The sequence below is a fragment of the Acipenser ruthenus genome, chromosome 59, assembly GCF_902713425.1.
Source record: "Acipenser ruthenus chromosome 59, fAciRut3.2 maternal haplotype, whole genome shotgun sequence".
NCBI lineage: Eukaryota > Metazoa > Chordata > Actinopteri > Acipenseriformes > Acipenseridae > Acipenser > Acipenser ruthenus.
The window spans coordinates 1,820,449-1,892,537 of record NC_081247.1 but is presented as its reverse complement, the minus strand read 5'-3'; the positions used below and the strand labels follow the sequence as shown (position 1 = coordinate 1,892,537).

Here is a 72,089-nt window from a genome sequence, read left to right as displayed (position 1 = left end):
GGGGTTGCATGGTGGTGTGTGCGTGCAGGGGTTGCATGGTGGTGTGTGCGTGCAGGGGTTGCATGGTGGTGTGTGCGTGTAGGGGTTGCATGGTGGTGTGTGCGTGTAGGGGTTGCATGGTGGTGTGTGCGTGTAGGGGTTGCATAGTGGTGTGTGCGTGTAGGGGTTGCATGGTGGTGTGTGCGTGTAGGGGTTGCATGGTGGTGTGTGCGTGTAGGGGTTGCATGGTGGTGTGTGCGTGTAGGGGTTGCACGGTGGTGTGTGCGTGCAGGGGTTGCATGGTGGTGTGTGCGTGCAGAGGTTGCATGGTGGTGTGTAGTTTCTTCATTGTAATAAAGAAATACGTTTTTTAACATTTACATTTTATTTCTGTTTCTTAATAAAAAAATAATTTTCCGGGGAGAAAAAAAAATAATTAACTTTGTACTAAGGGTCACTCTTAAATGAATTCATGATCCAGTTTATGGTAAACTGTGCATTCATGACTTAGAAACTCGGCTGTCAGCTGAGCAGAATATGCCAGAAAACTGGACTGAATTAAAAAATGCAAAGCGGCCCAGAATTTGGGACGTTATCTAAAAACCAGAGCGGCCCAGAATTTGGGACGTAAACGAAAACAGGGGCAGTCTATATGTAAAACTGTGATTACATTAGAGATAAACTAATGTATCCTGTAACAAAACTGCAATAGTCTGGAAGATACATATTTGCAATTAAAATATATCGCACAAACGATTATAGATATATGCTATTTGAAAGAAATAAGTACATCAGCACAGAAAGCCAATTCTTTCATTCGTGCATAACATGATAATTCATATAAAGTAATCACCCATACTTTGTTACATTAGTACAGCAAAATACCACTGTGGCAGGCTGGCTCGCAGTGGTGATGTGGATGACGTCACGGACCAGGAAGTAACTCAAACCAAACAGTGGATGGGCAGTTGAAGCTGAGTGTTAGTGCACTCAGCGTATTTAATAAACAAAACAAAATATTAAACAAAAACACAAAACAAAAAGGCGCGAGGGCCAAACGAATAAACAAACAAACAAGTAAGTGTCGTGCTGGCTAATCCAGCACGTTTTAGCAATTGTTTTTTTAAATGTTATTTTCTCTCTCCGTTCTCCCGTACTCTCCTCTACACTCTCAACCCCGAGTGCAGAGTGCTGCTGGTTTATATACTCTGGCCGAGGGATTAACTAGTTGGTAATTATCTTATTATCCCTCGGCCAGAGTCTGCACGCGTTTGGTAAGGATGCATGACTGTCAGCTAGTTAAATAATCAGTAGCTGATCAGCCATGCATCCTCACGGGGTTTTTAAATATAATAACAAAAGACGCGGCGCTTTTACCCGCGCCGCAAACAAAAATACAAATAATAATAAATAGGGGCGGGACACTCCGCCACACATGCCCCCCCTTGTGCGCAGCACACATGGCCTTTTCGGCCACCTCCCCCCTTAGTCCCCAAAGTCCCGGTCAGCAGTCCCGGCGCAGGAACAGGGGCAGCAACGGGCCAAAGGTGGCGGCCACGGTGGGATGTCCTCCTCCCACCCAAACAGCCGTAGTGTTCCAATGGCCCGCGCACCGGCCAGCTCCTCTGGCCAAAAATTTTTTGGGGGTGGTCTCCAGACCTGCCCCCCCTTCTTCATGGCCGACAGCTCCCCTCCGTGGGGCTCTGGCCACCCTTTCTCCTGCAGCGAAATTGCTGCGGGGGAAGCTGGTCTCCTGACCTCCCTCCCCTTCTTCATGGCTGACAGCTGCCCTTCACGGGGCTCCAGCCACAGTATTTCCTGCCGCGAAAGTGCGGCTGGGGGAGCTGGTCTCCTGACCTCCCCCCCCTTTTCCATGGCTGGCAGCTCCCCTTCGTGGGGCTCTGACCACATGATCTCCGGCCGCGAAAGTGCGGCTGGGGGAGCTGGTCTCCTGACCTCCCCCCCTTTCTTCATGGCCGGCAGCTCCCCTCCGTGGGGCTCCGACCACAGTGTAGTGACCCCAGGCGAAGCAGGATCCCTGGCGACCTGAGGCGGAACCAGCAGGTATTCATCCTCTGCTGGTGGAGGTGGGAGGGGCAAGCAGTCCTCCCACGACGGTTGAGGCAGAACCAGCAGGCATTCATCCTCTGCTGGTGGAGGTGGGAGGGGCAAGCAGTCCTCCCACGACGGTGGAGGCGGAACCAGCAGGCATTCACCCTCTGCTGGTGGAGGTGGGAGGGGCAAGCAGTCCTCCCACGACGGTGGATGTGGAACCAGCAGGCATTCACCCTCTGCTGGTGGAGGTGGCGGAGGCAGAGGCAGCTCTTGCTGCTCTGCTCCTGGTGATGGTGGAGACAGAAGCAGCTCCTGCTGCTCTGCTCCTGGTGGTGGTGGAGACAGAGGCAGCTCCTGCTGCTCTGCTCCTGGTGGTGGTGGAGGCAGAGGCGATGGGGCGGATGCTGGCCACTCAGAGGGAGGCTGTGGCGGTTCTGGCTCCCTCTGCTGTGGCGGCTGGGCTGGTGTGTGCCGTGCTCCCTTCAGCAGCATAAATAGAGGCTGCTGGGGAACATCAGCATCCTGCCCTTCTCCCCCCCAGAAAAATTCAGGGGGTTGAGCCTGTAACTCCTCCCCTTCTGGCTCTTGGGACTGCAGCTTGGGTCCTAAGGCTGTGGAAGCGCAGACTTCCACCTTTTGGGCTATGGACGCACCGACTCCCCCCTCTTTGGGCTGTGGACGCACCGACTCCTCCCTCTTGGGCTGTGGACGCACCGACTCCTCCCTCTTGGGTTGTGGACGCACCGACTCCCCCCTCTTGGGCGTAGGACGTTCGGGCTCCTCCCACTCGGGCGTAGGACGTTCGGGCTCCTCCCACTCGGGCGTAGGACGTTCGGGCTCCTCCCACTCGGGCGTAGGACGTTCGGGCTCCTCCCACTCGGGCGTAGGACGTTCGGGCTCCTCCCCAGGCTGTGGAGGCGAAACCAGCAGGCATTCTCCCTCTGCTGGTGGAGACGGTAGCGATGGCTCCTCTCCCTCTGATGCTGGAGATGGCAGCGATGGCTCCTCTCCCTCTGATGCTGGAGACGGTAGCGATGGCTCCTCTCCCTCTGATGCTGGAGACGGTAGCGATGGCTCCTCTCCCTCTGATGCTGGAGACGGCAGCGATGGCTCCTCTCCCTCTGGCGCTGGAGATGGCAGCGATGGCTCCTCTCCCTCTGGCGCTGGAGACGGTAGCGATGGCTCCTCTCCCTCTGGCGCTGGAGACGGCAGCGATGGCTCCTCTCCCTTTTGTGCTGGAGATGGCAGCAGCAGGGTCTCTCCCATATCCGCAGCCAGGTAGTTGAACACCATGGCTGCGATGTCTGGGAGGGAAGCTGGGTGGTGTTGCTGTTCCCAGGCCTCCCAGCGCTCCCCATCTCTTGCCCACAGGAGGTTGATCACAGCAGGGAGGGCGTCCACGATATCCCTCTCAGGCTCCGCCAGCCAGTCCCAGATCCCCTCTGAGGAGAGTGGACCAGTCCGCCTCAGAGGATGCAGAGGCAGCTCCTGCTCCTTTCCCTCGGACGGTGGTGGTGGAGGTGAAACCAGCAGGTATTCTTCCCCTGCTAGTGGAGCCATTGGCTGTGGACACTCGGCCTCCCCCCTCTTGGACTGTGGACGGACCGACCCCTCATCCTCCGGTTCCTGCTCTGGGCCATCCTCCTCCCATATGTGCGCAGGATGTGCGCAGGATTCAGACTCCTCCCTCACCTGCCATGGAGGGGGTTGGTCGGGTGCTACATGCCCAACCTCACCAATGGCAAAGCACCATTCCTCACCCCTCAGACAGGTGAGGCAGACGTCCAGCACAGCAGAGACCCGGCGGGACTTGCGACCAGCCCCGCGCTGTTGCACCTGCTGCTGCTGTTTCCTCCTTCTTCCCATTATTTAGTTTGGGAAAAAAAAAACGAACAAACAAAAAAAACGCACTTTTCTGTCCTGGTCCGGCTGTTGGAGGCGTTGTTTACCCCACTTCTGACACCATATGTGGCAGGCTGGCTCGCAGTGGTGATGTGGATGACGTCACGGACCAGGAAGTAACTCAAACCAAACAGTGGATGGGCAGTTGAAGCTGAGTGTTAGTGCACTCAGCGTATTTAATAAACAAAACAAAATATTAAACAAAAACACAAAACAAAAAGGCGCGAGGGCCAAACGAATAAACAAACAAACAAGTAAGTGTCGTGCTGGCTAATCCAGCACGTTTTAGCAATTGTTTTTTTAAATGTTATTTTCTCTCTCCGTTCTCCCGTACTCTCCTCTACACTCTCAACCCCGAGTGCAGAGTGCTGCTGGTTTATATACTCTGGCCGAGGGATTAACTAGTTGGTAATTATCTTATTATCCCTCGGCCAGAGTCTGCACGCGTTTGGTAAGGATGCATGACTGTCAGCTAGTTAAATAATCAGTAGCTGATCAGCCATGCATCCTCACGGGGTTTTTAAATATAATAACAAAAGACGCGGCGCTTTTACCCGCGCCGCAAACAAAAATACAAATAATAATAAATAGGGGCGGGACACTCCGCCACAACCACATTATATTTTAATTGAAAGGTTCTGGAAAGCAGATATCGCTCTTCTCTCCCTCTCTCTCTCTGATCACAACGTTAAATTACTGCATGATTATATAAAAATATAAAAATATAAAATTTTATATAAAAGAATTCAGAACCACCTTTCGTTAATTAGAAATAAAAAAATGAATGAACCAATAGTACAGCACTTCACCAGTCAGGGACATGACATAAATGATGTAAAGTTTATAGTATTAGAACAGCTCAAATTAGACAATGCGACATATAGAAGAATAAAAGAAAGTAAATGGATAAATAGACTGAACACGATTATGCCAGCGGGACTCAACAGAAAAGAATGAACTAATTAACTTCAATAAATATATAACATTTAAATAAATAAACAAAATTCATTCAAAAGTTGTGCATGCTGATGCGCTGGGGAGGCCAAATCTAGACTGATCCTCAGAGCCAGCATTGCATGATATAATAAAAATATAAGTTTATGTAAAGTAGTGTTAATTGGAATTAATACAGATTCAAAGATAGAAGTAAAAATGATGTCACAATATATAGAACACCATTACATCATGTAAGAATAAATCATGAATTTGAATGTAAACAATAACAAGTAGTTGTCATGCCGTCAAAAACCTATAAATACCTCCAATGTTTGGATTCAAACACAGGCTCCCTTGAGAAAGATATGTACAACATATCGAAACGTTGGGCAGCTGGCTCTTTGAGCTAAAATATATTATTGTGTTTTATACATAATATCATCCTACAAAGGAAATGAATGGAGGAAGTGAGAGGCGGACTGGAGTATTACACCAATCCAGGAGGGCAAGACAGGCGGATAATAAACTTAAGAGACTGACGGCACAGAGAGCTAAATATCATTCTCATCAAAGCTTTATAGATACTTGTATAGATAATGCAGTAGTTCCAACTGGCTTTAAAATAAAACTAAGCGTAAACATGAAGACTAGTGAAGCAGAAAGATTAAATGTAAATCAGATATTAAAAGAGACTTCGTTTAAGGTAATGCAGGAAGCTAAATTAACATCGGCAAGACGAATTAGAGAAATAAGTAATGAAATCGAGATAGTAATAAATGACATAAATTGCATGTTCCCTCCATCAGAAATGAGACAGTTACTTCGTAAAGTAGACAACCTTGAGAACAAAACACTAGAACATTTGAACAACAAAAAGATAATGAAATTACACAAATTAAGAGGTCAACCGGGATTACAAAATAGAATAGGTCTAGAAAAAATTAAAATTTCAAATCATAACAAATCAGAGAATAAGGAAAACACTGCTGAAACACTTTCGAATAGAATGCTTGAGCAATGCGAGTATAAGAGTTATGACGACTACAACATAGTTTAAATAGAGAAGGACGGGAACTGTTTCTTTAGATGTTTAGCTGTAGTTTTATACGGTTCACAAAATGACCATCGAACAATTAGACATAATGTAATAGAACTAATGGAAAGCAATATAAAACAATATGAAATGTACATCGACTCAGTGACCCATATTGAAAAAATGAAATTAAGTGATGGGAGTATAGATTCTTGGGCTACAGAGGCAGAAGTTCTGGCAGCTGTAGACCTCCTAAATAGGCCCATACACGTATACATAGACTTAAAGAATAAGGACTGTTTTAAATACGAAGGCACAATAGAATATATTAAAAATAATAACGATCCAATTAATCTTTTATACAACAATAACCATTTCTCAGTTATTGTATTTAAAGACAATGAAACCGGAAGAAAATCTGAATACTGTGGCATAATTAAGAAAGATAATCAAAATAAATCTAAAACAGTAAAAATAAACCAGGTTAAGGTAAATAATAAAAAGCAAAATAAAGAGTTAAACATGAATAGGACAGAGAATTCAAAACAGAAAGATAGGAGACCCAAAGATAGACATGGTACCAAATACACAAAAGATAAGACAGAAGACATAGTATTCAATTTATCAAGTAAAACTTTAACCACATCCCAAAAAGCGGTACTGAGTAAAGGACTTAAATTTATACCGACTAAAAGATACATCGATAAAGATAAACTGGCCACTGAATTAAAGGAGTGGGAGAGACGCATGAGATTAGCAGAATATTTTTTCAATGAAAATATCTCGGATTCAGAGGGTAATTATGAACATGGGATTAAGGTTAATAGTACATGCACATGGACTCCTCCGGATGGAAGAGATAAATGGTTAGATATGTATATTGAAGTAGTTAAACAAGAAATAATAGTAGGACTAAAGAAAAGATGTAAACTTAATTTAACCAATATTGAAGAACAAGCTATGACTGAGTTGTTAAATGATGATGATATAATGATAAGACCAGCAGATAAAGGCTCAGGAATAGTGATAATGAACACAGATGACTATATGAAATCTGTAGAATGTGAATTAAATAATACATATACATATGAAGAAGTTAAAAGCAATAAGATCAATAAATCGGTAAAAGAGGTTAAGGAAATTGCGGAGAGACTATACAATAAAGGCATTATATCAAAAGAATTAAAAAAATACATGCAGCCACATAATGCAAGAACAGGCCTAGCAAGAGGAAATCCTAAAATGCACAAAGAAAATCACCCTATGCGAATGATAGTCAGTACAATTGATAATCCAACACACATAATAGCTGAAATAGCAGAAAAACAACTTAGGTCACATGTTGAGAAATTACCAAGCTATGTTAAGGATACAACACAATTTTTAAAAAGACTTGAATCAATAAAACACAACCTTCCAGAGAATACAATTTTATTTTGCATGGATGTAAAATCCTTGTACCCAAGTGTCCCTCGTAAAGAAACTTTAGAAGCTTGTCAAAAAGCACTAGATAATAGACTAGATAAATCAATACCTACAGCAGAGGTACTGAACATGATCAACATAGTTTTAGAAAACAGTTATTTTACATTTGTTGATAAGAATTACAAACAAAACGATGGTACCGCAATAGGATCTAAATTAGGAATGCATTTTGCCAGTACATACATGGGGAAATGGGAAGAACAATTACTTAGAAAATCAGAAAGAGAACCTTTAGAATACATTCGGTTTGTAGATGATATTTTTGGGGTTTGGACACATGGAGAAGAATCTCTTTTCCAGTTTCATAAAATGGCAAATGAAATACACAGTAATATTAAGGTGGACCTTCGATGGACAAGGAAAGAAATAGAATTTTTAGATACCATAGTAAAACTTGAAGAAGGTTCAATTGAGACTGACCTCTTCTGTAAACCTACTGACATGCACCAGTATTTACACATGTCCTCTGCACATCCGATACACACTAAAAGGGCAATCCCAAAGGGTCTAGGAATAAGAATACGAAGAATATGCTCAAAAGAAAGTGACTATATAAAACAAAGAAATGTATTAAAAACACATCTTAAAAAAAGAGGATACAAAGAAAGAATTATAGAGACGGAGTTAAGAAAAGTGGATAAACTAAAAAGAGATGATCTACTAGATTATAAAAATAGAGATAAAAAGGTCAAAAGAGTCCCATTAATAATGACTTACTCTAAACTTTTGCCCAATATTTCTAAGATAGTTTGGAAACACTTGCGGATTCTACATAATTCAGAAAAATTAAAAAAAGTATTTCTTAAGGCCCCAGTTGCAGCATTCAAAAGAGAAGCTAATTTAGGTGATATTTTAGTTCACAGTAAACACAAAAGAATAATTGACAAAATAGGTTCTACTAACACATGCACTAGTAGATGTAAAGTGTGTAAACACATAGACAAACGTAAAAATATAATTAAACATAAGAACACCACATATCCACTAAAAACTAATACCTACTGTAAAAATAGCAATGTTGTTTATGGAATAGCCTGTGAAAAATGTGATGAAATCAAATATGTTGGAGAGACTGGAACTACTTTATATAAAAGAATTCAGAACCACCTTTCGTTAATTAGAAATAAAAAAATGAATGAACCAATAGTACAGCACTTCACCAGTCAGGGACATGACATAAATGATGTAAAGTTTATAGTATTAGAACAGCTCAAATTAGACAATGCGACATAAAGAAGAATAAAAGAAAGTAAATGGATAAATAGACTGAACACGATTATGCCAGCGGGACTCAACAGAAAAGAATGAACTAATTAACTTCAATAAATATATAACATTTAAATAAATAAACAAAATTCATTCAAAAGTTGTGCATGCTGATGCGCTGGGGAGGCCAAATCTAGACTGATCCTCAGAGCCAGCATTGCATGATATAATAAAAATATAAGTTTATGTAAAGTAGTGTTAATTGGAATTAATACAGATTCAAAGATAGAAGTAAAAATGATGTCACAATATATAGAACACCATTACATCATGTAAGAATAAATCATGAATTTGAATGTAAACAATAACAAGTAGTTGTCATGCCGTCAAAAACCTATAAATACCTCCAATGTTTGGATTCAAACACAGGCTCCCTTGAGAAAGATATGTACAACATATCGAAACGTTGGGCAGCTGGCTCTTTGAGCTAAAATATATATATATATATATATATATATATATATATATATATATATAATCATGCAGTAATTTAACGTTGTGATCAGTGAGAGAGAGAAAGAGAGAGAGAGAGAGAGAGAGAGAGAGAGAGAGAGAGAGGGAGAGAAGAGAGATATCTGCTTTCCAGAACCTTTCAATTATATATAACACAGCGCTATTCGTCCAGTTAAGAAGATATTCATTTTCATTACTGTAAGGCCGGCCAAACAAATAATAACACACAGAGCAGATCGAATGTTGCACGAGATGCTGCAGATTCACTGTGTTTAAAATGAAAAACAAAAACAATTACGCTGTTAATTTAAATTAACTATCAGATTTTGTCTTTTATGAAATAGAATGCATACACATATGTTAGTCAAAAAGTCCAATATGTGGGGACATTACACCACAGCCACCTCTGGAGCGCTCTGCCTATTGAACGCAAGCCTAATCTTGCATTGTAGCAAAAGATCAAATGTTGATTTTAGATAACAAAGCTAGAATAAATGTAACTATAGTCTTCAAGTGTTTCCTTACAAACCACGTGGACATGTTGATCTGGACCACATGTGATGGTTATGAATATTGTCTGTTCAGGTATGCAGAGAAACACATTGCCACACATTACAACACAGTGCAGTTCATTCCTCTCACATCTATTACTCAGTCATCAGACTCTGAAAATCCTGTAACGAATGCAACCCTTAGAAAGCTCTGAGCTTTTGTGCTTCTACTCGCCTAATTTGGAGTCTACATGAAAACGACAATTTTCTAAGAGGAGTAATTATAACAGTATAAAACTGTCAAGAAACAAATTCCTTTCAGGAAGGAGCAGTTCAATTATTGTAGTTTCTTTTCCTACTATTTTTATGCCTTGAAATGTATTCCTCTCTGAATATTTATTTGCCTTTTGCTTCAAAGCAGTGCCTAATTACATGACAAGCCCCATCTAGAATACTGCAGTTACAACATTTGACCACCAGTGGCAGCAAGTGCTATGTAAAAATCACATTAAAGGTGAATGTTCATGAAACAATGTTAAAGTAGATTCAATTATCCTTTCATAAAGTTTTTTGACCATCCTCATAACACACACACACACGCACACACACACACACACACACACACACACACACACACACACACACACACACACACACACACACACACACACACACACACACACACATGCACATCACTTAAGAAGCTTCTTTAGCAGACAGATCAAGCTGGATAATGATAAGTTCACGTGCCTCAATACAGTTCAATACAATCTCTCAGCCTATAAATGGTTGGAATCCAAGTAACTGATCTATTTTATGGTGATTGCTCACCACTATAGTATAGCATTTGCTCATCACTGTTGTTAATGAAACACAACTGTTTTAATTCAGTACAGTACAGAGCCAGCTCCAACATCCCCTTTTAAAAACCACCTGAAACTGACAAGCCAGACTCTTTCAAGCCATCAATCCCTCACCAGGGAGGCATGCTGCTGGATTTGTGTTCAAAGTATTGGATCGCAGTACTTACACATCACAATGTAGAGTTTCCCAGCCCGCATTCTGCCTGGAACTAAACGACACTGCAACAGAACTGATCTTCATAGAAAACCTTAATTTCCTTAAACGCTGGCAGCGCTTCACAGTTCCTCCCAGTGATGCTATTTTTTTATCTCAAAAGTGCTAACTGGTCACCAGCTACTGTTACAAAGATATGCCGTTTCACAGGATACTGCAGATGAGTTCAGTGTGTGAATTTGTATTTTTACACTAAAACCTCTTCTTCTTTCTGAGAAGCAGCTTAATTTGTAATCCAGTAAGTGCAGCACAGACAAATTGGAATTCGTCTAATATCTATACTTAAAACAATTAGAAATAACTGAGCTGCACACACCTGCAGTAGATGTATTTGCTTCCCCTCTCTCCGTCTTTGTCAGCCGTAACATCAGGTATGAGAAGAACACAAGTGTAAAGCTGCACTTTATTAGTTGCATGGTGGTGTGTGCGTGTAGGGGTTGCATGGTGGTGTATGCGTGCAGGGGTTGCATGGTGGTGTGTGCGTGCAGGGGTTGCATGGTGGTGTGTGCGTGCAGGGGTTGCATGGTGGTGTGTAGTTTCTTCATTGTAATAAAGAAATACGTTTTTTAACATTTACATTTTATTTCTGTTTCTTAATAAAAAAATAATTTTCCGGGGAGAGTAAAAAATAATTAACTTTGTACTAAGGGTTACTCTTAAATGAATTCATGATCCAGTTTATGGTAAACTGTGCATTCATGACTTAGAAACTCGGCTGTCAGCTGAGCAGAATATGCCAGAAAACTGGTCTGAATTAAAAAATGCAAAGCGGCCCAGAATTTGGGACATTATCTAAAAACCAGAGCGGCCCAGAATTTGGGACATAAACGAAAACAGGGGCAGTCTATATGTAAAACTGTGATTACATTAGAGATAAACTAATGTATCCTGTAACAAAACTGCAATAGTCTGGAAGATACATATTTGCAATTAAAATATATCGCACAAACGATTATAGATATATGCTATTTGAAAGAAATAAGTACATCACCACAGAAAGCCAATTCTTTCATTCGTGCATAACATGATAATTCATATAAAGTAATCACCCATACTTTGTTACATTAGTACAGCAAAATACCACATTATATTTTAATTGAAAGGTTCTGGAAAGCAGATATCGCTCTTCTCTCCCTCTCTCTCTCTGATCACAACGTTAAATTACTGCATGATTATATATATATAACGAATGCAACCCTTAGAAAGCTCTGAGCTTTTGTGCTTCTACTCGCCTAATTTGGAGTCTACATGAAAACGACAATTTTCTAAGAGGAGTAATTATAACAGTATAAAACTGTCAAGAAACAAATTCCTTTCAGGAAGGAGCAGTTCAATTATTGTAGTTTCTTTTCCTACTATTTTTATGCCTTGAAATGTATTCCTCTCTGAATATTTATTTGCCTTTTGCTTCAAAGCAGTGCCTAATTACATGACAAGCCCCATCTAGAATACTGCAGTTACAACATTTGACCACCAGTGGCAGCAAGTGCTATGTAAAAATCACATTAAAGGTGAATGTTCATGAAACAATGTTAAAGTAGATTCAATTATCCTTTCATAAAGTTTTTTGACCATCCTCATAACACACACACACACGCACACACACACACACACACACACACACACACACACACACACACACACACACACACACACACACACACACACACACACACACACACACACACACACACACACATGCACATCACTTAAGAAGCTTCTTTAGCAGACAGATCAAGCTGGATAATGATAAGTTCACGTGCCTCAATACAGTTCAATACAATCTCTCAGCCTATAAATGGTTGGAATCCAAGTAACTGATCTATTTTATGGTGATTGCTCAATTATATATAACACAGCGCTATTCGTCCAGTTAAGAAGATATTCATTTTCATTACTGTAAGGCCGGCCAAACAAATAATAACACACAGAGCAGATCGAATGTTGCACGAGATGCTGCAGATTCACTGTGTTTAAAATGAAAAACAAAAACAATTACGCTGTTAATTTAAATTAACTATCAGATTTTGTCTTTTATGAAATAGAATGCATACACATATATTGGTCAAAAGGTCCAATATGTGGGGAAATTACACCACAGCCACCTCTGGAGCGCTCTGCCTATTGAACGCAAGCCTAATCTTGCATTGTAGCAAAAGATCAAATGTTGATTTTAGATAACAAAGCTAAAATAAATGTTACTATAGTCTGCAAGTGTTTCCTTACAAACCATGTGGACATTTTGATCTGGACCACATGTGATGGTTATGAATATTGTCTGTTCAGGTATGCAGAGAAACACATTGCCACACATTACAACACAGTGCAGTTCATTCCTCTCACATCTATTACTCAGTCATGAGACTCTGAAAATCCTGTAACAAATATAACCCTTAGAAAGCTCTGAGCTTTTGTGCTTCTACTTGCCTAATTTGGAGTCTACATGAAAACGACAATTTTCTAAGAGGAGTAATTATAACAGTATAAAACTGTCAAGAAACAAATTCCTTTCAGGAAGGAGCAGTTCAATTATTGTAGTTTCTTTTCTTACTATTTTTATGCCTTGAAATTATTCCTCTCTGAATATTTGCCTTTTGCTTCAAAGAAGTGCCTAATTACATGACAAGCCCCATCTAGAATACTGCAGTTACAACATTTGACCACCAGTGGCAGCAAGTGCTATGCAAAAATTACATTAAAGGTGAATGTTCATGAAACAATGTTAAAGTAGATTAAATTATCCTGTCTTAAATTATCCTGTCTTAAATTATCCTTTCATAAAGTTTTTTGACCATCCTCATAACACACACATACAAACACACACACACACACACACACACACACACACACACACACACACATCACTTAAGAAGCTTCTTTAGCAGACAGAGCAAGCTGGATAATGATAAGTTCACGTGCCTCAATACAGTTCAATACAATCTCTCAGGCTATAAATGGTTGGAAACCAAATAACTGATCTATTTTATGGTGATTGCTCACCACTATAGTATAGCATTTGCTCATCACTGTTGTTAATGAAACACAACTGTTTTAATTCAGTACAGTACAGAGCCAGCTCCAACATCCCCTTTTAAAAACCACCTGAAACTGACAAGCCAGACTCTTTCAAGCCATCAATCCCTCACCAGGGAGGCATGCTGCTGGATTTGTGTTAAAGTATTGGATCGCAGTACTTACACATCACAATGTAGAGTTTCCCAGCCCGCATTCTGCCTGGAACTAAACGACACTGCCACATAATGCTCTTTATAGAAAACCTTAATTTCCTTAAACGCTGGCAGCGCTTCACAGTTCCTCCCAGTGATGCTATTTTTTTATCTCAAAAGTGCTAACTGGTCACCAGCTACTGTTACAAAGATATGCCGTTTCACAGGATACTGCAGATGAGTTCAGTGTGTGAATTTGTATTTTTACACTAAAACCTCTTCTTCTTTCTGAGAAGCAGCTTAATTTGTAATCCAGTAAGTGCAGCACAGACAAATTGGAATTCGTCTAATATCTATACTTAAAACTATTAGAAATAACTGGGCTGCACACACCTGCAGTAGATGTATTTGCTTCCCCTCTCTCCGTCTTTGTCAGCCGTAACATCAGGTATGAGAAGAACACAAGTGTAAAGCTGCACTTTATTAGTAATAGTTGTTTACTTTGTTCTTGTTGGCACACTTATTTATTTGATCGCGTTTTCTTTTGAGCACTTGTATGTTTTGATTTATTCTATTATGTAGAGAACAAGTTATTTATTTTATTCATTGCACTGTTTGTTTTGCTTTTGATTATTCTCGTGTAGTATTTTGTGTAGTTGCACTTTTTGTCACCGCTAATCATTCCCTGATTATTAACCAGCTGCTTGCTAATGATGAACACCTGTTGATTATCTGGGACGGCTTTAAAAGCCAGATTCGTCAATACAACAGCAGCGATACACAGATACTGATGCTGATGCTGATGCTGATGCTGATGCTGATGCTGATGCTGCTGCTGCTGCTGCTGCTGCTGCTCCTCTCTTGATTTCAAGGTTGGTGTTGTTTTTGGGCTTGTTTTAATGTGAGAGCGATACACAGGTACTGATGCTGCTGCTGCTGATCTCTTGATTTTAAGGAAACAAACGAAACTACCAGGATTTCTAGGCTGCGTCGGCATTCCAGTCCTCCATATCTCCTTCTTGTGGAAACCGCGATTACATCTGAGATTGGACTTTTTTTTTTTAAACTTCGTCGCTGCACTAAATCCTCCACATGGTCGAGAGATCGCATCAGTTTTAAATGTGGACATAAGTGATTTGTAATCCCTTTTTATCTCTGTATTCTTGTGTAATCAATTCTGTATTGTAGTAGTGGTTTTTTTTGTTTTATTGTATTTTATTTTCATATACAAAGCTTCAGACTTTTTTATTATGTGGGCTTCGTGATAGTGCTTTGTATATTTTATCTTTTGTGTTTTGATTTTATTTTAATATGCAAAGCTCCCGATTTTAGACTACATAATTTTGTTGTTTTAATATTATGTTAGTTGCTTTGTGTGTTTATTGAACTGCCCAAAATAAACCTTTTAAAACTGGTTGTTCTGGTTGCTTGTTCTCCCTGTCTCGTGTTGTTACGCACTCCTTCCAGCGCTAAATAAATCACCTGTGCGTGTGGTAATTGCCCCCGTACTTAGTGAGTGGGTCTCCACTCTGGTGTAGTCAGGCTAAATTAGTACTTTTAAATTGAACACCTGCTACACAAGCATATGAAATCACTGATAATCAAAATAACTGAGCATTGACTTCTGCAGCCATCATCTGCTTGCATCAATGAATAAACAAATCTGGGTAGCACTTTTTAATTTTACTTACACATGAATGGTCAAGGAATGGTGACAAATACATTAAATGCCAGTACTGACTTTGAAACCAAACAAGACACGAACAAACCAGACCAAATGAATAAACTGAATGTTGAAACTCCTGTTCATAAATTAAATATTAATGACAGAAAACTTGAATTGGAAATAATTTAGAAAACTAACCATTCAGCAAAAGATACGTTACTTCTAAACTGTTTTAGGAGCATTACCAGATTCTGTTTTGTGGCTTAGTGGTGAAAGCAGGTGATGGATTCAGGCTCAGTGTAGAAATAGGGTTCACAAGATGTAGGAAAAGTGATAGTGATGTAGATAGAAAGTGTACCTCACAGTGCTGTTCACTACAGATGTCATCGCAAAAACAGAACAAACTTCTCCTTTTCTGCGGTCAGTCAGCTCTACATTCATTTCTGAGAAAGAAATAAGTGACTGTGGTTAGTGAGAGGAAGTGAAGGCAGGCAGGGTTTAAATTGAGCCTGAATACTGGAATGCAGCCCTGCACCCCCTGTTTAACTGCCAAGAGGGGATTCTGAAAAGGGGAGATTGAGCTGAGCAGTTTGATACCAAACATGCCAGTCAATCATCTTTAGAAAGCCACTTAGTGGAGGAGTCTGAGCGGCCTCTTTATGAAGTGTACTGCAGTATATACTGCAACAGCACAGTATGGTAAAAACTAAATGAAAAATACAATCATAGTCAAACCATACTCAGTGCACACAAGTGCGCACGGTCAATTCTAGATAGGTTTGGTAAAACATTGTGAGTTCACATTGTAAAGAGGTAAAGCTATCAGTCAAGAATGAATTGTATGAAGGACATGATTAAAAAAGGAATGAAAAACACAACTGGAGGGTTTATAACAAATAACCCCCCAAATCTCTGAAAACCACATCATACAGTTGTGAATGTACATGTCAATTGTACATACAAGTTTCTTATAATTGCTTATTGTGGTTAAATGAATACAATTGCTAAGCACACGGGATATGCAATTAACAGGAATCTACTGCATGTGCATTTAATAAGAAATGTGCTTCACTTTTTAAAAGTTAACAGGAATATGCAATTATCAGATATGCAGTTAATTGGAACACACTGTACTTGTATAATTCTTAAACCTCTAAATGAACCTAATATAATGGCACACCAGGGCTATATATATACTGTAACAGCAGCGGGAATGTGAGACAGCAGGGAGGGGGTTAAAACCTCCCTGCGAGCGAATGGACCTTTTTGTTTGATTGTTTTGCTTTTGTTTAATTTAATTGTTTAATTGTTTTATTATTTAATTATCCCCTGCACCTGGGCAGTAATTAAGAATTGGAAGCAGGTGCAGGGTATTTAAGAGGAATAGTCAGTTTACTCGGGGCTGCTGAGTAGAAGGAGGCAGATGAGGTGCTCTGCTTCCGAGCAGTCGTTAAAGTAAGTGTGGTGATAAGACCGTGTGGTGTTCTGTGTGTGTTGGGCAGGTAAACGGATTAGCCGTCCTGAAAGTAAGTCAGGGACTTTTCGTGTATAGTCAGCGCTCCAAAACGGAGTTAGGTTTTGTTTTGATTTTGTTTGTTTATTTTGTGTTTATTAAAAATAGCGCAACCGCGCTTTAAAACTCCATTTCTGTCGTGTTGGGTCTATTTTTAAAGGGGCAATGAACCCGAGTGGGTACAATCTTTCACAATACATATACATACAGTGGCTCTCAAAAGTATTCACCCCCCTTTGACTTTTCCACATTTTATTGTGTTACAACATGGAATCAAAATGGATTTAATTAATTAGGAGTTTTTGCCACTGATCAATACAAAAAAGTCCATAATGTCAAAGTGAAAAATAAAATCTACAAACTGTTCTAAATGAATTGCAAATATAAAACAGAAAATAATTGATTGCATAAGTATTCACCTCGTTTGCTATGACACACCTAAATAAGCTCTGGTGCAACCAGTTGTCTTTAGAAGTCACATAATTAGTTGAATGGAGTCCACCTGTGTGCAATTAAGGTGTTTCACATGATTTCAGGTTAAATACACACGTCTCTGGGAGATCCCACAGTTGGTTAGTACATTTCCTAACAAAAACTACATCATGAAGACGAAGGAACATTCAAAGCAAATCCGGAATAAGGTTCTTCAAAAGCACCAATCAGGGGTAGGATATTAGAACATTTCTAAGGCATTGAATATCCCCCGGAGCACAGTAAAGTCCATTATTAAGAAATGGAGAGAATATGGCACAACTGTGAATCTGTCTATGTAGCGGGTGCTACTGATTTTATTATATTCAGTGAACAATAGGGCTTGATTTGCTAGAATACCCTGATTTAGATGCTTAACTGGCGTAGTTGATCAGGACCATCAACAGGTGCTGTGGATTGGGAGATTATGAAACGATTAGCTTACCTTTAAAAGTGCCATAGCGTTTGTCATTTCAGAGTAGCGCACACTTTCCCCTGAGCTGTTTTCCCGGGTGTCTGTCTGATGTTTGTTTGACGAGTGGAGGTAGGCCAGTTACATTATCTGTTTTACCCAGTGTGATTCATTGTTATTTTGAATTATTTTTAATCACGTCTTTAATTTTAGTTCCGGTATTTGTAGGGCGGGCCATGATAAAGGAGTTTGAATCCAGACTCGCCTGAGGTAATGTGATTGATTGTTTAAAGGTTCGTGTAGGGTGGGTTTATGTACCGTGTAGGTTACAGCCCGCCTGAGGTATTGTGATTTTATAAATATTTCTAGTGTACAAATGTAGCAGCGTGCTTTTGGGGAGATGCTAACTTTTGTTCTTTTTTTCAGAGGATAAAGAACGCTCCCCACTGTTTTTCTTAGATAGTGTCAATACGGGTTATTTTATTTATATAACTTTAGCAACGCTTGCAAACCAATTGACAGTTATTTGAGAATATTGCACACAGCTGATTCACCATTTGCGTATCGCATACTTTATATCCAAACTAAGTCTTTTGTGGATTTTTATGGAGGCGGTGCACTTCCTGTTGCTGGGATAGCGATAGAGTCACTGCAGGGTGTTTTATTTTTGATTTTTTTGGTATTTGGTTGAGCACTCTGTGTGTGTGTGTTGTGTTGTTCTTGATTTAATTATGCACTTTTGATGATTTTGTAGTTTTTAAGTTTATTTTTTGCTTTTTTTTTATTTGTGTTGGTTATTTTGTTTCACTGATTCGTTTTTGTTTATCTGTTGTGATTGTTCACTTGGTGGCTCTATCGCCCTCCTGTCTTTTGGTGGTGGGCTGCCTTCACCGATCTCCACAATTACATACTATCTGCTGGAACCTTTAGAATTGCATATTATTTGTTTGTACTTTTATGACTAAGTATCATTGATTTGTTGATTTATTACCTATTATAACAGATTTTTTTAAAACAAATTTTATCTGTGCTCTATGAAATTTGGGGCTTTTCCCATTTTATAATAAATCTTGATTTTATACTGTACCGACCTCTGTACTTTCATTCATTTGAAGGGTTCTTGTGTGTGGGGATTATTCATATTAAACTGTACTTTTGGGAGTCCCCCTCTCCTATATATTAAAAGGGGGTGGCGTGGTCGGGTATATCCATAAGGTGGTGCTCCATCTAGCAGGCTGTCCTCACAAACGGAGTATCCGGGCGAGAAGGGCACTAGTCGGGGAGGCCACCAAGAGGCCTATGGCAACTCTAAAGGAGTTAGTCTTCCACGGCTGAGCTGGGAGACACTGTGCATACGGCAACAATAGCCCGGGTGCTTCACAAAACTGGCCTTTATGGGAGAGTGGCAAAAAGAAAGTAATTGTTGAAAGAAACTCACATCAAATCTCAGCTAGAGTTTGCCAGAAGGCATGTGGGAGATTCTGAGACAAAGTGGAAGAAGATTCTATGCTCTGATGAGACCAAAATAAAGCTTTTTGGCCTCAACGCTAAGCGCTATGTTTGGCGCAAGTCTAACACCGCACATCATCCTGAGAACACCATCCCTACCGTGAAGCATGGTGGCGGCAGCATCTTGCTATGGGGATGCTTCTCTTCGTCAGCGCCTGGAAAGCTTGTGAAGATAGAGGGCAAAATGGATGCAGCAAAGTACAGAGAAATCCTGGAGGAAAACCTGCTGAAGGTCAATGTCCTGGAGTGGCCCAGTCAAAGCCCGGACCTCAATCCAATTGAGAATATGTGGAAAGAGTTGAAAATTGCTGTTCACCAAAGGTCCCCATCCAACTTGACGGAGCTTGAGAAATTTTGCAAAGAAGAATGGGCAAAAATTGCACTGTCCAGATGTGCAAAGCTGGTAGAGACTTATCCAAATAGACTCATGGCTGTAATTGCTGCCAAAGGTGCCTCTACCAAATATTGACTCAAGGGGGTGAATACTTATGCAATTAATTATTTTCTGTTTTGTATTTGTATTTAATTTAGAACAATTTGGAGAGATTCTATAGAAATCAATGTTGAGGCAGTCAAAGTGAATCTAAAGTCTGGAGAGATTCTATAGAAATCAGTGTTGAGGCAGTCAAAGTGAATCTAAAGTCTGCAGAGATATTATAGAAATCAGTGATCACAGCTGCCAATATTAGCTGCCTTCTTAGTAAAGGAAGGATTTGCACATCATGAATAAATTAAACAAAAAAAACTGATTTCAGACAGAAATAAACTCTTTAGAAAATCTTATAAAATTAAAAACCTGTGCCTATTTCTTACCTGCAGACTGTCCTGAGCAGAAACGTACAACCTCTAGATCTGGAGGAACACCTCTGATCTGGCAACACTGCAGCGCTCATGTTGAGTTAATCCTGCAGTAAGTGAGGGAGAGGGAAGCAGACTTCCTGGATACTTCAATGCAGCTCTACACCTCCTGTTACACTGCAATGGGAGATTCTGAAAAGGGGAGACTCTGAAAAGGCGTGATTATTGGCACACATGCTGAGTGGTGGAGTCTGCTCTGCCTCTTTGAAAAGCCAACTGCAGCAGTGTACTATGGTAACAACAAATGTTGACAGATCTTTAATCATTTATCATAGACTCCTAGCCTCCTTACAGATTATATGATTATATTTACATGGATTGGGTGGTATGGATTGTGGTTTTAGATTTCTATGTAGTTTGCATTAAAAGACAGTACTAATAATCGTGTCACCCTGTGTGTTTAAAGCCGATAGGAGATTCATTACATGGTGAACACAATAACTCCCTTGAATTTACTTCTAGCCTTTCAGATTACATTTGAGAACAGTGTAATCTGCTAACCTGTTGATTTGAAACAAATGGTGTACTTGCTTATGTACTGTATGTGTGTGCAATGGGGTATTAGCTTATGTACTGTATGTGTGTGCAATGGGGTATTACCTTATGTACTGTATGTGTGTGCAATGGGGTATTAGTTTATGTACTGTATGTGTGTGCAATGGTGTACTTGCTAATGTACTGTATGTGTGTGCAATGGGGTATTTGCTTATCCCTTGGGGCCAGCTTGACAAAACAAGCACAATGGGCCCTCTTCACAAAACATGAAGGACTGTTAAGGAATGTTTTTAAGGACTGTTTTTGAAGAGTGTTTAAAAACATTCTCTTGGGTGAAACAGTGCTTTGTAAAATGAGGATAAACTCGAAACCCTTGGCTGTGGAGCTCGGCTCTGTATGGACTGAAACATTTGACTGCTGTAATAAATGTGCTCTGTGCTTGTATAATAGAAGTGTCTGACTCTGTGAATGGAGCTGTGGAGCTCGGCTCTGTATGGACTTAAGCATTTGACTGCTATAATAAATGTGCTCTGTGCTTGTATAATAGAAGTGCCTGACTCTGTGAATGGAGCTGTGGAGCTTGGCTCTGTATGGACTGAAGCATTTGACTGCTATAATAAATGTGCTCTGTGCTTGTATAATAGAAGTGCCTGACTCTGTGAATGGAGCTGTGGAGGTCGGCTCTGTATGGACTTAAGCATTTGACTGCAGCAGCAGCAGCAGCAGCACGACCTGCATGTCTGTTTCCTCTACACAGTTTGCAGTGTCTGCTTTCTTATAAAAGATCAAACGTAAACGTGTGAATGTGACCACAGCTCTCCACTCTGCTCTGTGATGAACTGTGACCACAGCATATAGGAAAAGCTACTGTGCGTGTTGTAAAATCCAAGCACCATGACAAGAGAGGATGTTTTATAGAGACAAGCATGTCAGTGACACTCATCCCCCAACAAGTAGATGACATGCATCCACTCTATGCACATATGTGGGCAAATCACAGTCAAATTGCGCCCTCCATAGTATATGTATTATATGGGCAATTTAACAATAGTGGAAAAGCAGGCCCAATAACTTGCACTAACGAATGTCCTTACCAAGTTTCATCCCAATTGAATCAGTACTTTCCTGGATCTCTGTAGAAAGACTTATAAAGGGGGACAGACAGACAGAGGGGACTCTGGGTACCCATGGATTTTCTTAATCTTTGTAAGTTATGTCAAAGCATGTCCAAAGCTATTTCTATTGCATTTGAAAAGGGCTGTTCTCTAAGATACACTGCCCGGCCACTTTATTAGGACATGTCTACCTGATTGGATTTAGCATCACCCTGAATTAGAGATGAAAATTGGGTTGGGCAGGGATGGAAATAAGACTCCCATTGCATAGCAGTTTGATACATTCCTGGTTTCACTTTAAGACACACCTGAGCATGTTCGCTATACACTGTGGCTAATCAAGATCCTGGAATGGGTGAAACTGCTATGCAATAGGAGTCTTATTTCCATCCCTGCCATGTGATGCAATATGTGATCCCTGCAGCTCTGTAAAGCTATGGGAGCAGCACAATTGCAAACAGTCTACCAGAAATGAGGACAGATCTAACAGCATTGGACAGACATGATAGTGCTGAACATGGAGCAGGTGCCATTGACACCGTAAACTACAATATTTAATGCTTTGTCACACAATTACCAGGAAGTATTATTCAGTACTGCCTTTTAACGTTGTTGGTTTTTTTTACAGTAGTACTAAAATAAAATTGTTTTCAGTTTGCATGAGTGACAAATTATATTAAACACCATGGTTTTAAAAGAACGTCGTTAAAAAAAAAAGTCTCATTTAGTCAAGAGAAAAAGATACAGTAATTTGTGTTTTATTAATTTTGTACCAGAATCGCCCGAGAAATCGTAGCAGTGAAGCAAATCTTATATTTACCTCATACTTAATACTCATGTATCCTAGAAATCGTCGTTAAACAATAATAGCCTTAATGAAACATTTTACGTCAGAAAGTATTCTTACCTACTGGCTCGATTAATTTATTGTGACAATAATAATTAATGAAGCTTGACACTTTCTTTTACCGGCTAGACTCCTCGGGGGGCGGGAGGGGGAAACTACCCAGAAGTATCATAAGTATATTTTCCTTTTTCCTCTCTCAGTTCAGGCCAATTGATTATCGTCATCAGGTTTAGTAAGAAAAAAAAAAATAATAATTACCTCAGAAATTCTCTCATTGACCCGCATCATTAACAAAAGCAAAATAACCTTTTTTTTTTTTTTTTTTTTTACTCGTGGATGTTCTACGCTGTCTGTACATCTTTATTTTATATTTTTCATTGATTCACACAAATGAAGATAATTAGCGTTATTAAAAGGTTTTACTCGCCTCTCAGAAAGCTGCTTCTCGTCGTGAAGAAAGATCTCCCGTCCTGTGAAGAAACGTTGAACACCTGCCTCGCGCTGCGGGTTGCGCTGGCAGCTGATTGGTCGAGAGGGCGCCCGCTGTTGCTGGGGCATTTCCTCGCGGACCGCGCTTTTTCTACATTCAGTATTAAAAACATTTCAAACAGCCTTTTTGCCAGCGATATAATAAATAAACACAAAGCAGAACATGTTAGTTAGTGTGTTTCATACATGTGTTGTTAAATGTGATTTTTGTTTTACAAATGATTAAGATTTAAAGAATAACGTATCGTGTGGAAAAAAACACACTTTAACACATTTACAACGAATTTGAATTGTAAATTAAGAACGCATAATGTATTTTATTTTATTTTATTTATTGTATTGTGTTGTGCAGGGACATCTTGCCCTGAGGTTTTATTATCGTGTTGAACGTCGTATGGGTTTTTCCTACATATTGATCCAATTAAAGGTTCTGTTCAAGATGGATATAAATGGAAGCTATAAACTACAATGCATATATTATACATACATATACTATTATAAATTCTAGTTAAATATTTGGCAAAATATGATCTGCTCTTTGATTTCCTCTCAATACCGTGTACAAAATTATAACCATTTATGGTGTTTACCTTTTTATGACAGACTTTTTTCTCATCATGTATTGTGTATTAAAAATTGCGGTTTGCACAACAATATTGTAGAGCACAATTTACAATGTATTGATATAAAGGGTTCTAAAATGAACCCTTTGCAATATTATATTAGACAGAGCAACCAGAGGTCCCCAAACGAACCCTTACTGAGAAAAAAAAACTTGCAATAGAACCCTAAGGTTCCTTGAGGAACCCTCGAAGAACCCTTGCTTTTTAGAGAGCACAGCAGCAAGGACAGGCATGCTGCTTCAGCTGCTACAAGACATCAGAGTGGATCAGCAATGGCAAAACAAAGGGGTTGCTTGTTGAAGAATCGATTTATTTATTTCCATAATGATTGTGTGGTCTTCCCCTGCAATGTACTGTATTTGCATTTTTATTATTATTATTATTAATTCGTATTAATATGATTGTTTTATTGTTGGGTTTGTCTGTAGGCACAGGAATGAGGTTTGCTGTGTTTTTCAGTCATTATTTTTGCATTTCCTCATGGTTCTTGTTACTGTAACTCACATTTCCTTGTTAATTTATATCAGTCTGTACCCCTTCCATACAAGTTATTTCAGCTTCAGCCCTCGGGTTACAGTACAACTACACACATATTACTTTGAACTGTTTTGGGGTTAAATCCCCATAGCCAGTCTCTTATCTGTAGTGTCACTATAGCCCTCTTTCCATCCGTGTATCGAGTGAGTTTATAATTTACTCGGTAAAATTGCTACATAAACAGCAGCGACATAGGAGGAAAAGAACAGTTCTCTAACTAATGCAGATTCCATCCAATAGAAGAGGTTTCCTGTGACGTTTAATGTCGTCATAGCCTAATTTGCATGTGTCACAAAGTTTTCGGCTTACTCATGTGAAATATATTCGCTAGGCGATTTCCCATGATAATTTCTTACTCGCTCACTAGTCTACCAAGTAAACACGCTAAAACCTGTGAGAAAAACCTGTGTGTAAAAATACCTTCGTTTCTTTGCGATGGACCCCTGCATGGAAAATCTCCTCGTTTTGCTGTTGCTGTGCCAGCTATCACCACCGTTACAATGATTAAACAGAGACGGTGGCAGCAAAGACGAGGCTGCTGCACCTGTAGTTATTAGTGAGCCCAGGTGTGATATACACAAGCTCCAACTGACCCAGAGGCTCAAGGGAAAACAAGAAATCCTGTTAAAATGGAGCATCGTGACTTTAAAGGAGCGTCAATACACACTCAGATAACTTGTGAGAAAATGAAGTTTACACCACTTTAATTATCAATGGTCTAAACTTGTTATAAAAAATAAATGAAAAATAGCAATTATTTTACATCTTCATAAATAAAATAACTACTAAAAACAACTTTCTTCCACTTAGTTCTTGGCTTGTTAGAAAAAGATTTTTGTGAAACATTTTCTTAAATAAAACAGCAATACAAAAAAAACTTTTCTTTGAAACAAACCAATTTTTAGTAAAACAAAAAGAATAAATAACTTGAAATAAATAAAAACCAATGAATGGGTAGAAGAGTTGAATTTAAAACACGTAAACAACTCAAGGGACTTTTGCCATCATTGCATGGCTAGTGGATACACAATATCTGCTATAGGTAATGCAAATGTTAAAAATGCGTGGAATATTGCAGCATTACGCTGTCGTTTCAGAGGCATCATCATTAGAGGGGCTTGAGAAGCAAGAGTCTCCACTTTAAATCTTCCATCTTCTCCTTCTGTGGCACTCTGCTCCTCTTACACCGTTTAAGCTAGAAACACCGTTCAAACTTTAAAACATGTAGACCGGTCTGGAATAGTGTGCTTGTATACAACTTTTTGATATATTTTATACTTTTTAAACTATTAAGCTTTTTGTCCTTTTTTTGTCCATCTTCATTCACTTTAATGGGACTTTTTCAACATTCTAAAGCTCCCCATTGTTTAAAAACTCCCAGACTTCCACCAAAGAAATGAAAGAAGTTATTTACAAACCGCTAACCAAGATCATGCAACAGTCTCTTGACACAGGGGTTGTACCGACAGACTGGAAAATTGCAAACGTAATACCGATCCACAAAAAGGGAGACAAAACCGAACCAGGTAACTACAGACCAGTAAGCCTGACTTCTATTATATGTAAACTTATGGAAACTATAATAAGATCCAAAATGGAAAATTACCTATATGGTAACAATATCCTGGGAGACAGCCAGCATGGTTTTAGGAAAGGGAGATCATGTCTAACTAACCTACTTGACTTTTTTGAGGATGCAACATTGAAAATGGATAACTGCAAAGCATACGACATGGTCTATTTAGATTTCCAGAAAGCTTTTGACAAAGTCCCGCATAAAAGATTAATTCTCAAACTGAACGCAGTAGGGATTCAAGGAAATGCATGCACATGGATTAGGGAGTGGTTAACAGGTAGAAAACAGAAAGTACTGATTAGAGGAGAAACCTCAAAATGGAGCGAGGTAACCAGTGGTGTACCACAGGGATCAGTATTAGGTCCTCTGCTATTCCTAATCTACATTAATGATTTAGATTCTGGTATAGTAAGCAAACTTGTTAAATTTGCAGACGACACAAAAATAGGAGGAGTGGCAAACACTGTTGAAGCAGCAAAGGTCATTCAAAATGATCTAGACAGCATTCAGAATTGGGCAGACACATGGCAAATGAAATTTAATAGAGAAAAGTGTAAAGTACTGCACGCTGCCAATAAAAATGTGCATTATAAATATCATATGGGAGATAGTGAAATTGAAGAAGGGAACTATGAAAAAGACCTAGGAGTTTATGTTGACTCAGAAATGTCTTCATCTAGACAATGTGGGGAAGCTATAAAAAAGGCTAACAAGATGCTCGGATATATTGTGAGAAGTGTTGAATTTAAATCAAGGGAAGTAATGTTAAAACTCTACAATGCATTAGTAAGACCTCACCTAGAATATTGTGTTCAGTTCTGGTCACCTCGTTACAAAAAGAATATTGCTGCTCTAGAAAGAGTGCAAAGAAGAGCGACCAGAATTATCCCAGGTTTAAAAGGCATGTCGTATGCAGACAGGCTAAAAGAATTGAATCTATTCAGTCTTGACCAAAGAAGACTACGCGGCGATCTGATTCAAACATTCAAAATCCTAAAAAGTATAGACAATGTCAACCCGGGGGACATCTTTGACTTGAAAAAAGAAACAAGGACCAGGGGTCATAAATGGAGATTAGATAAAGGGGCATTCAGAACAGAAAATAGGAGGCACTTTTTTACACAGAGAATTGTGAGGGTCTGGAACCAACTCCCCAGTAATGTTGTTGAAGCTGACACCCTGGGATCCTTCAAGAAGCTGCTTGATGAGATTCTGGGATCAATAAGCTACTAACAAGCAAACGAGCAAGATGGGCTGAATGGCCTCCTCTCGTTTGTAAACTTTCTTATGTTCTTATGTTCTTATGTTCATTCTATTTACTGTAAACAATGTAACTTTTGACACAAATCAGCTATTTTGACCACTTTCCCAACAAGTAAGACAAAAAGTTAGAGCATATGAATCTTCCTCTACTTCTCTGCTATTCAAATCTGAAATCAAAACTGAAATAACTTTTACCAATCAAGAGGTACAGCTGTTTTAGTAACCACATCAACTCAATTTTCTCTAACTTTTTATAAACAACTGCCATTTTGACCACTTTCCCAACAAGTTGGACAACTACTTAGAGCAAATGAAATCTCCCTCTACTTCTCAGCTATTCAAATATGAAATCAAAACAGGAATGGCGTCTACCAATCAAGAGGTACAGCTGTTTTAGTAACCACATCAACTTCAGTCGGCTTCTTCCCTCTGTTGAATTAACTGTCATAGAACTTTGGGAAATTTCAAATTCTAGCACATTCCAAGCATGAGACAATTAGTAAACAAGGTGACTTTTGACACAAATCAGCTACTTTGACCACTTTCCCAATAAAGCAAGCCCCACAACTTGACTTGTAAAGTTACCATCTAGTTTCATGTAATAATCATTTAAGGTTTGTTTTTATGATCACTTGGGCCAAGAGCATGTGCAGTAGACAGCTTGACTTCCCTTGAATAGGATAAGGAATGGCGCTAGGACCAGAAATACACTCGCTACAGTTTTCCATGCAAATGTCGAATACAATTTCGCAGCGAGAAAAAACTAAAACCACCTCTGTCGAGCAAACTCATGTGAGTAACAAGTCGAATATAACAGTTTTCCATACCGTTTATAGGGCAGATTTGCGTGTGCGTATAGCATGTTAAAAAGGGCTTATAACTTCTAAGAGGTGCAGCTCCCCCTAGTGGGCACAAGTAAAGACGCAGTGTAAAAATACAAGTTATTGACACTGTTTTCTGTCTGTTAATAGAATACTGCAGAAGCAATGATGAGGGATCAGGATACTGCAGCCAAGACCTACTGGTACTATTCCTCTGCAAGTTATATACAGTCGTGTGCAAATGTATTAGAACACCTCAAGATTTGCCATTTATATCCTTTATATACCTGCCTGCATGAAAACCTCCGGGTGTGAGAATTTCAATTTCAGTGATATAGAAACAATAGGCACTCATGTGTGAAAATGTTAGACCACTTTGTGCTTTAATTAGGCATCTTAAACAACGTCTCGTGCATTTTACCATTTGTGGCTGTGTGTTCCTTTTCTCTTTTTATTTTAAATTAATTGCATGTGTGGCCTATTAAAGACAACATCGCTAATTTGTCTATTGACAATTTTCCAAAGTTTTCAGTTCCAGTGTTTGATTTCATATGCACAACAAATCAAAACTACAGAAGCAATGGGGTGTTCTAATACATGTGCACACTGCTGTATATCTCAAATTACTCATAAACCTGGAATTAGTCATTTTAAGTTGATTTCTGTATTTTCATTTTGCCTGAGTGGGCCAAATTGTAAATGTAAAGTTAATTGAATATTAACAAACAAAACCAAACAAGGTGCAATTGAAAAGGATAGTGCAGCCCCTAGTGGATCACTGTTCAGTATCAATACGTGACAATTCAATATCCCCCCAACGTTATGTTAATGCAAGTCAAATTATGCAATATGTTCACAGATTGTATGTGACAGATTGTGTGACCATTGATGCATACACATGACACTTATCATACAGAAACAAAATAGGCATTTTTGATACAATCAGATAAAGTGTGTCTGCTTTAATCTGAAAAACCCCACCTGTTATTCCTGATGATATTAGTTTAAAGAGCATGAAAGGGTGAGCATCTAAATAAACTCTTTGGAGTCTATGAGCAGTTTCAGCAGGAAATCTAAGTGAATTAATAAGCAGGATTTAATTTTAAATACAGAACCTAATGAAATAGTCCCTCCAATGCTGGCATCGTTCACCCTGCATGCATTGTCTACTGAGGAACAGGGGTCGTGGCTGTAATGGATGGAGTTGTGATTCAGACTGGCATTAACCTCATTCTCATGCGATGTGTCAGTAAAAAAGATAACTAGCAGTGGAAATGTGGTACCTCACACAGCTCAGAGTACCTGCTTTTACCATGTGGACAGGATAGCTTGTAAGTGATGTCAGACCAGGAACACAAGCCTGGGGTATGAAAGCGCTGATGTGCCGATTTAGTATAAAGTAAATAAAAGATTTAAACAAAAAAAAAAAAACGAACGGCACGTTGGCCAAAACAGACAAAACCCCCCTGTGAATAAACCAGCATCGTGCTGGGTTTATAGCACCACGAGTAGCAAATTAGTCTGGAGACGGTCACATCCTGCTCGAGTTTAGCATTGAGGTAGAATTTTAACCCCGTCCATGCTGTAAAATAATTAACAATGAAACACTGTGGTTTTACACACTAAACTATACATTTTAAATAATAAAAATGATACAATATACATAATGCACACAGGGAGGGGTGTACATGAAAAGCTGTATTCACTGCTCCTTTATATTGTTTGGATGAGGCTGAACAATATAAAGTGACAAGTTACTACAGGGTTTTTTCACAAAACTGTAAAGACTGTTTAAATGAAAGTTTGGGAGAACTGTTTCTCCTTGTCTTGTGTGTGATGTTTGCAGTCATTGACAGCAAACCCATTGTTGAGTTATACTATTATAAATTAGATGATCAAGTTATACTATTCCAGTCAGTTATACTTCTCCTCTCCATTTTGTTTATATAGTTCGGCACGTTATGCTGTTGAGGACGGGTTGCCTTTGGTAGAGCTACAACATTCAGCACAGATTTGAGATGACTTAACATTCTAGCTCAGCGGTTCCCAAACGATGTCTCGTGACTGTAATGGATGGGGTTGTGATTCCGACTGGCATTGACCTCAATCTCATGCAATATTTCATGACCAAACCTTTGATAAATTTGGATTTACAAGTGTTCTGGTGAACAACAAAGAAAAGCCAAAGTGCCTTTGTGCCAAGCAGTGTTATCTTAACACTAGAATGACAAAGGTGGTCATTTTGACTTTTTTTGGAATTTAAATTTAAATTGCTGTGCATGTGTTTAAGATACGGAGCTGTGCTTTCCTGACTTTTTTCTAAATATATGTACTAATCACCCTGACAAAGAAAGAATCGCGTAGCTGCAAAAATTTGTAAGATAAAATTCTGTCATACCTATTCTGACCAGGTGCGGTCAAATTGACCGATACATATTATAACAATTAAATGTTGCGGTATTATTTGTGTTTATCAGTCGGGAATTGCAGCCGGATTGAAGTTTCATTATATCAGTCTGCATTCCTCAAGTGAGCTGACTGTTGACATTGCTATTGTTCCAATGAGCCTCTGATAGCCCATTTGTGACCCCAGGACCTTGTTTCTTTTTCCAGGTCGAAAAAGTCCCTGGGTCGACATTGTCAATACCTTTTAGAATTTTGAATGCTTGAATTAGATCTTCTTTGTTCAAGACTGAATAGATTCAAAGCTGATTTCATCTCTGCCTTTGCCTCCCACCTCTCGCTCGATTTCCTTGCTCTTACTGAAACCTGGCTGTCCCCTGATAACACTGTTACTCCTGCTGCCCTGTCCTCTCTCTACGTCCTGTCCCATACCCCGCGTCTCACTGGACGGGGAGGTGGGACGGGTCTTCTCCTCTCTCCCTCCTTACTCTTTTCTGTCCCCTCCGATCTCACCTCACTCTCTGTCAGTACCTTTGAATTTCATGCAGTCCAACTAACCTCTCCCTGTCAACTCCTGCTCATTGTTCTGTACCGCCCCCCTGGGCCTCTCACTCACTTTCTGGATGAACTCGACTATCTACTCTCCTCCCTCCCCTCTCTGTCTACCCCGACTGTCCTGTTGGGTGACTTCAACATCCATCTCTCCAACCCCAGCCACTCTGCTGGATTCCTCCCTCTCCTTCACTCCTTCGACTTCTGTCTCTCTCCGTCCCCTCCTACCCACAAAGCTGGCCGTCAACTGGACCTCACCTTCTCCAGGGCCTGCTGCCCCTCCAACCTCTCTGTCACCCCCCTGGACCTCTCTGATCACTATTTCATCTCTTTTTCTCTGTCTCTCCCCCCTCTCCCTGCTCCTCCTACCCCCACTGTCACCTCTCGCCGTAACCTCCGCTCTCTCTCCCCCTCTGTCCTTGCCTCCACTGCTCTCTCTCACCTCCCTCCTATCGACTCCTTTTCACAACTCTCCGTAGACTCTGCTACCTCCACCCTCTTCTCCTCACTCACCTCCTCCCTCGACTCCCTCTGTCCCCTCACCTCCCGACCTGCTCGCCCCTCCCTTCCCCATCCCTGGCTCTCCTCTGTGCTCCGCTCGGCAAGAATCACACTGCGATCTGCTGAAAAGAAATGGAAGAGAACCAAACTCCCTGCTGCCCTAGACCTTTACCGCACTCTCCTCTCCTCCTTCTCCTCTACTCTCTCCTCTGCTAAATGTGCTTATTTCCAATCTGTAATCGAAGCCTCCACTAACAACCCACGTAAACTATTCTCTACCTTCTCCTCCCTCCTAAACCCTCCCCCCCTCCTCCTCCCTCCTCTATCTCCCCTGACGACTTTGCCTCCTTCTTCTCTTCTAAAATCTCAGATATCCGCAAACTCTTTAACACCTCTCCCTCCCCCGCACCCCCTCCTGCTCCAACCCCTACACCCACTACATCCCCTACTAACTCGCCCTCCCTCTCCACCTTCTTGCCCCTCTCAGACTCTGACCTCTCCTCCCTGCTCCAGGGTCACAAACCCACCACGTGTGCCTTGGACCCCCTCCCCACTCACCTCTTTCAAGCTGCTGCTCCTGCTCTACTCCCCTTCATCTCCTCACTCCTCAACACCTCTCTACTTTCTGGCATCTTTCCCTCTGCCTTCAAAAAAGCCTCTATCACTCCCCTCCTCAAAAAACCTACCCTCGACCCCACCTCCCTCCAGAGCTACCGTCCTGTCTCCCTCCTGCCCTTCTTCTCCAAAACCCTCGAGCGGACTGTACACCGCCAGCTCTCTGCTTTCCTGTCCAACCACTCTCTGCTTGACCCTCTCCAATCTGGCTTCTGCTCTGCTCACTCCACTGAAACCGCCCTCCTGTCTGTCACCAACTCACTTAAGTGTGCCCGAGCTGCCTCTCTCTCCTCTGTCCTAATTCTCCTCGACCTCTCTGCTGCCTTTGACACTGTTGATCACTCTATTCTACTATCATCTCTTGCTGACCTGGGGATCTCTGGCACTGCTCTGGCCTGGTTCTCCTCCTACCTCTCCAACCGCACTTACCAGGTAACCTGGCGTGGAGCAACCTCCACACCTCACCCTCTCTTAACTGGAGTCCCCCCAAGGGTCAGTCTTGGGTCCTCTCCTGTTCTCTCTCTACACCCGCTCCCTGGGCCCCCTCATCGCATCCTATGGTTTCTCATACCATTTCTATGCTCAGATTTTCCTCTCCTTCCCCACCTCTGACTCCACCATCTCCTCCCGTATCTCTACCTGTCTGTCTGCTATTTCCTCCTGGATGCACTCGCATCACCTCAAACTCAACCTCTCTAAATCTGACCTCCTTTTCTTTCTCTCCTCCTCCCCCTCCTCTGATCTCTCTATCTCTGTTCCTCTGGAATCTACCACACTCTCTCCCTCTTCCTCCGCTAAGAACCTTGGAGTCACCCTGGACCCCTGCCTCTCTTATTCCCAGCACATCTCCACTCTGGCACGCACTTGCCGATTCTTCCTGAGCAACATCCGAAGAATCCGACCCTTCCTCACCAACTATGCTACCCAGCTCCTGGTCCAGGCCCTGGTACTCTCCCGCCTAGACTACTGCAACTCCCTCCTGGCTGGCCTCCCTGCGTCCGCCACCCGTCCGCTCCAGCTCATCCAGAACTCTGCTGCCCGCCTGGTGTTCTCTCTGCCTCGCTTCGCCCACGCTACTCCACTACTCCGCTCACTCCACTGGCTCCCGATCACCGCTCGCATCCAGTTCAAGACTCTTGTACTAGCCTACAGATGCCTTGACCAGACTGCACCCAGCTACCTCCAGACCCTCATCTCTCCCTACACCCCCACTCGACCTCTCCGCTCCGCCTGCACTAGAAGACTGGCTCTACCTCCGCTACGCTCCCCTGCCTCCCGAGCCCGCTCCTTCTCCACCCTTGCTCCGCAGTGGTGGAACGACCTTCCTACAGATGTCAGGACTGCCCAGTCCCTGACCACATTCCGGCGCCTCCTTAAGACTCACCTCTTCAAACAGCACCTGTAGAACTCCTCTGTTGTATCCTGGGACACTATCATCCTTCATTTAAATATGCTTTATTTTGCTCTTATCTGCCCCCTATTTTACTACATTTAATCCTGTACTTCAGAATATTGTAATCTGCCAAGTGTTTAACCTGTAGTATTTTGTACTTAATCATATCCTGATGTAACTATCACTATTTAATCATATCCTGATGTAACTTTCACTATTATCTGCTGTATTATTGAATTGTGGTTTGTCACACTTAAAAAAAAAATTATTGTATTTCTTGCTCTTATTGTATGACTTGTATTGTAACACTTGAATGTATTTGTATTTGCTTGCGATTGTAAGTCGCCCTGGATAAGGGCGTCTGCTAAGAAATAAATAATAATAATAATAATAATAATTCAATTCTTTTAACCTGTCTGCATATGACATGCCTTTTAAACCAGGAATAATTCTGGTTGCTCTTCTTTACACTCTTTCTAGAGCAGCAATATCCTTTTTGTAACGAGGTGACCAGAACTGAACACAATATTCTAGATGAGGTCTTACTAATGCATTGTAAAGTTTTAACATTACTTCCTTCGATTTAAATTCAACACTTTTCACAATATATCTGAGCATCTTGTTGGCCTTTTTTTTTATAGCTTCCCCACATTGTCTAGATGACAACATTTCTGAGTCAACATAAACTCTTAGGTCTTTTTCATATATTCCTTCTTCAATTTCAGTATCTCCCATATGATATTTATAATGCATATTTTTATTTCCTGCGTGCAGTACTTGACACTTTTCTCTATTAAATGTCATTTGCCATGTGCCTGCCCAGTTATGAATGCTGTCTAGATCATTTTGAATGACCTTTGCTGCTGCAACAGTGTTTGCCACTCCTCCTATTTTTGTGTCGCCTGCAAATTTAACAAGTTTGCTTACTATACCAGAATCTAAATCATTAATGTAGATTAGGAATAGCAGAGGACCTAATACTGATCCCTGTGGTACACCACTGGTTACCTCGCTCCATTTTGAGGTTTCTCCTCTAATCAGTACTTTCTGTTTTCTAAATGTTAACCACTCCCTACCATGTGAATGCATTTTCTTGAATCCCTACTGCGTTCAGTTTGAGACTTTGTCAAAAGCTTTGTGGAAATCTAAAATCTAAATTTCTTTTTTTTTTTTTTGCATTTAATCCTGTACTTTAGAGTCCTGTAATCTGTCAAGTGTTATTTAATCTGTAGTATTTTGTATTTAATTATATCCTGATGTAACTATCACTGACACTGTTATCTGCTCCGTTATTGAATCGTATTTTGTCATATACTTGTACTTGCTAGAACCATAGTCACTGTATTTATCTTGCTCTTAATTGTATTATTCCTTGTACTGCAATTCTTGAAATGTATTTTTGTTTACGACTGTAAGTCGCCCTGGATAAGGGCGTCTGCTAAGAAATAAATAATAATAATAATAATAATAATAAATAAATAAATAAATAAACCATGTCATATGCTTTGCAATTATCCTCAAAAAAATTAAGCGGGTTAGTTAGACACGATCTCCCTTTCCTAAAACCATGCTGACTGTCTCCCAGGATACTGTTACCATATAGGTAATTTTCCATTTTGGATCTTATTATAGTTTCCATAAGTTTACATATAATAGAAGTCAAGCTTATTGGTCTGTAGTTACCTGGTTCGGTTTTGTCTCAGCAACCATAGATGATGATAGTTTCTTATTGGGTCTGGACTACTCACATGACCCACCCACACTTATCCACATGCACAGGAGAGGTTTGTGTCATGTGGGGAAGTGGTACCAAACACGTCACGGCGCGGTTGTACACAGTTATCAATTAAATCTTTGTCCAACAAGTCAAAAAGGTATGTGGGCAACAGTAGACTTAACAGGTAACGATACTGTAGCGTGCACGGGGCTGTCATGGCTGGTAGGTGACACAATCTAAACATGAAGACATAAGCCCGATATTTGCTCCTTCAAGGGAGCCCGGCTCTTTTGTACAGCAGGATTGCCGCTATCTTCAAAGCGGGAGGTCCTGCGTTCGTGTCCGACCTCAGACTGCGAGAAGCCCCTGCTTGCAGGAACCACGGTTCTCCACATTGGTGTTCCCCCGGCATGCACTTGGAAGCCTGTAGCCTGGTTAGGGCAGACTTGAGGCTGGCAGGGGAGTCTGGAGTGCACAGGGGTAAGGGTCAGGGCTGGTAGGTGACGTAAGCAAATATGAAGACATAAGCCCGATATTTGCTCCTTCAAGGGAGCCCGGCTCTTTTGTACAGCAGGATTGCCGCTATCTTCAAAGCGGGAGGTCCTGCGTTCGTGTCCGACCTCAGACTGCGAGAAGCCCCTGCTTGCAGGAACCACGGTTCTCCACATTGGTGTTCCCCCGGCATGCACTTGGAAGCCTGTAGCCTGGTTAGGGCAGACTTGAGGCTGGCAGGGGAGTCTGGAGTGCACAGGGGTAAGGGTCAGGGCTGGTAGGTGACGCAATCAAATATGAAGACATAAGCCATAAGCCTGATACCAGCTCCTGCAGGGAGACGGCTCTTTTGGGCAGCGGTATCAGTGCTACGGTTCAGAGCGGGAGGTCCCATCTCCGCCTGTGAGAACCGCAGTTCTGCTCAATACATTGTAAAATCATTTTTCGTGTTCACAAGTCTCTTCATTTACCGCAAAAGTTATGCTTTGCTAGTTTAGAAACACTTTTTTTTTATTAAAAAATGCTGATGCTTTTGTTAGATGCATATCATCACGGATTTATGTTAAAACCAAATCAGTTGTTATAGCTAATGTAAATCTAATCCATCTAATAAGAAAGCAATTTTTCATTAATATGTCAAAGGTTTGGACTACTCAGGTCTGCTGTCTTAGGTTTCTTAATACAGCAATTTTTGGTGTTAAGAGATTGTTTCTAATAATTAGACTTATTTTTCAACTACAGCGCAGTGGCACAGCGGGCTAAGGCCTGGGCTTTTCAAAGACCTCATGTTGCAAGTTCAAACAACAGTAATTTTTTTTGTGTGTGTGTGTGCGATATGTGCTGTTTTAAAACATAAATAAATTGTTTAATATAAAAGGTATGGATATCAAACTGCTTGCATTCCCTGGTTTATTTTGATGTTGACCAACATGTGAAATCACATGACTGGTACATGTCCAGTTATTTAGCTTTTCTGTTTGAAAAGTCGCTACACACTATTAAACAGTAAGAAACAGAAGAGGAAGAAGGAGAGTAACACTTTTCAGAAGTTTCTTATCTTCTTATGTTCTTAATACAACACACCCCTTCCAACGGTTAGGAAACATAATTTAATTACCATTAATATCTATAATAATGACTTTTTGTTACCTCAAACCCCCAATACTTTGAAAGTTCAAATACATGTTGAAGGTGTATCATTAATAATACAGAACAACACTAGTAAAATATAGCAGTTTATTGACTAAAGGATAGCTTATGAATACATACATTGTTCAGTAATGCACTTCAAGTTACACTGTGCAATCAAGCAATCTATTAAATAAATGAATTAAATCAAACAATCAATGAATAATCCATTTGTTTTGAGGTCTCAGAAAATACCCCAGTCAATGGTCATTTTCTGTAAACTACAGCCGCAGTTTGAACAGATATTCACAGCAGTTCTAAGACAATGCATTCAGGCTGCTCTTCAGTACGACAGTGCAATACTATTGCAGTTCCACTCCAGTGTGCTGCACACGGCTGCAGAGCTCAATCCTCTCTGCTGACTGCTCCTGATCCTGATCCGAGGTTTTCCTGAGACAGATGTCAGAGACACACAAGGAGGGCTCAGAGTTTAACTGCAGCAATAACAGAAGCTTTAAAGGATGATGACACTTCTAGGCTTCAGAGTAATCAAGTCCCATTGAAATCACAGAGTGCATTTCAGGGTAAGGAGCAGCTGTGTATCAACTGTAAAGACACTCTGTGGAGGCAGCAGCTTTGTGACATTACTGATGAAAGGGTTATTTTTTTAAATACCCTGGATTGAACTTGAATCAAAGAATAATGATTATGAATCTTTATCATCTGGAAAACCAAAAAAGCCAAATTAACCCAATACAGCATTTCAGGACACAGGTCAAAGTGAAGGTGAGTTTGCAAGAGGGATTTTTAAAGAGCGAATCAGAAAGTTTCCATCTCCATTTTCAGTGCTGTAAAGGATGATGACAGGTAGAGATAGCGAGTGCTGCCCCCTGTCTTAACACATACTGGTCAATACTGTCTTACCGTGATGTACCACCAGCAATACACAGGGAACCTGGAAAATAAATATGCAGATTGTTTTCAGTTTGTTTCTTATAATTGTGTTATATGTGTTTATATAAACTTGCTAAATGTTTATTTTGGACACTGTAAATTAGCTGTGTATATTTAATGAGGAAATCATTCTTTTTTAATGAACTATCCCTAAGACTGGGGTGTGCTGTTCACACTATAGAAATCACAGGAAGAAGCCTGCATGTGTGCTGAGACAGGCCAGGTGAAATGTGTGCACTGACTGGGAGTCTCACCTTGGATCCTGCAGTATTGAAGGAGCAGCAGAGTGAACACAATGAAATGAATCAGAGTGAAGCTCACTCTGTAGCCAATAGCAACAGCGCTGTGCCAGGACGCTGGGGGAAGGAAGGTACAATATGAGTGTGTGCTAGTGACTTCCATACACCTTGACTGAGCTGATAGGGATTCAGGAACATTACCCTGCTCACACTCGCTCTATAGGACCAGACTTCAGCCACTCTGTCACTCCAATGGCTGTCTGCTGTAACTGCATTTTATTTGAACCATCATTTTAATCACTCAATTAACACTAATTTGGGTAAATTTATTTTAAATGTAATTAAACCTATTGTAAAACTAAAACATTAGTGGGTAACATACACTACTGAATATAGTACAGAACCAGTGTCTGTACAGTGTATTTGTTTCCAATCCAATGTGTTGATATTGCTGGCAATTCTGTGATCTGTTTATTAAGGGTTCTATACTGGGAATATAATGATACCTATTATAATCTATGAGATCACTTTCAATCATCAAGTCAGTTATGAAAAGTTTCTGCTCTTACTTTCCACTTCAATGTGTAGCTCCTGGCTGCTCCTCTTCACTCCCTGTGACTCCACAGCACACGTGTAGCTCCCAGTGTGGCTCTTCTCAGTGCTGGCTATGCTGTACAGTGCAGAGTCAGTGCTGTTAGTCACAGGCTCCCCGTCTCTCACAATGGTGTAGTGGAGTTGAGGGCGGGGGGTTTTGTTCACTGCTGCCTCACAGGTCAGGTTAAGAGCCTCTCCCTCCTTCACTGTGGCTCCTGGAGAGGCTGTCAGAGTCACCCTGGAGAACAGCTCTGACACAAGACAACAAGAACACTGTCAGAGGGTCTGTGGAGAGTCAAACCAGGTGAAACCTCTTCCAGATATAGACAGTGCAGCCTTAAGGACTGACATTGTGGTTATAGATACACAAATGAATAGTTTGATTGTCACAACAATGAGATACATGCCTTTAACAGCCATACAGAGAGATTATGTACTGAATGTTCATTGTGTGCTAAGAGTAATCCCACATATTAGCCCACAGTCTTACCTGTATAGAAAGAGGCACGGTGTCATAGCCACTGACTGTGCGTAAGACACACATCACCAACATGGAGCATTTTGACTACAGTGAAGCACTTTTATTCTCTGGAGAGCAGCCCCGAGATGGGACAAATGGAACACCAGGCTCAGGGGGTAGAAAGGGGGTTAATCGGGCACCTCCTTACAGAAGCCAAGGGTCACCACAGAAGACCAGGAGACAATGTTGGGGCCAGCTGGCACCAGATGACAGGGTGTCTGGGTAGGTGAGGGCAGCCCTGTCCATCTAGTCCTTGACTGGGGCTGGCTGAGCTCCAACATTCCCTCCGACCCACGCGGGATGGAGTTAATCAAGGAGGGAGGTGGCCGGTGGTGGCCATGTGTGTTTTGCACAAGGGAAGAGGTGTGTGGCAGGGCGGACGGGTAAATAGTGTGATGTGTTAGCTGTGTAAATGCACATTTGGCAGAGATGGGGTTAAATATATCCCTGCCACAGTGACAGGTGTGGCCATTCTCTAATTAGGTAATTGAGTGCTATTTGGGGAATGGCCACATGTATATAAAGGAAGGAAAACCCCTTTGTTGGGAAGGGTTAGTTTAAGGGAAAGGCTGAGAGCAGCATGTTGTGTTTTCGGCATGGGCACCGGGACAGCACAGCTTGGGTGCAAATCTGATTTGTGTTTGTTTAAATCTTTTGTTCGTTTTTTTGTTCCTGTATTGCTAATAAAAGTGTGCATCAGCACTTAAACTTGAGTTTTTGGTCTCTGGTAACCAGCCTTGGCCGTGACACTACCCTTTCACAGACCTGAAAGCAGTTACTGTGCACTTTCTACCCCCTAATGCAATGAGTGAACTACAGCCCATGGACCAGGGGGTTATTCCTGCTTCAAATCCTGGTACAGAACATTTCTACTAAGAGAGATGAGTGCATGGACAGCAGCAACCATAATCCAGGTGGACATTCTGCAAGCCATGCAATTCACACGCAGAGCATGGGAGCAGATGTCAGAAACATGTGAACTACTTTAAACATGCTGGATGGTGTGCAGAAAATGGTGGTCAAGAGAATGAGATGCTGTCTGTTAGAGAGGAATGCGATACACTGGGAATATCATAAACAAAACTGGAGGAAATTGAATTTGAATAAAACCAAGCCTCTTCATGAGCAACTATGAGTGATGAGGACATTATTGAACCAGTGACATTGACAGTGACGGGGACAGAATGAGGACATTTCTGGTGATGAGGACGTAAAAGGCACAGAACCAGTTACCCCTTCACTGGATGAGTTCAGAAAGGCAATCACAAATTCACACAGTCATTACCTGGAACTGGTTAACAAGATTGAAACAGCATGCATTGAGAAAAGCACGAAAAAGCTGAAGCAATCTACTCTGGACATTTATTACAAAAGCAGAGACATGTAATTACTGTATTCAACTTGCAAGTGTAAATATATATATATATATATATTTAATATTAATGACCATAAAGTTGCACAATATATTGTGAGGGATTGGTTAAAGAAAATGAGGAAAATGTGAAAAGACAACGTAAACCAACTGGATGGTAAACAAAGAAAATAATGTAAAGAGTTTGGGATCAAAAATGAAGTCGGGTTAAACAATACATTTTGTAAATAATAACTGTGTGTTAAATAAGGGAAAGTAAAAATAAATAAGTTTGGTTTAAAATAAATACTTACTATTGTGTAGAGACAATACACGGGGGGCACTAGGGCCAGGTGGAAGCTACTGGAGTCAGGGTTGGCTCCAGTTCAAATTAATTATTCATTTAATGATTTGTCAATTGTTTAACAATGTAATTGGTTACCATTTAAAATGTCTGTGAGGGTTTGGTTCGGGAGCTGGAAAGTGATGTTCGGGTGCTGGATTACTATTATTAGTATTATTATTTATTATTATTGTTATTATTATTATTATTATTTTTATTATTATTATTATTATTATTATTAATTAATTTATTATTATTAGTAGTAGTAGTAGTATTATTTATTTATTTATATTATTATTATTATTGTTATTATTACTGTGAAACTGGACAACAAACTATTGGTATAAGGTATCTGGACTACGATTTGGACTGTGATTTGGTTTTGGAGACGAGGTAACAGCATTAGCCTGCCTCACTATTAGTTAGGTAAAGCATCTGTTTAGAAGGACCCGAGATCAAGTTAGGTTTTGTTTTCTTTATTTTTCTTTTGTAAATAATAAACACTCGCTACAGCGTTTTCTCACATCCTGGTTGTCAAGTGTTTATTTTAAGAAGGAACACCTGTGGCAAAGAAGGCAATCCCTCACAATATATAGGCAAAAAATACGATACCATTATTTATAAAATAAAACTTGAAACAAATGATTCTACATTGTGATTTAGCAGTGCTTGTATTGTTTTGTCAGACTGCTTGTGGTCTTGCAGAGCTCAGCACCGGACTCTAGTCTGCACAGAACGTGCTCCTCTCTGAGAAAAACAAAGTTTCTTCAGGGGACAACTTCTGATAAAAAAATAAAAAAATAAATACTTGCAGTAAGATGTTCAAATGGGCAAAAAGAAACTAAACAGTACAGCCAAGAGAGGGTGAAAAGACCACAAAACAAAGGCAAGCAAAACATGAGGGAACTTTCATACCTACCAACATTTACTTTAATAATTGATATCCATCCAGAGCCTCTTTATTGCTATATTTGGTATGGCCTCCTGTGGATTTGTACAAATTCAAGACATCTTGGCAGAACACAATATCAGAAAGCTCTGCCCTTGATAGGGGCCCTGTTACTTTCGTACCTTAAATTAGCAATACACTAAATACAGTTGACCTGGACTCCAATATTAATGTAGCAGGGAGACATTACAGACAGAGAAGGGGTGATGTTCGAGTGAACCTACCTCTCACTGACACCTGCACCTCTGCAGAGTCACCAGAGTAAGTGGAGGAGATCCACATCGCTCTGCACTTGTAGGACCCCTCGTCACTCTTTGAAACACGATCCACACTCAGCTCTTTGTTATTCTGGGACTGAATCTCTTCATTATCTTTAAAAAAGACAATCCTGGTAAATGTATAATTTGTGCGGACACGACACCTCAGAGTCAGAGAGTCTCCCTCAATCACAGGCTGGAGGGGAGTCTGCAGGATCACCCATTGATCTGAAAAGACAGAAAGAGTTCAGATCAGCAGGGCTGAGAGACGGGTCAGGATTGAGGAGTCTGCAGGATCACCCATCGATCTGAAAAGACAGAAAGAGTTCAGATCAGCAGGGCTGAGAGACAGGTCAGGATTGACCACTGACTGGAGGGAACTGACAGTTTTACACAAACACACCTGCATCACCACCAGTACACTCTCACCATCTCTCCCTCCTCATCCACTTTCTCTCTTTCACTCTCATTTTCTCTTGGGTGACCTTATTCGTAGACATGACGTTAGTTTCCACTGTTCTGCTGATGATACTCAGGTTTACTTGTCCCTCAAACAGGGCTGTGTGGATCTGCTGCTAACATTTTGAATACCTGTCTTGCTGACATCAAGAACTGGATGTTTAAAAACTTTTTAATGTTAAATTCAGACAAAACAGAAGTCATGATACTGGGACCTAATAAAAATACACATTTGGTTTGTTTTATTTGATTGACTGTACAGATTTTAGGGCAGATGTAAAAAACTTAGGTATTATATTTGATACAGACCTCTCTTTCAAAGCACTCATTAAAAATGTTACAAAAATTTTCATTTAAGAAATATAGCAAGACTGTGAGTTATTCTCTCTAGGCAGGATGCAGAGAGATTAGTGCATGCTTTTATATCCTCTAGGGTTGATTATTACAATGGTCTTTTTATTGGGACTAGCCACAACATGATTTCTCACCTCCAACTTGTACAAAATGCTGCTGCTAGAATTTTAACTCTGGTCAAGAGGCGAGAGCATATCACCCCCTGTGCTGGCATCCTTGCATTGGCTCCCTGTTAGTTTTAGAATAGATTTTACGGTGTTGCTGTTAACTTATAAGGCTTTAAATGGTCTTGCTCCTCCATACCGAATAGGAGGCACTTTTTTACACAGAGAATTGTGAGGGTCTGGAACCAACTGCCCAGTAATGTTGTTGAAGCTGACACCCTGGGATCCTTCAAGAAGCTGCTTGATGAGATTCTGGGATCAATAAGCTACTAACAACCAAACGAGCAAGATGGGCCGAATGTCCTCCTCTCGTTTGTAAACTTTCTTATGTTCTTATGTAACCCTATGTCCCTAATCGCCCGCTCTGATCACTGGATGCTGGGTTACTCTCTGTACCTATTATTCAGAAACAAAACCTCAGGTAGTAGATCTTTTAGTTATATGGCACTTAAATTATGGAACAACTTGCCTATCACAATTAGAGAAGCCCCTTCAGCCGATGCTTTCAAATCTAGCCTAAAAAAACATTTTTATAGCTTGGCATTCTCATCTACATGAGCTGATATTCTCCTGTCTCCATACTGATCCCACTGTTGCTCTTTTTAAAACTAGATTAAAACACATTTTTATAAGTAAGCAATAAGGCACGACAGGGTGTGGGATATACTCTAATATCCACACGCCCCGGGTGCGTTATAAGTCACGAGGCAAAGTCGAGTGGCTTTAAAATTTATAAAATGGATCAACCTACATTACAAAAAAAACCCCAAAAAACGTAAAAACATGTTTTAATGAACAAAAAAGTCATTTTTCTTAAATATCCTTCCACCTCTGCCTGACCTTAGAAGAAATAGTCAATTAGAACATAAAAAAACCAAAAATGCATTAATTAAAAAATAATTTCAGATGTTGAATTGAACATTGCCATTGAAAGTGCAGTTTTGATTCGTTACACTTCTTGTAATTCTTGGTTTATTCATTACATTTTAAAGTAAAATATTACTGTCCATTTTCATCATGACACAGCACAAATGAGTCTGCCTTTAAATCACTCAGACCCTTCCTCACAAGACCTGCAATAGTATCAGGTGAGAGTGCGTGTTTTTTTTTTTTTTTTTAAATCATCCTTTGTTATCTGGGGTAGTAACAGGAGGCATCCATACCAGATTTGTGCTACAGCTTCACAGTGGCGAGAAAGACATTATTTGCATGGAATACCCGGCCAGTGTTAAGAAACAATTTAAAACAATGTAGGGTACAGCAGAAGACATGATACCATTGTACCTGGACACATTTAAAAGGTATTACAAGAATTGTCGAGATGAATCAGATCACACAGCTGCACAGGGGGTGCGTACTTTATATGTAAAAAAATAATGTGATATCTTAACAATTGTAAGTCACCCTGGATAAGGGCGTCAGCTAAGAAATAAATTATTATTATTATTAATAATAATAATAATAATAATAATAATAATAATAATAATAATAATAATAATAATAATAATAATAATAATAATAATAATACTGAAGAATGGACAGACCGGGAGCAGCTGCAACAAAACATCTTTAACCCCAAAGTCTCTTTTAAGAGGGACCCAAATCTTTTGTGAAAGTTTAAGAGATATTTTTAAAACTATTTATTTTCAAAATGGGATAGGGAAACGCCGTAGTTCAGGGAGAAGGAACAGAGCGATCAGAATGGCAAGTTTTGAATTTATTTGAACACTTAATACTTTTGCTTTTTTCACTGCTTTAATTAATCATTGGTGTCCGATTCAGATTCATTCAATATCTCATGTACACTTCGGTTTCCCAAAAGTTCAACATTTACATAAATCTCGTCGGTCATGTTTATTGCGATCAATTCCAATATGTCTAGTGGCGTATGGATATCTGCCAGTGATTTGCCCGTTTTTGAAGAAAAGTGCCAACACAGAGTGATATGCTGTAATATCAACATCCCCATTTGACCTGTTTTGACCAATCAGGATAGAGTATTTAAAATACCCATTTTATAATATAGCTTATATATCTTAACTTTTTTACCCTTATATATCCTAACTTTTTTTTTTTTTAATTTTTTTACATATTTTACTGTTTTGTTTTTATTCTGTTCCTTTTTTACTGCTTGTTGTTGTTGTTGTAATAGGTATTGTTTCTATCCTTGTAAAGCGCTTTGTGGCGACCTGTCGTGAAAGGCGCTATATAAAAATAAAATGGATTGATTGATTGATTAATTAATTCTAACCTTACCTGTGATTACTGATTTTTACACCTGCATCAGTGAAAGTGCTCCTTCTGTAGACGGAATTCCATCAAAATGGCCTCCATTCCTATGATTCGTGTAGAAATGCCCAAAAATATGGGGGGGGGGGCGGTAATGTTTCTGCACGTACTTGATGACTTGTGACCTTTTAGTATATTTTGCTCCTGTTGAACTGTAACTTGATTGAGACCATAGACACCTAACCCACAGAGCACAGGGGAGGCAAACTATATATTTGTCACCTCGACTTTTTTTGCTCTGTGTAAACACACTATTATTCTATGTTATGGTTTTGCTTATAAATGATTTAAAATGTAAAAAAGGAAAGTCATTCATAAGACGCCATGAGTCCAACATTAAAAATAAATCAATCAATAAATAAATAAAGGAGAGACCCACAATAAAACTCACCGTACACGAACATTGGTTTGACCCACCATAGTCCGCTCTGCACTATTTACAACAGCTAACGTTCGCAGCAGTGTGACTGCAACAGAAGATGGGCAGTTTGGATGCTACAAAAAATGATTAATTAAAAATAGGCTAGGTAATTGTTAGTTTAGTTTGTTTTATTCTCTATTAATTAAATTCTATTCAGACGGTTATTTATGTATTTATTTATTTTTTAAATAAGGATATTAGTTGGTTTGTGTTGCTGCAAAGCCATGAACGGGTTTAAGTTCAACAACAACTCTAAATAAAATGTTACTGCTTAAGCACGGGTAATAATCTGAAGCCCCGTGGTACTGCAAAATAACAGAATCCTATTTTTACTTTAGAAATGTTTTTTCATTAAAAACTTGTCATTCTTTATTAAAATTAACTTTCAGCTTTCATATTGAAGCTTGTTGTGTACAACTCCTTCAAGCAAACCAAGGAGGAATTTGCCCCAGGAGTTTCAGTCAAAATGATCATTGGCCACTTTCACCCACGCACCCGTGACTGACTAATCATCATTTATTCAATTTACGGCTACAGCCACATTCCCACATGTGTTCTGGCAGGGAGAAATTTAACCCCTTCCCTGCCAATTCAACAGAGAGGAACCAGACTAGGATCACGCTGCAAATATGGATTGAAGGAACTGAATTTATTTAGCCTAGAACAAAGAAGAATCAGGGGACATTTGATTGAGGTTTATAAGATCTTAAAAGGCGATGGCATAGTTAACCCGAACCAATGCTTTATGCACAGTACAGAAACCAGGACCAGAGGGCACAAGAAAATGAAGCGTGGTGAGGGGATGGAATGGGTACAAGTAATTACAGCAGATCTAGATACGTACAGCAGGTACAGTACATTCATTTTTTCTGATAATTTTAAACCGTTTTTCAGTATGGATGAAGCACAAGTATTTATATTATTAGAATTTGCAATTTAAGTTTTTATTTCTAATACACCGAGAGCAAACCTAAAAGGAAGCCATTATGTGTTAAATGCATAAGTAGAGAATTACAAAAAAAAACCATGTTACCTACCTATCTAACCTACCAGAGTGCATTATTCTACAGTGTGGTTAAATATTACTTAATGAAAATGACTTACTGGACACAGTTAGGTTGACAGCATTACTGCGCTCCTGTCCTGATGCAGACTCACACCAGTACACTCCACTGTGGTTATACTGAGCGGTACTGATTGTGCAGCTGTCCCCATATCTCCTGCTGTATTGATCACTGCACCCTGCCTCTTCACGTCCATCTCTGTACTGTTTAAACCCCCAGCCAGCAGATCCCCCCTCCACCTCACACCTCAGGGTGACTGTATCTGCTGGGAATATCTGTGTCCAGGCAGGATGCAGGGTCAGGACAGCCTTGGGACGAACCTCTGAAACAGAGAACAGAATAGGATTAGGGGAAAGAGTTTTTAAATTCTGAAGGAGGAGATAGCATCTAGTCTCCTCTCCAGTAGTATTTCTGGAGTGATTGCAATCTCCTTTCAGAGGCTCGCTAGCTTCACCAAATCTAAACATCAAATGAAAAGTGCAGCCTGTGCTTTCAGCTTCTGAGAGGTCCTGTTTATTAGTGGAGGAATTCACTGTTGTGTGACTCCAAAAAGTAAACAAATAACAAAAAGAAGTTATAGGAGGCTGTGTGGTCCAGTGCTTTAAGAAACAGGCTTATAACCAGGAGATCCCCGGTTCAAATCCCACCTCAGCCACTAACTCATTGTGTGACCCTGAGCAAGTCACTAAACCTCCTTGTCCTTTCTGGTGAAACATTGTTGTGACTCTGCAGTGATGCATAGTTCACACACCCTAATCTCGTATCTTGTAAAGCGCTTTGTGATGGTGGTCTACTATAAAAGGTGCGATATAAAGATTATTAATATTATTACAAAACAGAATACTTGAAGATCCACTCTGAACACGGTTAAAGACAGACCTTTGAGCACAAACATTATACGTATCTGTGCTCAAATGATTATGTTAAAATGTATTTTTCTGATTAGTGAGTTGAGTATCTCAGCTGAACTACTCCATTACTAAGGTCTGGAGAGGTTACAGATCAAGCAAGACTTCCTGAAGGGATCAATTCTCCTTATAAAATGGAATGTTCGGATGCTACATGCTGATTGGCTGTAGAGGAATTTGAACCGTGCAGATATACAGTATAGTACAAAGCACGACGGAACTTATTTTTGCCTAAGCACAGTTTGATTAATAAATTATCAATACACGACATTAAAACTTGCAATAAATACACACTGGTGTGAGAGGTCTTTTAAAGTTTTTTAAAGTTAGTGACATTCCTTTCGTAACATTTGATTTTTTCAGAGGCATGAAAGTAGACAAGTGGCTAGAATTGCAAGAAAAACCTCCATTGAAAAAAAGCAAAAGACACGAAGATCTAACAAGTCAACAACTTAATGAAATCAAAGAAAACAAAAATAAGGCAAACACAAAAAAACAGCTGCTTGTCCAGCTGGTGTTTTTATTGATTGGATTAAACAAAGATAAATGGTAATCGACTTAAAAACAGTTTCTCTTAAATATTTAAACGGTCTGGTTTGAGAATTCTATGCTTCAGTGTGTAATTCGGCTGGTTAAGAGTGCTCCGTTTCTAGCTTTGTTGACCTCCGCGTGGGTCTCAATCACTACGTAAACAGCACTGAAATAAACTGCAATGTTAGCCCTAAATCAAGCATTTAAAAATGACAATAATTAATTTTTATCGATAATTAAAAGATATAGGAAAGGAGGCAGACACCGCAGTTCACTCTAAAACCCATGGGAGTAAATCACCTCATTTCAATGATGACTCGCTCATCGCTGGAAAAAATAAACGAGCAGCAGTGTGGAGTAGTGGTGAGGGCTCTGGACTCTTGACCGGAGGGTCGTGGGTTCAATCCCAGGTTTGGGACACTACTGCTGTACCCTTGAGCAAGGTACTTTACCTAGATTGCTCCAGTAAAAACCCAACTGTATAAATGGGTAATTGTATGTAAAAAAATAATGTGATATCTTGTAACAATTGTACGTCGCCCTGGATAAGGGCGTCTGCTAAGAAATAAATAATAATAATATATTGAAACCTCCAGTTTACAACAAATAGAACCTTGTTTGAGGCAGTATATTTTCTCCAAAGCGGAAGGATATATAATAAAATTGTTAGATTTTTTGAAAAAATTAAAAAATGTGTTTGGTTTAAAAAATATATATATATTGTGTCCGTTTTTATAAGCAGGATAACACACTCCAGGGCCTGTGTGTTGTGCTGCATTAACCCAACTACAGACATATTTTAATGCAACACAACGCACGCCTTGTCATGTGCTTTTATTATCCATTACATATGACTAATAATAGTGTGCACCTTTCCCTTTCAGAGCATCAGTAGCAACACTTAAATCAAGTAGAAACTAGTTGAGAGATCAACACCAACTGTTTTTTTTAATTATAAAATTTGACCCACCTAGAAACTTTTAATCCAACAGCTTTTCAATAGAGTTCAAGACTTTTGTTGTATGCCAATTTGTTTTATTTATTTTTGAAGTTATTGCAGTAACCACTGGATCACACAGTTCTCTCTCTTTCTTTATCTCTGTTTTAACTCACACAGCTACCAAAACATTTACAAGCAGTGGAGGCTTCTTAGAGGAGGCAAGGGAGGCAGAGCCTCCTCAACTTAACAAATAAACAAAAAAAAAAAAAATATATATATATATATATATACATACCATATGTATATACAGTATATTATATATATATATATATACACTGTATACACACAGACACACACACACACACATATATATTCATGTAAGGTATAAACCACGACGGGTCGAGTGGGTCCCATGATATATATCACGCCTGGGGTGGTGATAACTTTACCCACCCCAGAAGTGGTACATATCATCGGAACCGCACGCCCCAAATTGGTTTATACTGCTTGAATGTCCATCTTTGTTTTCTTCTATTTCATTCAGCTGGTCCTTATCTACTGTTATGTGTTTACTCTTGCTGGTGCACTTATTTTATTTATTTATTTATTTTTCAGATGGTCTGCTGTCTTCACTCAGAAGGTTGATGTTGTACCAGTTATGTGGAGTTTCATCCCTAAATCTAGGTCAAATGCCACTCATTTTTGGCTGTGGTTTTGAAACTAATAACAAATACAATGTCAGTTTGTCATGGAATTTAGAATGTAGTGGTGCGTAGTGATTTATTCAGTGTGAAGCGGCTCATTAGTATGCAAGCCGTGCTATACGCTATATATAGTATGGTCATGTGATGCTGTTTAACCAATCAGAGGTTGTTATTTTTCCAAGCCATGTTATTATATATATATATATATATATATATATATATATATATATATATATATATATATATATATATATATATATAACACCATTGTATTAATCATTTTCAATAAAATAAAATAGCATTAGTGGCTACAATGTAAGAAAAAAAATATTTAAACCTAAGCTCAAGATTCAGTATTCCTAAATGACAGCAATTCTGGCTGCTGAGAGACACATGCTTACAGTACTAGCAGTGCCTCCCTTCTCCCATTAAACACAGTGTTAGCAGTGGCAGATCACGTGATCTGAGCACGGGTTTTAATTGGAGGAGTTACTCGACCCACATCCTCCCGCCCCCTCTTGGCTAAAAAACTAAACAAAACGTTGCTGGTTGTTGCTATGGTAACTTAAGACGAGACGCAAAGTACTGTGTGTTTTTTTCACTGTAAGCCAAGTAACAGCCAGAAAATATAGTAACAGCCTTTCAGAATGTCAAAAAGGACTTTTACAACTGGAAAACACTCAGCTAAAAGGCTTAGAAATGGAAAGTTGCAAGTAAGTCAGTTAGCTCCCTGTTGTAGGTATCTTTTTTAATTTTTTTTTTACTGTAATGACTGATGACAAATACAGAGAAACAAAAAACAATCATTTGTTTTGTTGTAGTGGAAAAAGAAAAAATGAAGTGTTTCTTTAACTTATACAACCCGTTTTTAAAGTTAATAATATATTTTTTCAATACAATTCAATAAAAAACGGACTCTTACTGAAATGCAGAGTAACTCAAACCGAATGGAAGAAACAGAAGCCTGTACTAGAGTTACACTTTTGTGTTGTTCGCTGCGCCTGCGGTGTACATAAGTTCAATTAAATCAACTTAATTACATTTTTAAAAACGGTAAAAACTGAAATCAGAAAATAATAAAAGTGATTTCATTGGGCCCTAACTTATTAATGAATCTGTTTTTACTTTGACTCCCTGTCAATGTTAATTTGTTAATAAAGCTGAAAATCATGTTAGAAATCACATTAAAAATCCCAATTTCTGTAAGGCTAATAATACTGAACAAGAGATTACTGATGACCTTAGAATTCTATGGGTAAGGGAAAAAAATAGATACATTATGTGAAAAAAGTTTTAAGTGTGGTCCGCATGTGTATAGCTTTTAAAACGTTTGTATTCAGGGCAGTTTGGAGACTGACTGTAATTGTTTCCAGTCTGAATTGGCTTAGTTCTTGATATTGATGCTTTGTCAGAGGACAAAATTAGCTGACCTTCAGACCTGTTGCCACCCAGACCTTCAGACCTGTTGCCGCCCACAATTGGTATGCTGCTTAAAATTTTTCCGACTGGCATTTCTGCTTCTAATTAGTTAGTGAATAGGGTGTGACACTTTGGGAAATAACATGCACACTCATCTCAATTTTCCTCCTGTAATTCTGACCAAATTACCGTCGCTTAGTAAATGAGGCCCATGGTATCCTGGGAGATGTAGTTTTAGTGGAAATATTAGGGGAGGCGGGTAGGGAGGCAGACACATTTCCCCACTGTTGTCACTGCCAGCTGGACATGGATGGATTTTACACCTCACCATACCTACTGGATGATCTGTTCTAAAATTGTGTACAAGGTGCCAGTGTTATGGCAAATTTCGGCCACCCTATAAAAGTATATTAACATGCACTGTTAATATGCATTTAACAACAAAACAACGGCACTATCAGTTGTGTGTCTGCAAGAGACAAAATTAGTTAATGTATTCAAATTAGGTTTGGGTTTTTCAATAAAATATTACAAATAACATCTGAGCTAAGTGTAAATATGTAAAGCATAATATACACACAAACATGCATATCTGGTTTATTGTATTATAGTGGCACGGCAGCACCACTATAGTTAGGGTTGAGAAGGCAGTTTAATATTAAACACCAATTTCTGTAATTTAATAACTTTGATCCCGTGAAATGGATTTGCACAAAAATTTGGATGTGTGGTCCCTTTGGTTATATCGTGGAAGAAAATGAATCGCTCTGCATTTTAAGTAATGTTCTATAATGCAAACACACAATTCATCATCGCAGTTATTATTCATTTGATGAGTTTAGCGAGGGTGAATCTTTGTTTTATGAAACAGTTAGGGCTTGATTCCGATGAAACGAGTGCAATCGCAGACGCAGTGGTTAAAGTCAAACACGTCTGCCCCGTAGGACATGGCTTCTCCAAAAGTGCGATTCTGATCAAAATACAAACTCAGCGCAGGCGCGTTTAGTGGCGCACTGACAGCACCCAGCCAATCAATGCTGAGTAGGTTGGAGAATCTGCTATCCAATCAGGGCCAGGCAACAACTCCTTTGAGACCGAATGTGCTTGCATCTCCGCAAGGCTCCGTTTTGAATGTAGAAGTGCCGATCACGTTGTAGCATGGCGTAGCACAGAGCCAAAAAACAGCTGTAGGTCACTGTGGCAGTCTGGCTCGCAGTGGTGAGGTGGATGACGTCACGGACCAGGAAGTAACTGAAACCAAACAGTGGATGGGCGGGTGAAGCTGAGTGCAATGGCACTCAGCGTATTTATTAATAAACAAACAACAGATTTAAACAAAACAACAAAACACAAAACAAAAGGGCACGAGGGCCAAACGAATTAACAAACAAACAAGTGTCGTGCTGGAGAATCCAGCACGTTTTAGCAATTCTTTTTTTAAATGTGACTCGCTCTCTCCGCTCCCCGTACTCTCCTCTGTACACCCAACCTCGAGTGCAGAGAGCTGCAGGTTTATATACTCTGGCAGAGGGATTAACTAGTTGTTAATTATCTTATTATCCCTCGGCCAGAGTCTGCACGCGTTTGGTAAGGATGCATGACTGTCAGCTAGTTAAATAAATCAGTCGCTGATCAGCCATGCATCCTCACGGGGTTTTTAAATATAATAATAAAAGACGCGGCGCTTTTATCCGCGCCGCTAACAAAAATACAAATAATAATACATAGAGGCGGGACACTCCGCCACACATGCCCCCCCTTGTGCGCAGCACACATGGCCTTTTCGGCCACCTCCCCCCTCAGTCTCAATGTCCTGGAAGAGGGGGAAGCAAGTTGCTTCTGGGGGGTGGCCATGGTGGAATTTCTGGCACCCCCCAATTCTTCGTGGCCGGCAGCTCCCTCTTCCGGGGCTCCCTCCACACTCTATCCTGCCGCGAAAGTGCGGCTGGGGGAGCTGGTCTCCTGACCTTCCCCCTCCTCTTCACGGCCAGCAGTTCCCCTCCGTGGGGCTCTGACCACACAATCTCCTGCCGCGAAAGTGCGGCTGGGGAAGCTGGTCTCCTGACCTCCCCCCCCTTCTTCAAGGCCGGCAGTTCCCCTCCGTGGGGCTCCGACCACATGATCTCCGGCCGCGAAAGTGCGGCTGGGGGAGCTGGTCTCCTGACCTCCCCCCCTTTCTTCATGGCCGGCAGCTCCCCTCCGTGGGGCTCCGACCACATGATCTCCGGCCGCGAAAGTGCGGCTGGGGGAGCTGGTCTCCGGACCTCTCCCCCTTTCTTCATGGCCGTCCGTTCCCCTCCGTGGGGCTCCGGCCATAGTGTAGTGACCCCAGGCGAAGCAGGATCCCTGGCGACCCCAGGTGAAGCAGGATCCCTGGCGACCTCAGGCGACGGCAGCGGACCCTCGGGAGGCGACGGCAGCGGACCCTCGGGAGGCAACGGCAGCGGACCCTCGGGAGGCGACGGCAGCGGCAGCGGACCCTCGGGAGGTGAACTCGGGAGGGGAGCCCCTGGCCATGGAGGCGGCAGCGGGAGCTCCACTTCTTCCTCATTCCCTGTAGCTGGTGGCTCTCCAGGCGATGTGGAGCAACAGGCAGCCCCAGGTGATGCGGAGCAACAGGCAGCCCCAGGCGATGCGAGGCAGGCATCCTTGGGCGAAGCGAGGCAGGCATCCTTGGGCGAAGCGAGGCAGGCATCCTTGGGCGGTGCGAGGCAGGGCAGGAGCAGTCCTTCCCATGACGGTGGAGGTGGAACCAGCAGGTATTCACCCTCTGCTGGTGGAGGTGGGAGGGGAAAGCAGTCCTCCCACGGCGGCTGAGGCCGGAACCAGCAGGCATTCACCCTCTGCTGGTGGAGGTGGGAGGGGCAAGCAGTCCTCCCATGGCGGTGGAGGCGGAACCAGCAGGCATTCACCCTCTGCTGGTGGAGGTGGCGGAGGCAGAGGCAGCTCTTGCTGCTCTGCTCCTGGTGATGGTGGAGACAGAAGCAGCTCCTGCTGCTCTGCTCCTGACGGTGGTGGTGGAGACAGAGGCAGCTCCTGCTGCTCTGCTCCTGGTGGTGGTGGAGGCAGAGGCAGCTCCTGCTGCTCTGCTCCTAGTGGAGGAAGCGGTGGAGGTGGCGGAGGCAGAGGCAACTCCTGCTGCTCTGCTCCTAGTGACGGAAGCGGTGGAGGTGGGAGCAGCGTGTAGTCTCCTGGCGATGGAGGTGGGAGCAGCGTGTAGTCTCCTGACGTTGCAGGGGACTGGTGCGGCTCTGCCTCTCTTGCAGGAGACTGGTGCGGATCTGCCTCTCTTGCAGGGGACTGTGGTGGAGGCAGTGGCGATGGGGCGGATGCTGGCCACTCAGAGGGAGGCTGTGGCGGTGCTGGCTCCCTCTGCTGTGGCGGCTGGGCTGGTGTGTGCCGTGCTCCCTTCAGCAGCATAAATAGAGGCTGCTGGGGAACACCAGCATCCTGCCCTTCTCCCCCCCAGAAAAATTCAGGGGGTTGAGCCTGTAACTCCTCCCCTTCTGGCTCTTGGGACTGCAGCTTGGGTCCTAGGGCTGTGGAAGCCCCGACTTCCCTCTCTTCGGGCCGTGGATGCACCGACTCCTCCCTTTTGGGCTGTGGATGCACCGACTCCTCCCTTTTGGGCTGTGGACGCACCGACTCCTCCCTGTTGGGCTGTGGACGCACCGACTCCTCCCTTTTGGGCTGTGGACGCACCGACTCCTCCCTTTTGGGCTGTGGATGCACTGACTCCTCCCTCTTGGGCTGTGGATGCACCGACTCCTCCCTTTTGGGCTGTGGACGCACCGACTCCCCCCTCTTGGGCTGTGGACGCACCGACTCCTCCCTCTTGGGCTGTGGACGCACCGACTCCCCCCTCTTGGGCTGTGGACGTTCGGGCTCCTCCCACTCAGGCGTAGGACGTTTGGGCTCCTCCCACTCAGGCGCAGGACGTTCGGGTTCCTCCCACTCAGGCGCAGGACGTTCGGGCTCCTCCCACTCAGGCGCAGGACGTTCGGGCTCCTCCCACTCAGGTGCAGGACGTGCAGGCTCCTCCCACTCAGGCGCAGGACGTGCGGGCTCCTCATCCCGACTCCTGCTCTGGGCAGTCCTCGTCCTCATGCCCATAGGCAATGCACATGGTGCACCACCTTGGCTCCCTCTGCTTCCTCCTCACTTTTCCCCCTCTCTGCCTCCTTCTCCTCACCTTCCTCATTTGGGCTGGTTCCTCCTCCTGTTCCTGGAAGGGGCAGACAGCCACTGTGTGCCCATACACCCCGCAGGCAAGGCACCAGCCTTGGTCCTCCAGCCTGCCGAGGAGCTCCTCCAGGTCCCTGCACCCGTCTCTCCAGCCTTCCATTTTTATTTTATTTGTATTTATTTATTTATTTTTTTTTTCCCCACAAAAAACACTTTTCGAAAAAAACGAACACAAAAAAAAAACTTCCTTTGCCGTTCCTGGTCCGGCTGTTGGAGGCGTTGTTGATCCCACTTCTGACACCATATGTGGCAGTCTGGCTCGCAGTGGTGAGGTGGATGACGTCACGGACCAGGAAGTAACTGAAACCAAACAGTGGATGGGCGGGTGAAGCTGAGTGCAGTCACTCGGAGAGAATACGTAAACCATGTAAACCATGCTTCACGACACAGGAGATTGCTATATTAATAGAAGAGGTAGAGGCACGTAGAGCAATCATTTATTATTTATAATAATTATACAAGGTTGTGGCAAAGTGGTAAAGACGTGCAGGTGAGTGCAGTGCAGAGTAATCACATGGACAACGTTTGTACAGGTGCAAGGGTGTTTATTTAATTTAATAAATGTCCAGAGCCTTAAGGCAAACCTGCCAATAATAATAGTGTTGGAAGTGATACAGCGACGTGTATCACTTCGGTTTGTAATCCCACGGGTTTGACCCGTAACCCAAAGTTCCGTTCCGTCACCCACACAAAACACAAAACACAGACACAATTAGACAGTGCGTGATTCTAGTGCTAGTGGTGAAAACAAAGACAGTTCCGGTAGTGGAAAGGGTGAGTGGTGAAGTCCGGGTTTTTCGCTGGCCTGCGGCTGCAGCTCCGGATCATGCTCAGTAATCTTCAGTGACTAAATAACACACAAGACACACAGTGTTAATACATAGACACGAAAACACTCACGGTTTATTCACGGTACGGGCTCCTTCTCGGTTATTTAACTTAACCATATGCAAAGGAACAGATCACTCAAGCCATGCCCCCTATTTATACCCTCACCCATGACCCTGAGGTTAACGAGCGCATCCGCTCCTCCAGTCCTCGGATGCCACGCCGCTTACTGTCCGGGTCAATGAGCTTGGGTGCCGTGGCTCCGCCCCCTTCCTAAATGACCGACTTCCATCGACCCTACGGAATAAATTGTCGTGCCATTTAATTAAGGGTACTCTGTTCCTCGTGCACCGTGCCCTCACAGGTCGAGAGGGAGATCTAACACCAAGAATCATTCGATCTCTGTCACAAAGGTACATTATCTGTATACCAGTAGCAGGTGCACTGACTTAACCCCCTCAGGGGGTACAACTGGGCAAAGCAATTGCCCTAGAGCAATTTTGCCATGTGGTCAGCGCTGAAACACAGGCGTGGATACACAATCCAGCCGCCCTGGAAGCCGCAGTCAAACTGGTGGACTTTGAGGACCACCACCGAGCAGCTGGGGACTCCACAACCCCTTCTCGCACTGGAATCCAGACCTCTCAGACCACCGACCCCAATGGGCTGGCCATCTCATTACCATGGAAGCAGCGGTTGGCGCCCAGCTGGGGTAGGTTCAATGCCCCAGACCCGCTGCTTTATCAGGAATGTTTGGCCATTAAATGGGCTACTCACACCTTATGATATTAACTACTGGGACATTCATTCGAACTCATCACAGACCACACCCCACAATGAAGGACAGCAACGCCTGAATGTATCACATGATACAACGTGCAGGGAAAGACCACCAAAATGCTGATTATTTTTCCCGGGAGGGGGTGTAATGGGAAAAGTAGATTCAGCCGAGTGTTCCTTTGGCTCCACTCTGAGCGGTGGGATATGTGACAGAGAAAAAATGACTCTTGGTTATAAATCTCCCTCCCAACCTGTGAGGGCGCTGTGTAAAGGGAACAGTGTGCCCCGGACTGGATGGTTTGGCAATTCATTCCAGGGAACGGTGGAAATCGGCCATTTAGAAAGGGGGTGGAGTCACAGTACACCAAGTCATCGCCCCAGACGGGAGGCGATGTGGCAATCGCGGATTGGAGGAAAAGCGATTACACTCGCTAACCAAGGTGGCGTGGCTGACAGTTTAAAAGGGGATGTGATGAAGCAAACTGTTCCTTTGTTAAGGTTGTGAAAAGAGCGCTGAATAGCCATAAAAGACCAGGAGTGTTTTGTACTTGCTAACTGCTTGTGATTTATAATTATTAGACAGCTGAAACACTTGGGAGCTGTCGCTGTTAAGCCAGCATTCAACCCAGATTACAATACTGCACTGGTCACTTGTTATTGTGTATTCACTGGAGCACTGTGAAAAGGACGCAGAGCCGTGCCTGTACATTATTATTATTTCGGGACTGAAACCCTGTATTGTTTAGCTGTGCAAGTTCACATTGCTGTGTATTTGCCAGCACCATTATTTAACGGCCAGAGGAGCCAAATAAAGCACTTGTTAACCGTGAACATTGTTTGGACTGTTTCTATTGTGCACTGCATCACCTCTACACCTGCGCACTACAAACCACTTTGCCACAGAGCCACTATTCGGTTCAAGTTGACTCACATAGATAATGTAACATTGTGTAGATCAGCCACATTGTTTTTTGTATAGAAGTATAGTATAGAGCCAGCATCAGATCTGGCCAACTTTATGTCTATTGCAGGCAAATTAAATAAAACAAAACCCCAAATATTTGAGTAATAAAATAAGAACCACTTATTGATAAGGGGCAATAAAAATAAAGAAATCAATGTAATTTGAAGCTATTTGCTCTTTGATATTAGTCCTTCATATTTTTAGCAGTGTAGATGGGTCACTATTATCTGTTATACATTTACAGCAGAATATGAGTGGGAACAAAAGCTATAATATTCAGATCGCTAGTATTTTATTTCTTGACAGGGCGAAAACATGCTTTGAAAAATATTTTTTCCAGCTCAATGTTAGCATATTTTAAGACTTTCTAAATGTCCTAAAAAACCTAGAAGGACTTCTTATAGAAGTATTTGGTGAAATATCTTTCTTTTGGTATAACTTCTGATTCCACCAGTGAGTGCAGAATACCATTGCAAGATCTCTAAAGGAAGCAATGACTCACCTCTCACAGTCAGTGATACAGAACCACTCCTTTTCTTCAGCCCCGTCCCTGCTGCCTCCACCTCACACTGGTAGCTCCCTGTGTCTCTCAGCTCTGCCGCTGGGATTGAGTACTGATCCTGTGATCCAGCTCCTCTCTGATCCCCATTGTCTTTGATATAGCGGTACTGTAGTTGTGTGCCCTGTTTATTTATCTGAGCCCCACACTGCAGAGTCACAGCCTCTCCCTCCCACACTGGACTCAGAGGGGTGAATGTCAGAATGGGTTTCTTAAACAGCTCTGGAAAAACACAAGAAAATACAATCATACATACAGTACATGAACTAAAACAAAGAGTCAAAAGAGATTTAGTATGGATTTGGTGAACAAGGTCCTCTGTCGGGTTGCTAAACAGCTCTGCGGAAACACACAAACTGTAGCCATGTGTGGTTTCTGGTATGTGGCGTTTTCAATAAATATATATTTGTCCACTTTATGTTTCATAATTTCACTGCAGCTGTGTGCCCTGTTTATTTATGTGAGCCCCACACTGCAGAGTCACAGCCTCTCCCTCCCACACTGAGGCACGAGGCCTCACTGTCAGAGTGGGTGTGCTGAACCGCTCTGCAGAAACACAAACACAGAGCGGCCCTTCATGATGAACATAATCATTAGCCTCTTTAAAACAAAATGAATTCAGACAGTAAAATAATCAATGGAATAACTTAAAGCCAGCAAAAACAACACCTTATAAATGTGTTGCATTGTTAATCACTTTCTGAAAATGTATATTGTCTGTACCGTCACTATGGCTTTGTTGCTTCATCATATCTATTTTTAATCTAAAGGAAATAGAGCTACAATGTAGTCTTCTTTTGCTTTAATACTGAGATTTTTAAAATTAATTTTCTTTATGGCTGGCTGCCGTCTTTCTTACAGGCTCACCTGATACTTGTATCTTCACACCTGGGCTGTATTCTGAGTAAAACGTGTTCCTGCCCCGTCCAGCTCCACACCAGTACTCTCCACTGTGGGACAGAGCAGCAGCACTGATTGTGTATCCGGCTCCAGTTCCACTGCTGCTGTCAGTCTGAGGTGCTGAAGTTCTCTGACTGTCTTTGTACCAGAGATATCTCCAGCCATCAGAGCCCCCCTCAACCACACAGCTCAGAGTCACTGTGTCTCCTTCAAATATCTCTCCTGCAGGCTCCTGGGTCAGGACAGGCTTTGGCCTGCCAGCTAAAATAGAGGAGACAACAGAATTAGTGGAGTGCACATTTCTCTCTTTCATTCAAGAAAAACTTTACCCACTAGATTCTGTAATTGTGCATTCTGTATTGTCCCCAGAGGGACAATAGATACCTTACCAATATGTGTTTGTGAAAGCATAGAGGGAGACAGAGAGGGGGTACTCAGTCTCACTGATGAGAAGCCAGGAACAGTTCAGTGTAGATTGAGCAATCCTCTCAGTGTGTGAAGGGGACAGAAATGGAATGGAGGGGCAGACAGCACTGACACCGATGAGAAGGAAAGACTGTGGAGTAGTGGTGAGGGCTCTGGACTCTTGACCGGAGGGTCGTGGGTTCAATCCCCAGTGGGGGACACTGCTGTTGTACCCTTGAGCAAGGTACTTTACCTAGATTGCTCCAGTAAAAACCCAACTGTATAAATGGGGAATTGTATGTAAAAATAATGCGATATCTTGTAACAATTGTAAGTCGCCCTGGATAAGGGCGTCTGCTAAGAAATAAATAAAAAAAAAAGAAGGGCGGAGGAGCTGTGTAAATAGAGGAACTCTCTCAGTGTGTTTGTGGAACAAATGCAGGGAGAAAGAGAGGAGGCAGGGCAGACAGCACTCAGGTAGGAAGGCAGTCGGGAGACAGAGCCCTCTGTCTGGAGTCTACAATAGAGGAGAGGATCAGAATGTTAGAATTCAGAGTGTTTGAAATGACTTACCTGATACTCTCAGTGTAAGACTATTGCTGATTGTAGAGTACGATGGGTTGCCTGTCCTTACACCTTTACAGGTATATTCTCCACTGTGGTCTCTAGTAGCAGAGCTAATTGTGTAGCTGTCACCATCTATACTGCCGTAGTAATCCTGGGTTACTGGAGCATTCCTCCCAGCTTTGTACCATGTGAATCTCCATTCAGTGTAATCCCCCGGAACCTGACATCTCAGTGTCACGCTCTCTGATTTGTATATCTGTGTCCATGCAGGCTCCTGGGTCAGGACAGCCTGGGGTTGTTCTGTACAGACAGAAGATCAGAGAAGATCAGACAGCACTCAGCACTCCTCTCCCTCTCCTGTTTTTATCCTATGTTGTTCCACAAGGAAATACAATATGGTAAGAATCTATCTGTTATTAATACACTATTACAACAACTAGAGTGTTTCAGTGGCCTGTTGTTACTCATGATAATGACATTCTTTGTCAGCTGCAGAGGTGCTTAATCACAGTTAAAAAGCAGCTCTCCAGATATCAAGCATTACAAAGGGATCCACACTGCTGACTGTCAGTGTTTGCAGACACTGCACCTGTGCTGGGGAGGCCGTCATCTGCAAACATGGAAGTGTGACATAAAGATGGACGGCTGTACTGACAGACAAACACCCCCTATATCCCCACAATGTGAGATTCTCTACAGCAATGCTAGATTGTGTTAATACTTAGTTTCATAATTGGATTAATGGTCATTCAGATACGAGACACCACGTGGTACCCCAGGGTAGCCTCGTACCCCAGTCCTACATAACTGGTACAAACACAAGTAGCTTTGTACACTGGCAGAATCTCGCAGCTAAAATATACATGTAATACAACTGGCCAGACACGTCAATGGAACTTAGATAATGCACTGCAAAGAGCAGAAGAAAAGATAAAGACACACAGGCTTAGCAGCATGGCTTGTATTCAGGTTATTCTCTTCCCTGTCAGTGAAGCATCATTTTGATGTATATTCAAAACGTCAGACAACTTTATTATGAATTGGTTATAACGCTGCCTTATAAAAGCAAGAGTAATACAACTTGCATTGCCTTATTCATAGCTCTTCTAAATGTAATACAGTCAGTTTATTTTTTAGCATGAACTGATTACTGTATTCTGATAATAGTTTTGGAGGAAACTGTCAGTGACACAGAATACCAGTTTCAATGTCTCAATTTATTAGCAGATACAAGCGACTGCAGCGCGACTGCCTTCTTATTCTTAAAGTAGTTTTGTTTTAAAAAGTTATTTAGAGTTTTTGATAATTAAAGAAATCTTTTTAGTTTTCAAAACGTTTTAGGTAAGTGAAGAAATCTTTTTTTGTACAAAGTCTAGCTGTGTAATAATCATGTGCAACAGCACTGGAAGCTCACTTGTGCAATGTCATGTGAGCTCTAGACATAAAACAGAATAACATACATATTAGTGTTAAATTACACTTTATAAATTGATTTCTGCTTTATATATTTGGACCCTGTGCCCAAAAAAGATAAAAATGATGCATTTGCACAGGGTACTCCAGTGTACTGCATTTAGTGTCCTATATGCAAAACTATCCCCAGAATCCCATATTCTCAATAACTTCTGCTAAATAAGGTTAATACCGAGTTCCTTGACAATTGAATAAGTGTTTCTTCAGATCTATGGATAAAAGCAGATGAGCGCTTCCACTGTCACCCCTTCACAGGGGATTGCATCACCAGCGGGGTTAATGACAGACACAGCACCACAGGAACTGATAGCTCATGAACACAAGCATTACAAAGGGATCCACCCTGCTGACTGTCAGTGTTTGCAGACACTGCAGCTGTGCTGGGGAGGCTGTCATACACATTGTGTTCTTATATCTGGAGAGCCGCTCATCCAGCTGTCATGAAGCTTGGTGTAAACATTATTTATCTGAAGTTATTGAGACTATCAGATTCTTGAGATATAGAGGCGGGGCGTCTGTCTGTCAGCCCGTCTGTCCCTCTGTATGTCACTCTTACATTGTTGCATATATCTGGAGAACCAGCTCTATAACTGTCATGAAACTTGCTATTACCATTATCTAGTTTAGGTTACTGAAAATATCAGATTCAGGATATTTAAGGGAGGTCTGTCTGTCCCTACATCCATCCCCGTTTGGTGCATTTTTACAGATACCTGTTCATTTGTGGGTGATGGATTCGATTTTTTAAGTGCTAAAGTATGCTTTTAAAATGTATTTTCATATATTTTATTTGCTTTAATGACCCCCCCCCCACTCTTTTTTTGAGCCAGGAATATTTTGGTTCTTCATTTGTTTGAACTATAACACATGGTCTGATTAGGTTATAACAATTGGTTATTGTGATTGGTTAGCTCTCTTTAAATAGCAAGAATTCTGTGACATACCAATGTGGGACAAAAAAAAATAACTAAAGAAAACAAAAAGTAAATGTTACCAAATGTCACCTTTGTGCTTTATTCCAAACTTAAAAGAAAATGCCTTTCTTATTCTGCCGTCTATAATAGTAACAATTGGGTGGTACCAAAAGATTACTCATCACACTCATTTCAGTTACTCACTTGATACTTGTATATTGACAGCATTGCTGTATTGTGAGTTAAACGGTTTGCTCCCCCTTCCAGCCCGACACCAGTACTCTCCACTGTGGGACAGAGCTGCAGCACTGATTGTGTATCCGGCTCCAGTTTTACTGCTGCTGTCAGTCTGAGGTGCTGAAGTTCCCTGACTGTCTTTGTACCAGAGATATCTCCAGCCATCAGAGCCCCCCTCAACCACACAGCTCAGAGTGATTTTGTCTTCTTCAAATATCTCTCCTGCAGGCTCCCGGGTCAGGACAGGCTTTGGCTTGCCAGCTAAAATAGAGGAGACAACAGAATTAGGTTAGTGCACATTTCTCTCTTTCATTCAAGAAAAACTTTACCCACTAGATTCTGTAATTGTTCATCATTCTGTATTGTCCCCAGAGGGACAATAGATACCTTCCCAGTGTGTGTTTGTGAAAGGATAGCGGGAGACAGACAGGGGGTACTCAGTCTCACTGATGAGAAGGCAGTAGATTGAGGAATCCTCTCAGTGTGTGAAGGTGACAGAAATGGAATGGAGGGGCCGACCAGGGGGGGGCCCACACACATACAGAAATGAAATTGCCTTGAGCCTGAGGCACAATGTCTGGTTTATTAAATCGTTCCAGAATCGTTATCATAGCATTGCCTCATTTTGTATTGTGATTTCCACGAGTGCACCTCATCGCTGCAAAATGGCATGTAAACAAACGGCAAAATGTGCCACAGTTTGTCTTGTTACAAAAAGATGGAAATTGTTTGAGCTCCTGAAAAAAACCTGAATCAGACACAAGTCACCAAGCAATTTGGTGTTTTCCATTCTGGTGAGTTGCTTCACCATTCTGTTAAATAATTTTGTTCATGTCTTGAATATTGCTACTGTACAGGTATTCATAATTAATGTAGAGCTGCTGCTGCATTTTTTAACGTGGGTAGGGATGCTGTGTTAATTTAGTTTATTAATGTTAGTTTGTCTTACTTTATTATTATAATTTATTAACATATGTTGCAGGGGTGGATTAGCACTTTATTATTGATTTATTTTATAGTTAATTGCTTGTGTGTGTTCTTTTTCTTCAACTCTTTTTTTGATCACGATATAATTTTCTAGTTCACGGAGCACTATTCTTTGGGATTGATTTGTGTAATTGTGTTTTTGTATTTGATATTTATTTACACTAAGGATTTGTATTCATTGACTTTACTGGACACTTCCCCACCCTAAAATGATTACTGCTTGGAAGCACATTCCACACGCGGATTGTTAATTATTTTCAATTAAGTTTAAAGGTTTTTAAGAGACAGACAAACACTCAGAACAGTGAAACGAGAGAACAACAAAGAGACGAGAGAACGACAAAGAGACGAGAGAACGACAAAGAGACGAGTGAACAACAAAGAGACGAGTGAACAACAAAGAGACGAGAGAACAACAAAGAGACGAGAGAACAACAAAGAGACAAGAGAACGACAAAGAGATGAGAGAACGACAGAGACGAGAGAACGACAAAGAGATGAGAGAACAACAGAGACAAGAGAACAACAAAGAGACAAGAGAACAACAGTGAGACGAGAGAACGACAAAGAGACGAGAGAACAACAAAGAGACGAGAGAACGACAGAGACAAGAGAACAACAAAGAGACGAGAGAACAACAAAGAGATGAGAAAACAACAAAGAGACGAGAGAACGACAAAGAGACGAGACGTGGGAAGAAACAGAAACAGAAACAGAAATAGAAACAAATTAAACGAAACAGAAACAAAACTAAAACAAACAAAGACGAGCAGGGCAGTGGAAATGAACTGCTCTCTGCTGCTAGAGAAAGAGCCGTGCGGAGCCGAGACCGATCGAGCCATCCAGCTAGGAGAGTCGGGCAGCAGCAGCGACAGTCGCCGTCGAGATATCCAGGACCAGTGGCGCTGAGGGGGGTCAGCGGAATATACTGTTTCAGGCGGATTGGGCATCTAGAGGGGAAGAGGTGGAGATACCTCCCCCCTCGCAAAGCTAAGTGTCCAAGCTTTCTACTGTTCGAGATATAATTATTTGTTAATGTCCTGCCTGATTCGGGTTGATTAGCAAAGGCTTTCGTTTGTTTAATTTAAGAACGCAACTCTCTGACGCCCCTCCGATCTATTATCAGAGCTGTGTGGTCTATGCGAGGCTGGACTACTTTGGAGAGACATTGAAGATCACGTGGAGATTGTGGTGTCCCAGGACTACTATCATTAAGCTAGTTGTCATTTCTGTTTTAGTACATTGTTGAATTGTCTTTCTTGCTAATATCCCTTTTAACTACTGTTTGCTAGTGTTACTATCTGATAGTCTCTGTTGATCTCTATGCTTGGTCATTTTTATATTTTATATGTTAACTTGGTAGTTTTAATGATTGTTTTTTTTAGAATTTATTGTAATAAATTCATTTATATATATATATATATATATATATATATATATATATATATATATATATATATATATATATATATATTGATTGTCTGGCTTCCTTTGCTTGCATTGATAAGGTGTCACTACCCTGGTGCTGATCTTAGATATTGGTTTGGTGTTATACCTGCAACACATACACTTGCCTGTTGCTTTACTCTTATTCATATGCTGACGCACGTGCATCATGACAAGTAATACGTATTTATTTATTCATTAATTCATATTGTCTGATAGTCAGCTCCGTCTTGAACACTTTGGCTAAGAGAACACTTTGCTTGCTTCTTAAGGGGTGTTCTCTTAGCAGGAGACTACTGTATTATAATTATACAATTTTAAACCATCAAAAATGAAATCTGCCGAACCGAAATAAAAATAACTCATATCTGGATGTCAAAAACAGGGGATGTGGCTGACGGTATAAAAGGGGATGTGACGAAGCGAACTGTTCCTTTAAGGTTGCGAACGGAGCACTGAATAGCCATACAAGACCAGGAGTGTTTTGTATTTGTTTTGTTTTGCTAACTGTTTGTGATTTATAATTATTAGACAGCTGAAACACTTGGGAGCTGTCGCTGTTAAGCCAGCATTCAACCCGGATTACAATACTGCACTGGTCACTTGTTATTGTGTATTCACTGGAGCACCGTGAAAAGGACGCAGAGCCGTGCCTGTACATTATTATTATCATTTCGGGACTGAAACCCTGTATTGTTTAGCTGTGCAAGTTCACATTGCTGTGTATTTGCCAGCACCGTTATTTAACGGCTAGAGGAGCCAAATAAAGCACTTGTTAACCGTGAACATTGTTTGGACTGTTTCTATTGTGCACTGCATCACCTCTACACCTGCGCACTACAAACCACTTTGCCACAGAGCCACTATTCGGTTCAAGTTGACTCACATAGATAATGTAACATTGTGTAGATCAGCCACATTGTTTTTTGTATAGAAGTATAGTATAGAGCCAGCATCAGATCTGGCCAACTTTATGTCTATTGCAGGCAAATTGAATAAAACAAAACCCCAAATATTTGAGTAATAAAATAAGAACCACTTATTGATAAGGGGCAATAAAAATAAAGAAATCAATGTAATTTGAAGCTATTTGCTCTTTGATATTAGTCCTTCATATTTTTAGCAGTGTAATTGGGTCATGCAGCAATATTATCTGTTAGACATTTACAGCAGAATATGAGTGGGAACAAAAGCTATAATATTCAGATCGCTAGTATTTTATTTCTCGACAGGGCAAAAACATGCTTTGAAAAAGTTTTTTTCCAGCTCAATGTTAGCATATTTTAAGACTTACTAAATGTCCTCAAAAACCTAGAAGGACTTCTTATCGAAGTCTTTGGTGAAATATCTTTCTTTTGGTATAACTTCTGATTCCACCAGTGAGTGCAGAATACCATTGCAAGATCTCTAAAGGAAGCAATGACTCACCTCTCACAGAAAGCCTCACAGAATCACTCCTTTTCTTCAGCCCCGTCCCTGCTGCCTCCACCTCACACTGGTAGCTCCCTGTGTCTCTCAGCCCTGCTGCTGGGATTGAGTACTGATCCCGTGATCCAGCTCCACTCAGATCCCCATTGTCTTTGATATAGCGGTACTGCAGCTGTGTGCCCTGTTTATATATCTGAACCCCACACTGCAGAGTCACAGCCTCTCCCTCCCACACTGAGGCACGAGGCATCACTGTCAGAGTGGGTGTGCTGAACCGCTCTGCAGAAACACAAACACAGAGCGGCCCTTCATGATAAACATAATCATTAGCCTCTTTAAAACAAAATGAATTCAAACAGTAAATAATCAACGGAATAACTTAAAGCCAGCAAAAATAACACTTTATAAATGTGTTGCATTGTTAATCACTTTCTGAAAATGTATATTGTCTGTACCGTCACTATGGCTTTGTTGCTTCATCATATCTATTTTTAATCTAAAGGAAATAGAGCTACAATGTAGTCTTCTTTTGCTTTAATACTGAGATTTTTAAAATTAATTTTCTTTATGGCTGGTTGCCGTCTTTCTTACAGGCTCAGTTCAGTCACACACCTGTTACTTGTATATTGACAGCATTGCTGTAGTCTGAGTTAAATGGGTTACTCCTTCTTTCAGCTCGACACCAGTACTCTCCACTGTGGGACAGAGCAGCAGCACTGATTGTGTATCCGGCTCCAGTTCCACTGCTGCTGTCAGTCTGGTACACTGAAGTACTGTGCTGACTGTCTTTGTACCAGAGATATCTCCAGCCATCAGAGCCCCCCTCAACCACACAGCTCAGAGTGATTTTGTCTTCTTCAAATATCTCTCCTGCAGGCTTCCGGGTCAGGACAGGCTTTGGCTTGCCAGCTAAAATAGAGGAGACAACAGAATTAGGTTAGTGCACATTTCTCTCTTTCATTCAAGAAAAACTTTACCCACTAGATTCTGTAATTGTTCATCATTCTGTATTGTCCCCAGAGGGACAATAGATACCTTACCAATATGTGTTTGTGAAAGCATAGAGGGAGACAGAGAGGGGGTACTCAGTCTCACTGATGAGAAGGCAGGAACAGTTCAGTGTAGATTGAGGAAATCTCTCGGTGTGTGAAGGTGACAGAAATGGAATGGAGGGGCAGACAGCACTCACACCGATGAGAAGGAAAGAAGGGCGGAGGAGCAGTGTAAATAGAGGAACTCTCTCAGTGTGTTTGTGGTATAAATGTAGGGAGAAAGAGAGGGGGCAGGGCAGACAGCACTCAGGTAGGAAGGCAGTCGGGAGACAGAGCCCTACGTCTGGAGTCTACAATAGAGGAGAGGATCAGAATGTTAGAATTCAGAGTGTTTGAAATGACTTACCTGATACTCTCAGTGTAAGACTATTGCTGATTGTAGAGTACGATGGGTTACCTGTCCTTACACCTTTACAGGTATATTCCCCACTGTGGTATTGAGCATCAGAGCTAATTGTGTAGCTGTCACCATCTATACTGCTGTAGGAATCCTGGGTTACTGGAGCATTCCTCCCATCTTTGTACCATGTGAAGCTCCAGTCAGTGTAATCCCCCGGAACCTGACATCTCAGTGTAATTCTCTCTGATTCGTATATCTGTGTCCATGCAGGCTCCTGGGTCAGGACAGCCTGGGGTCGTTCTGTAGAGACAGAAGATCAGAGAAGATCAGACAGCACTCAGCACTCCTCTCACTCTCCTGTTTTTATCCTATGTTGTTCCACAAGGAAATACAATATGGTAAGAATCTATCTGTTATTAATACACTATTACAACAACTAGACCGTTTCAGTGGCCTGTTGTTACTCATAATAATGACACTCTTTGTCAGCTGCAGAGGTGCTTAATCACAGTTAAAAAGCAGCTCTCCAGATATCAAGCATTACAAAGGGATCCACACTGCTGACTGTCAGTGTTTGCAGACACTGCACCTGTGCTGGGGAGGCCGTCATCTGCAAACATGGAAGTGTGACATAAAGATGGACGGCTGTACTGACAGACAAACACCCCCTATATCCCCACAATGTGAGATTCTCTACAGCAATGCTAGATTGTGTTAATACTTAGTTTCATAATTGGATTAATGGTCATTCAGATAAGAGACACCACATGGTACCCCAGGGTAGCCGCGTACCCCAGTCCTATATAACTGGTACAAACACAAGTAGCTTTGTACACTGGCAGAATCTCGCAGCTAAAATATACATGTAATACAACTGGCCAGACACGTCAATGGAACTTAGATAATGCACTGCAAAGAGCAGAAGAAAAGATAAAGACACACAGGCTTAGCAGCATGGCTTGTATTCAGGTTATTATCTTCCCTGTCAGTGAAGCATCATTTTGATGTATATTTAAAACGTCAGACAACTTTATTATGAATTGGTTATAACGCTGCCTTATAAAGCTAGAGTAATACAACTTGCATTGTCTTATTCATAGCTCTTCTAAATGTAATAGTCTTTTATTTGCTTTAATGACCCCCCCCCCTCTCTTTTTTTGAGCCAGGAATATTTTGGTTCTTCATTTGTTTGAACTATAACACATGGTCTGATTAGGTTATAACAATTGGTTATTGTGATTGGTTAGCACTCTTTAAATAGCATGAATTCTGTGACATACCAATATGGGACAAAAAAAATAACTAAAGAAAACAAAAAGTAAATGTTACCAAATGTCACCTTTGTGCTTTATTCCAAACTTAAAGGAAAATGCCTTTCCTATTCTGCCATCTACAATAGTAACAATTGGGTGGTACCAAAAGATTACTCCTCACACTCATTTCAGTTACTCACTTGATACTTGTATATTGACAGCATTGCTGTATTGTGAGTTAAACGGTTTGCTCCCCCTTCTAGCTCGACACCAGTACTCTCCACTGTGGGACAGAGCAGCAGCACTGATTGTGTATCCGGCTCCAGTTCCACTGCTGCTGTCAGTCTGAGGTGCTGAAGTTCTCTGACTGTCTTTGTACCAGAGATAGCTCCAGCCATCAGAGCCCCCCTCAACCACACAGCTCAGAGTCACTGTGTCTCCTTCAAATATCTCTCCTGCAGGCTCCCGGGTCAGGACAGGCTTTGGCTTGCCAGCTAAAATAGAGGAGACAACAGAATTAGGTTAGTGCACATTTCTCTCTTTCATTCAAGAAAAATTTTACCCACTAGATTATGTAATTGTTCATCATTCTGTATTGTCCCCAGAGGGACAATAGATACCTTACCAATATGTGTTTGTGAAATGATAGAGGGAGACAGACAGGGGGTACTCAGTCTCACTGATGAGAAGGCAGTAGATTGAGGAATCCTCTCAGTGTGTCAAGGTGACAGAACTGGAATGGAGGGGTCGACCAGGGGGGGGGGCCCACACACATACAGAAATGAAATTGCCTTGAGCCTGAGGCACAATGTCTGGTTTATTAAATCGTTCCAGAATCGTTATCATAGCATTGCCTCATTTTGTATTGTGATTTCCACGAGTGCACCTCATCGCTGCAAAATGGCATGTAAACAAACGGCAAAATGCGCCAGTTCGTCTTGTTACAAAAAGATCGAAATTGTTTGAGCTCCTGAAAAAAACCTGAATCAGACACAAGTCGCCAAGAAATTTGGTGTTTTCCATTCTGGTGAGTTGCTTCACCATTCTGTTAAATAATTTTGTGCATGTCTTGAATATTGCTACTGTACAGGTATTCATAATTAATCTAGAGCTGCAGCTGCATTTTTTAACGTGGGTAGGGATGCTGTGTTAATTTAGTTTATTAATGTTAGTTTGTCTTACTTTATTATTATAGTTTATTAACATATGTTGCAGGGGTGGATTAGCACTTTATTATTGATTTATTTTATAGTTAATTGCTTGTGTGTGTTCTTTTTCTTTAACTCTATTTTTGATCACGATATAATTTTCTAGTTCACGGAGCACTATTCTTTGGGATTGATTTGTGTAATTGTATTTTTGTATTTGATATTTATTTACACTAAGGATTTGTATTCATTGACTTTACTGGACACTTTCCCATCCTAAAACGATTACTGCTTGGAAGCACATTCCACTCGCGGATTGTTAATTATTTTCAATTAAGTTTAAAGGTTTTTAAGAGACAGACAAACACTCAGAACAGTGAAACGAGAGAACAACAAAGAGACGAGAGAACAACAAAGAGACGAGAGAACGACAAAGAGACGAGAGAACGACAAAGAGACGAGAGAACAACAAAGAGACGAGAGAACGACAAAGAGACGAGAGAACGACAAAGAGACGAGAGAACAAAGAGAAGAGAGAACGACAAAGAGACGAGAGAACAACAAAGAGAAGAGAGAACGACAAAGAGACGAGAGAACGACAAAGAGACGAGAGAACAACAAAGAGACGAGTGAACAACAAAGAGACGAGAGAACAACAAAGAGACGAGAGAACAACAAAGAGACGAGAGAACAACAAAGAGACGAGAGAACAACAAAGAGACGAGAGAACGACAAAGAGACGAGACGTGGGAAGAAACAGAAACAGAAACGAAACGAAACGAAACAGAAACAAAACTAAAACAACAAAGACGAGCAGGGCAGTGGAAATGAACTGCTCTCTGCTGCTAGAGAAAGAGCCGTGCGGAGCCGAGACCGATCGAGCCATCCAGCTGGGAGAGTCGGGCAGCAGCAGCGACAGTCGCCGTCGAGATATCCAGGACCAGTGGCGCTGAGGGGGGACAGCGGAATATACTGTTCCAGGAGGATTGGGCATCTAGAGGGGAAGAGGTGGAGATACCTCCCCCCTCGAAAAGCTAAGTGTCCAAGCTTTCTACTGTTCGAGATATAATTATTTGTTAATGTCCTGTCTGATTCGGGTTGATTAGCAAAGGCTTTCGTTTGTTTAATTTTAGAACGCAACTCTCTGACGCCCCTCCGATCTATTGTCAGAGCTGTGTGGTCTATGCGAGGCTGGACTACTTTGGAGAGACATTGAAGATCACGTGGAGATTGTGGTGTCCCAGTACTACTATCATTAAGCTA

At 41.3% G+C, this 72,089-nt stretch overlaps 1 protein-coding gene across 1 annotated transcript; it reads right to left on the bottom strand.

The window, feature by feature from the left end:
- Window positions 1-36,934: 36,934 nt before the first annotated feature.
- Window positions 36,935-70,191, bottom strand: LOC131725024 (Fc receptor-like protein 5; the record flags this gene model as incomplete). Its single annotated transcript, XM_059018355.1, has 13 exons — window positions 36,935-37,290; window positions 37,765-37,795; window positions 38,049-38,150; window positions 38,603-38,878; window positions 42,015-42,275; window positions 46,839-47,120; window positions 59,544-59,837; window positions 60,555-60,848; window positions 63,140-63,433; window positions 67,034-67,312; window positions 67,646-67,942; window positions 68,432-68,725; window positions 69,879-70,191. Coding segments are annotated over 13 exons (3,105 nt in total), but the record flags the coding sequence as incomplete, so codon positions are not given.
- Window positions 70,192-72,089: the final 1,898 nt, after the last annotated feature.